At 41.0% G+C, this 72089-nt stretch overlaps 1 long non-coding RNA gene across 1 annotated transcript; it reads right to left on the bottom strand.

Moving 5' to 3' along the window:
- Window positions 1-12059: 12059 nt before the first annotated feature.
- LOC117363024 lies at window positions 12060-66365 on the bottom strand. The gene is made up of 3 exons (XR_004539964.1): window positions 66237-66365; window positions 13149-13374; window positions 12060-12194 (listed from the first exon to the last, which is right to left on the bottom strand). It is a non-coding gene; the product is annotated as an uncharacterized LOC117363024 (long non-coding RNA).
- Between the last annotated feature and the right edge of the window lie 5724 nt (window positions 66366-72089).

Raw genomic sequence — 72089 nt, 5'->3', positions numbered from 1 at the left:
GGGAAGGACAGATACATGGGCTGGGAGGGGGTTGGGAATTACAGATGCTGCATGGGCTAGGGGATGGAAAGGACAGATGCTGCAAGGATGGGGTGCTGGGAAGGGAAGGAAAGAGAGATGCTGCCAGGGGGGGAGGAAAGAGAAAAATAAAATTGTTATACATAGGTGCATGGAGTGGGAGGTAAAGAGAGATGGTATACATGGGGAAAGGAATAAAGAGGGAGAATTGTTGGACATGATAGTGGTGGAGAGGAGGGAAGGAGAGATATTACACTGGGAGGGAGGACAGATGACTCAAAGAAGGGAGTGATGTCATATTCTGGAGAAGGGTAATGGAAGGAAAGAGAGAGAGTTGTTAGACCACTGAAAGGGGAAAGAGAGATGCCAGACCAGAGAAAGGAAGGAGAGGAGAAAGAGATACCAGACTGTGGGAAGGAGGGGAGAGAGATGTTAGACCATGGGAAGAGGGAGGGAAGGAGAGAGAGAGATGCCAGACCATGGGAGAGGAGATAAATGCCAGATCATATGAGGTGGGTAAGGGGGAAGACTATGGGAGAGGGAGGGAGGCCATGGTGCACAGGAATGAAGGGGAGAGAGAGGGAGGAGAAGGTGCACAGCAATGGGTGTGGCAGGGAAGAGAGAATAAATGATTCTTATGGGATAGATGGGAATAGGGGAGAAGAGAGAGAAGAGAGAGAGGACACATGGATAGATGGGAAGGGAAGACATGGAAAAGTAGATTTTGAGAAGAAAGTAGAAAAATGTAAGAAAGTTGAATGTTAAAAGTTAATGCCAAAGATGAATGTAGAACAAATACAAAATCCCTTATCCACAAAATAATAAACTCTTTTTAAAACTTGCTGCAAATTGTCAACTTAGCAATAACTCTTGATCTTTAAATGTGCTCATAAATCCTTCAGCAGGACGCTAAACAACGATACGAGGTCGCTGACAGTGCGTAAGTTTTTAATCACATCACATTTAATTGAGCACTACAGCTTCCATAATATATAATGTTGTCCATATGGCTCTACAGTATAGCTTATAAAAAGGCCACTTATTTGGAAAAATGTGTCTCTTTCCTCTGAAGCCTAGAGACACATTTTTCCAGATAAGTGGCCAGTTCAGCACAGCCCTTCCATTGCCGCCCATTAAGAGGGGGCTATGCTGAACTGGCAGCTCTTAAAAGCGTATGATGAATTGTTCTAGACCCCTTGAAAATACACACAAGGGAAATTAAGTGGGTGCATGCAGAATAGCACTTTTTTTTAAATTTATTTATTTATTTATAAATTTTGAAATTTTAACAAGCATACAATCTTGTACAGAAAAGTGCAATCAAGAAAACATATCATTGATTATTCTCAAACTTGAAAATAAACCAAAATTACATAAAAGGTAATAATCCAACTTAATCGTACACTAGTCCTCAACAATGGATCCAAGATTAAGGAATTAGGAGTAAATATAGTACAATAACAAAAATTAACCAAAACACATCATCTGTGCTGAAAGAGAGCTTAATTAATTAAGACACTGATGTTTCTCCTTTTTCAAGGCGCTTCATGGAGAGGAAGGCAGTCAAATGAGACGGTTCAAAGAAAATATATTTGAGGGAATTATACCTAATTACACACTTACAAGGGTATCTAAGAAAAAATAATCCCCCCATCTGGGTCACACCTGGTTTTAATAATAAAAATTCCCTCCTTCTTTTCTGAGTTTCTCTCGAAACATCAGGAAAAACTTGAATATGGAAGCCAAGGAAATCTCTGGATCTATTTTTAAAGAAAAGTTTAAGAATCCAATCTCTGTCTGGAGCCAAAGCTACAGTCAGTAAGAGAGTGGCTGGACTAGCCACCTCTCTATCAGATTGTTCCAATAAAGCAGTAACATCCAAAGGATTTTCCTGTGGTCTACCATCCTCATCTTTTTTTTGAGAGTCCTGATTTTTTTTATTGGGCAAATAGTACACTCTTGACAATGGTGGCAATGAACTCTCAGGAATTTTTAAATTTTCCAGAAAGTAACGTTTTATCATTTCTCCTGGAGGAATTGACACAACCTTTGGAAAATTAATCAAACGCAGATTGTTAAACCGACTATTATTTTCAAGTACTTCTAATTTTCTTCTCATATTAAGATTATCTTTCACAATCAAATCTTGGTTGCTCTTAAACATTTTTAAGTCCTTCTTTTCTTCTTGAATCTCAGTTTTTATAACTACAATGTCCTGTTTCACAATTTTAATTTCTTCTTTCTGAAATTCTAATTCTTTTTCCAAGTTCTTTATCTGAGGATTGAGAGAATTACCCAGACTAGAAACCAAGTCCCATAACGATTCCAGTGTAACTTCTGGGGGTCGGATAGGGGCAAAGGAAAGTACTTGTGCAATGTTAGTTGGTTCATCTGAGTGTTTTACCTCCCCTGTGCCTTGTTGACCCTTAAGCACAGTTGTCCCAGTCGCTGGTTCTTTTACAAGGAGAAATACCCCTTGTGCTGTTCCCTGCAGTGAGCCCTCCACTTCACTGGCCTCTCGAGAAGAAACTCTGCCTCTTCGGACATGCTCTCCTTCCTCGGAGAGCTAGCTCCCAGTGGCAACGGCTGTAGGGGAGGCGTCCTGACATCGGGGCTCAACGTGACGTCCAGCCCGGAGGTATCCGCCGAGGCACTCCTCTCAGCCGGCGCTCCCAACAGGCGATTCCCCAAACGACTCGAATCGCTTTGAAGACGTCGGAAAATGTCGTCAACAGTGAGAACTGCGGGGCTTGAGCACTGGGAGGCTCCACCAACGCTCATACCCCTTCTCTTCGGCATTATTCTGGTAGGTAAGAAAGACACTCTCCAGCGTCTTGTCAGCAACAGATAGCGGCCGCCATCTTGGATCCACTTTTTTTAAAAAAATTCTAACCCGCCTAGACCTAAGAAGTTTACACAACCATCATGTAACCAACATACAAATAAGTAAACAAACATATCTAAAATATCTTCAATCAAGATCCTAGGTCAATCAAGAGACTGCCTCCACAAATAAAGTTGTTTTCAATAGCTTCTTAAATTTTTGAATATCAGAAAGCAATCTCAGCTGTCCTGTTAGATTATTCCATAATAAATCACCTATAACTGATATTATATATGTACTCATATTAGCATAACATTAGTATAACATACATTCACTACTCTATCTGTTGATAGTCGTAACTTTTCCTCTGATCTTAATAATCTAGATGACTGATAAAGCTTCATCAATTCTGTTAGATACCAAGGGATCTTATAATGAATGACTTTAAAAGTTAATAATAGAACTGTGAAAACAATATGAAATTTGACAGGTAACCAGTGGAGTTTTCTTAAACTTTGTGCAACATGTTCAAATCGGCTTCCACTACATATCAAAAGTGCAGCCGCATTTTTAATTATTTGCAAGGCCTTATGCTGTGATTACAAAATGCCTGAATAAAGAGCATTACAATAATCAATTTATTTTTTTTAATTCTTTATTGATTTTCTAAATTTCAAAAGTGAAACACACAAATCTATATCATATAATAAGTTAATAAAGCACATTCAACTTACAAATATGCATAACCAACCATTTTCTCCCCCCACCCAATGATTATTCAATAAAACACAGAAACATAGAATCCAATTTTTTAAATTACTATAGTTTGAACCAATATATGGAAATCATAACCTGAAAGCATAGGCTTCACTCTACTCAATAATTGCATTTGAAAAAATGCAGATTTCACCACTGTCAATACCTGATTTTTCATACTTATCCCATCCAACCAGACACCCTTAATCTTTAACTGCCTGTGAACTGTATGTCTCATGTTATTAACTTCTCTATCTTAGGAGGCATGCTAGTATATACAGGCACACAGCATATGCAAGCATATACACATTGTGAGAAAGTGGAAAACAGGACTGTGGGGAACAAGGGTCCACCTGGGAAGGAACCCTTTAAACATCAGTTTTGGCCAAAGGACAGTAACATAGGAAATTCTACTGTAGTTTTAAGCTGAGGGCAAGAAGAGGTCATACATGGACTCTAAGACCTTTGACCTCAAAGGAAAGAGAAGAAAGTTCAGGGAAAAGACTTGATGTCACAATGGTGAGAGCAACTCCCATGAGGTGAGAGAGATTTAAAATTCTTGGAGTCTGGGACAAAGCAGAGAAGGAAGGAGAGAGTTTATACCAGCCCATGGAAGTAGAGGAGCCTGATTTTCCTGAAGTAGGAGGGGAACTGATGGACATCCCAATTGTAGGTGGTGGTAAGCATCCTCTCTAACCAGCCAATTGGGGTGCATGTTTAAAAAAACAGAACACCCCGAGGCACGCCGACTATGCCATAGGCATCTGTCGTTGAGGGAGATGTGTAGGGACATCCAAGCTCACCCAAGGCTTGGCGTGGGCATGGTTTGCCCAGAAGTAGCTTTAAGCGAGCTTAAGCAGCCCTTGGCATCTCTCTAGGGCCACGATAAGCACCTGAAATGTAGGCCAGCAAAATGCTGGTCTACATTTCAAATAGACACAGCCACTGAACCAATCACAGCAAGGGAATATCCTTGCTGCAATCAGTTTAGCAGCCACAGCAGGGAACCTGGCCCCGACCCCCACTAAGTTTGCCAGAATGATTGCTAAAATGATTGCAGCAAGAGGGATGCCCAGTTCCTCCTGCCTGACACCCCTGAACCCCCCCCCCTCCGAAGCCCTCCTCCCTAAATGTCCATAGCAGGAGGAGTGCCCAATTCCTCCTGCCACAATAGCAAACCCTCCAGATACTGTCCAAGGCAGGAGGGATAACCACTCATTCCTGCTGCCACTCCCTGTGGCATCCCACAGCTGGAGGGATGCCCACTCCCTCCTGCTGCTGGACCCATAACCCCTTTAACACCACCAAACACTCCCCTAACACTCCCTGACACCCCAAGATCCTCCTGACATCCCAAGATCCCCCAAGATCCACCCCCTACAACTCTCCAACACCCCCAAGATCCCCCTGCCACCCCCCCAAATGCCCCATACCTTTATCTGATGGCTGGCAAGAGGGATGCTTACTCCCTCTTGCTGGCAGGCCCAACACTGCAAAATGGCTGGCCTTCCCCTTCCCAGTGCAGTCTGGGATGTACTGGGGAGGGGAATAAGGTACTAATTGGTTCAGATGCCTAAGGCCCCTCCCATAGTAGAGTCCATAGGCTCTTGGGCCAACTGAAGTCTTAGACCTCCTTCGCAGTGCATCCTGGGATGTACTGGGAGTGGCCTAAAACTCTGAGTGGCCAGATACCTAAAGCCCATGGTAGAGGCCCTAGGCCCCTCCCTGGTACATCCCAAGATGCACTGGGAAGGGAAGGCCTACAATTCTGAAGAGGTGGGCCTGCTTGGAGGCGGAAGTGGGCATCCCTCCTGCTGGGGATGCTAGAGGGTTGCCGACAGGAAGGAGTGGACATTCCTCCTGCCAGGGATTTTTTAGGAGTTTGCGGCAGGAGGGAGTAAGCATCCCTCCTGCTGCAGACAGTGTGGGTTCGGGTGGTTGGGGGTGGCGGCAGGAGCGATTGGGCATCCCTCCTGCTAGCCAACTTGCGGTGGGGCTCAGGGGTTCCCTGCCATAGCCGCTCAAATGATAGCTGCAAGGAGATTTCCTTGCCATGTGGCCCTAGGGCTGCTTAAGTTCACCTAAGGCCACTTCTGAGCAAAACCTCACCCTTTCCCAGCCTTAAGCGACCCTACATGTCTCCGTAAATTGCGACAGACGCCTACAATTAGGCAGCTTGCCTCGGGTTTTTATGGGGTTTTTTTTAGAAAACATGCAAACCGATTAGCTGGTTAGAATTGTTTTATTGTTATAAGAGTATTAGCACTTTTATTGCCATTGATCTTATGCTGCCATGCAACAACTTTTTCTTCATTTCTAATGTACTTTATCTTATTTTTTGGATATATTTCACCATACAGCTTTATAAAGAACATTTCTCCCAAAGGTTTTGATATGGAAGATAGCTGGATGGCTTGGTTCAATAAATTTGGGTTACATCCTTGATAAAGCATGAATGGCAAAACATGTCCAAAAATAAGATAAAGTACATTAGAAATAAAGAAAAAATTGTTGCATGGAAGCATAAGACTGATGATTTTGATGATGACAGTGCTAACACTTTTATGATAGTGAAATGACTCATAAGAAGCACAGTTGATGATCCCACTTCTGTAAAACAAGTTTCTTCTATAAGAATAATTGATACTACTAGCTGGGCATAATAGTATTGCTTATACAGTATATAGAATACACATGTAATACATGCAAAACTTTTAGCACCTAGTTAATAGAATTGCCTCATTAGATGATACTTTTATAACAGGGCATCTATGGTGGTGGTCCCAGTAAGTGTCTATTTCAAATCTATTTTATTTTCAAATCTTTTTATTAATATGAAAAACTATAACAAGCACAAAATCAATGGAGATCTGAGTACAATAGTGTTGTCAACAAACTGTCATAAATCCAACAGGGTAAAACTCATCAATGAACCTCAATAACTAGGATGAAGAAATTGAAATGTCAATGGCACAGAGGGTCTGAACTCTTATGGCCCTCCACAAGTCCATATACCCATCGTGAGTTCAAGATCATACTAACAATCCTTTCCACCCCCACATTAACTTCCCCCAATCCCACATACAGGTGGTACAGACCCTTACTGAAATTACATTATGACACGGATTCAATATAGGGCGCCCATTCTCAGAAGCTACCTAAGCAGCTTTCGAGAATCACAGATGGGTGCCCTATACAGAATCGCCCTAAGCCATCTAACCACCACTCTAACCGGAGCCCAAGTTACATGCATCAGTTAGAGAATCACGTTACTGCTGAGCTGATGGTGGCAAGGGATCTCCCTGCTGCGATCAGTTTAGTGGCCGCAGACCTCAGCAGGGTCCTGGGTCCCATCCCCTCCTTCTGGATACCCCTCAACCCCCCCCCCCCCAATAATGATCATGGCAGGAACGATGCCCAGATACCTCTTCCAGCCGGATACCCCATCCCAGCCTAGCCAGACCCCCAGTCTAGCCAGAACCCCCCAAACCTAGCCCAGATGGACCACTCCCCAGCCCACCCAAACCTTTCTACTTTTAGTAGTTGGCCAGCCAGCTGGATGCTTCCTCCCTCTGGCCAGCAGGCATGCCTTCATCTGAATGGCGGGCCTGCCCCTTCCCAGTGCATTATGGGATGTACCAGGGAGGGGCCTAAAGGCCTGATTGGCCCAGGTACCTAAAACCCCTCCCATAGGAGGGGTCTTAGGCACCTGGGCCAATCAGAATCTTAGGCCTGTCTCCCAGTGCATTGTGGCATGCGCTGGGAGTAGCCTAAGATTCTGATTGGTCAGATCCCTTAGGCCCTCCTTAATAAACTACATATGTTCTTCATCATTTCATGCTCCACCTAATTGTTTCATATTCCTTTACATTTCTTCATGTGGGTCCCTTAAAAGTATATACCTTGTTATGATGTTTAACCTGTAGGAGTAATTTTACAAAATAATTTTTACTCATAGATAGCTGGGTTTAATTCTACTGTATACATAAAAAGTCCTTTATAAATTACCTCCCTAGAGTTGGTGCTCTCTGGATCCTGTTTAAATGTTGGGAAGGGGAAGGAGTGCCTGGACCACATGTTCATCTCTCTGTGTTATTTTTCAAGGATACAGTATTCAAATATAAAGCATCCAGCCCTTGGTTTCAGCACCCCCTCATAGCCATTAGAACTCTAATGATATCCATGGAATCAGTTTTAAGAAACTGCATTATAAAATTCTAGCATACACAGATGGTCTTTAATTTTCATTTATCTTCCAGACTTTTTCATTCTAGCTTTATTAAAATTAGTTTCCCAATTCTCAAGATTTGCAGGATATCACATATATTAGGACAACTCAGAAGCAATGCCCCTCAACAACACTACTCAATCAGAGCTAGGCTCATCACCCTTTAAATGATCAAATGATGAATGATGTCCTCAAATTTATCTATTCTCAAAACTCTTAGATACAATTATTTCAAAATGGTCTCCATTAACTCTCTCATGGTGGGGACATCTAGAATCAAATAAAATGTCCATTACTCCAATTATAAATTATTATCTAAGTATGCTTCCTAGACTTGCTCCACAATCAGCATATAGTGATTTAGAAATGAGAATATCCAAATATTTATGGAATAATAAAATACTAATTACCAAAATAGAGATGTCACTGCGTTCAGATCCTCTTACAAAATGAGATATAGATCTCCTTTTACGAAGCCGTGTTAGCGGCTTTATCTCACGCACCTTTTTAGAGCCGAAAAACTACCACCTGCTCAAGAGGAGGCGGTAGTGGCTAGCGTGGCCAGCAAATTAGCGCATGCTATTACACGCGTTAAACCGCTAACGTGTCGTCGTAAAAGGAGCCCATAAATGAGCACAGTCTAGCAAAAATGGTGAAAATAAAACAAGAAAATAATGAGGAAAAGGACCTGGTGTCAATTTTCTCAACACTTTATATGGTGCAATGAATATTATCCAAGTCTTAAGATGTAACTATTGTGCTTGTAATTCAAGATATTTGTATAAAACCTGTTTGTTTTATTTTATGTATGGTACTTTTGTAATTCTGCTTAGGAATAAGTGGTTGATACATTTTTTTAAATTAATATTACTGGTCCAAGAAAATTCAGTTATGTGTGTTATAATATTTATTATTAATTTTAATTCATTCACTATTGATCTCTAGCATAAACCAAACATTCAAAATGCAGCCACTACATAATGAAAAAAGAACTTAACTTGCTCTTGAAGTCAGCCTGATCGTTTCACACTGGCAACTTCATCAGGGGTATACTGAGAACATCCAACTTTTTCGCTGTGCTGCATTCAAGAATGCATTCCATTAAAAACTTCCGACTGCTTTTTTCCTCCGATATCCTGATTTAATCTCTCCTATTCAAAGTATTACATATTGTCTAAAAACAATGCAATTAATCCTTTATTTGAAACTATTCATGCAACTATTTTTGCCATAAATGCAACTTTTGCCATAAATTCAACTTAAAAATCTGTAGAAACACCAACTTGGTGTAATTCTGATATGTTAATTAACAAACATATAGGGCTCCTTTTATTAAGCTGCGATAGCAGTTTTAGCGCGCGCTTAGCATGCGCAGAATTGCCCAACGCACTAGATGCTAACACCAGCATTGAGCTGGCGTTAGTTCTAGCTGCATAGCGCAGGTTTAGCGTGCGTGACAATTCTGCACGAGCTAAAAACGCTATCGCAGCTTAGTAAAAGGAGCCTATAATTTCATGGCCAATTTGGCAAAATACAAGGTATTTTGTACTTACATCAAATTATATAAAAAAGATGGTAATCTTACCATTTGCACAATTAATGTCATCATGTAATAAACTAGGAGCAGAATTTTATATTATATATGGTTACAACTTCACCACTGTTTAAAAACACTGAAGTGGCTTTTGTTAGACTGTCATAAACCTCTGATTTATCATCCATGTATAAGACTGGAATAATTCAAGGAAACACAACTTCGTTATTCTACAAAGAATTTAACTCTAAACTAATTCCCTCTTAGAAAAGCAATTAAATCAATTTGGTCTGATGTTGTCCATCATGATATTCTAGTTTACCAACTCTCCGAGATAGGCATTAACTCCATAGTCCTTGACTGGTTCTCAAAATTCTTATGTTCTCGCTCTTACACTGTCAACATGAATGGCACCTCATCCTCCCCCTGGAAACAAACATGTGGCTCACCTTTATCTCCTATTCTTTTCAACATCTATATGTCCTCCCTAAAACTCCTCCATCTATCCCCCCTAGAAACACTTTACACTTATGCTGATGACAAACTTGTCCTCCTTGAGACTGACTCGAACCTCACTAACCTCTCTGAGAACATATCCTCATGTATAATGAACCTCAAATGAAACTGAACGAGTCCAAAACAAAACTACTTTGGCTCAGCCCAAAATTAGACCAACTACCCACCTTCATCTCACTGTCCTCTGGCTCCATTCTGCAGCTTGAGTTCTTAAGCAAAGTTCTGGGTATCATCATTGATTCTACATTGTCCTTCAACGACCACCTCCATTCCTTGGTAAAAAAATGCTTTTTCAGCCTTCACATGCTGAGGAAAGTGAGATCCTGTTTCCATCAAAAACACTTTGCCATTCTTGTCCAATCCATCATCCTTTCCAGACTGGACTATTGCAACTCTATCTACTTAAGCCTAACAAAGAAAAACCTTCAAAGATTTCAGCGGATTCAGAATGCTGCGGCTAAGCTTTTCTTCACTAAAAGCAAATTTGACCATGTCTTACCACTCCTGTCCAAGTTTCACTGGCTTCCGATAATCTCCAGGGTCCACTTTAAATGCGCCTGTCTAACTTTCAAGATTCTACATGGCATAATTCCTCCCTTTATTCCACTTTCTTGGAATTCCTCAAATCCTAATTCCACCAGATTCACCCAAAAATTAAAACTATCCTTCCCCTCATTAAAAGGTATTTCCCATGCAGGGACCTCTCTCCCCTTCAGAATCACTGAGCTCTGGAACAACCTTACCTCCCCTCTTCGGAATCTGAGCTCCCTCCAACTTTTCCGCAAACATCTGAAAACCTGGCTATTCTCAAAAATGTAATACTTCCTACCTCTCTGGTATATTAAGCTCTCTAAACATTCTTTATACTATGGCATTTAACCCTTCATTGGAGTTCCTTTCTATCCCAACTCCTGTAAACTGTGCTGAGCTCTGCGATTGTGGAGAGGATGCGGTATACAAAAACCTAAGGTTTAATTTAGCTAGTTTAGTTTATGACACCAAATGGAAAGGCTCAGATGAAAACTGGTCTGTATTTTTTAAATTTGTACTCAGTCCAACTTTGTCCCCCTTTCTAAAGCAATCTATGTATTTCTTATTTCATAAAACATGGACCCTAAATAAATTACACAGAGCTGGTCTAGCAGATTCAAATCTATGCTGGCATTGTGAATCTACAGTATATTAGGTGACTTCAATCATATGTTATGCAAGGAAGTGCTGAAAAGTTCTCAGCCCAACCAAGAAAAGCATGACATAGATATGGTCCAATCAATGATCTCCTTCCCCTATATATAAAGTTGACAAATTAGAGAAATACTTTCTTTGTTTTTTTTCTTTATTTCTTATCTCTATGGTCACATTATCTAATGAATTATCTGACGCATTATCTTATAATAGAAATCATTAGTAAACCATGAGTCATATGTGTTATATGGGGATATAGAAACCTCAAGTGCTCGTAGCAGTCTGATATTAAGAACTTGTCTTTGTCAGAACTGCCTATTGTGGGCTATCATTGGTTCTTATCTATCCCCCTATACTGACTATACTCTAAACATACCGTATTTTTCGCCTATAGGACGCACTTTTTTCCCCCAAAAAAGTAGGTGGAAAAAAGGGTGCATCCTATGGAGCAAATATAACCCCCCCCCTGCGGCCGTTACCTTATTTTGACTGCCGCCCGCTGCCGCTGCTCCTGGGCTCTGCTCCTGCCCGCATAAGTAGAGGAAAGGAAAGGACAGGCGGGTGCAGTGATTGCATGCCGCCGGCCCAGAAGCCTTATCCCCGATGTCAATTCTGACGTCGGACTGAAGGTCCCCAGACCAGCCTTGACATCTGTGCCCTCTCCCTGCCTACCACCAGACCACCAGAGGGGGGACAGGGTACAAAGCCTGTCACGGAGGGGGGACAGGGTGCAGAGTCTGGCAGGGAAAATTTGGTTCAGAATATTTTTTTTCTTGCTTTCCTCCTCTAAATTTAGGGTGCATCTTATGGTCAGGTATGTCTTATGGAGCAAAAAATATGGTATATTTCTTTTTATTTCTTTTTTATAGAGTATTAGTCTTTCTTTTGTAATCCCAGTCACCATCTTATTTTTAAGGCTAAAATATAATTTAGCCACTACTTATGGGTTCCAAGGACTTTCTAGCGTTTCTATGTACTTAGCTTATTTAGCATGGATGCCTGAGGTTCCCAATGGAGGTGGTTGAATGACCCGGTATTTTAGATTTCATAGCTTTACGGAACATCTCTGTTTATCTCACAACTGAGCTTCTTCAGGAGATTGTCAAAACGGCCATTTATTCGAATCCACCATTCTATCGTGAAAAGAAACCTTGTGTTACTGAAGAAAAATTTCTCATTACAAAAGGAACTCATTTTTTCTTTTTCAAATTTTTAAATTTTAAATTTAACTATATCGTCATTTTTCTAGTATTTAGGTTGGTTCATTATAGGATCTTAATCTTAAAAACTATAGAGATACTACATTGGACATTCCAATGAGCCTATATTTAAAGCCACCGCACTTTTTTTGAATGTGTACGCATGCCAAAATACTAAAATACTAAAATGCTATTACATCTAAATACTATCACACCTTCCCATTAGTTAAAAACTATGTGAAGAACTCCCGTACTTTTATAAAACACATGATTTGTACTCACTTAACTTTTTAATGCTTTTTGGCAAACTTTTGTCAATGCGGTTCCTTCTACCGCCTTCTGTTGACCAACCTTCACCTATGTTGGCAGTTTTTTCAAACTGCGTTTTCCTTTTAGCGTCTTCAGCATGCATGCGTCTTGATATAACACAACTATGTTCGTTGTCTATTGAATCGCTATGGCACATGCGTGTCAGGCAATTTTATCTTGAGATTTAAAGTGCTGAGCTAATTCATTCATAGTGCTCTTACTCAACTATTAAATATAAAATATCAAAACAAACTTATCTTCAAATTTGATAAACTATATTAAATGCGTTCATAATACTCTACCTGAGTTATCTAGTTAAATATGTGAAAATCTTAAAATAATTAAAACTGTTTACTAGCATCAACATGATTTTAATTTTAAATTTATTATTAGTCCAATGATCCGTTACAGCTGTATTAAAAAAAAAATCATTTGCCAATTAATGGATCCTTTTATTCCAGGCAACGGAGTGGTTGCCCTCCTGCATCAACCAGCCGGGATGATCGGAAAATTATAATGACTGCAAAGTTATCTCCTCGTATCAATGCCACCTGACTCTGTTCTCGCTTACCATCTTACCTTCAGAACCTGAGCAGATGGACAATTTGTTGCAGATTGTTTGATGGTGGTCTGAAGTCATGTTGTCCAGCAAAACACCCTTCATTGTCTGCCAAGAACATTGCCGATCGTCTTCAGTTATGCAACAAATACAGAAGTTGGAAGTCTTCAGATTGAAAGAAAGTGATGTTTAGTGATGAAGCCATATTCACTCAGTTTAAGAATTACACTGGGAGGGTTTGGAGACCTGCAAAACAAAAGTACAATGCAAAATATGTGGTGCCTACAGTAAAGCAGTGTGAAAAAGTGATGGTTTGGGTGCAATTTTGGCACATGGACGAGCTGGAATCTGGATGATGCCCAGAAACACAACCATTCTATGGCATGAATTAGAAAATTACTTGATGTCCAGTCCTATCTCGTGTAAACTTTTTATCGCCTGGACTCTATATAGCTGACACCTTTAATGAATCTCAAAGGGAAGCCTCAGCCCCACCACTCCACAGCAAAGCCACTTTTCAAATTGCGGGAAGCTTTACGTGGTGCCTCATCATTGGCTGTCCGCTTACTTGTAGTGAAACATTCCTTATACTAGTTTTTTTATGCAGTGTGAATATATAAATTTTGTGTTGCGTTAGTCGCATTTCCTCAAATAAATACGTATACATATAAAGTGCTTATATGGTAAGTTTATACTTAGCTTGTATCACAGCCGAAAACTAGGAGTCTGACCCCTAGGTTAATGCGACTAACGCAACACAAAATTTATATATTCACACTGCATAAAAAAACTAGTATAAGGAATGTTTCACTACAAGTAAGCGGACAGCCAATGATGAGGCACCACGTAAAGCTTCCCACAATTTGAAAAGTGGCTTTGCGGTGGAGTGGTGGGGCTGAGGCTTCCCTTAGAGATTCATTAAAGGTGTCAGCTATATAGAGTCCAGGCAGAAAAACAACCATGACAGGACCAGTTTACCTGTAGGTTTTGAAAGACAAGTTACCAGTATTCATGTCCATACATGGTACCAATCATTTTCAGCATGACGGAGCACCATGCCATACAACTAAAGCAGTTAAAGCATGGATAGCGTCATCTGGATATCATTTACTGGCTCCAGGGCCTGGAAACTCTCCCGATCTCAATCCAATCGAGAATGCATGGGTGATAATGAAGAGAGCTGTGGCTGACATGCATCCATCATCACTAGAAAATCTGGAGAACAAAATAAAACAGGTGTGGACAACTCAGATCATTCCGGAATACTGGCAGTAGCTATGCCATTTGATGCCTGCTCGAATCCAAGCTGTATTCAACAAGAAAGGACAACACTCAAAATACTGAAAAAAGGCTTTAACAGCCACAAACTTTGCTTATTTGTATTAATTTTGGACTAGTCAACAACTACAGTATTTTTGTGCATGTACTTCATTAAAAAATGTTTCTTGCTCTGAAATTTGGACAGAATAGTGGCGTTCACAAACTTTTGCTCCTCACAAGTATCTTTATAATGATGTCTCAGGCCTGGTCCCTAAAAGAAAATTAAAGTAGGATTTTATGTCGGAGTAAAAGGCAAGTGGATATCTATGACCTATTAGACTGCATAATTTTAAGAGTTGCTATCATTTTAATCTTGAGAAGAAAAAAAAAACTTACTAAAGAAAGAGGAAATACTGACCTCCCCCAACAGAAGATGTGCTCAACCATTATCTTTTTAGAAATAGGATTGTTGCTAAGCAACATGTCTCACATGATTTTGTGTCACTTTTTGTCTGAGGGAAATTGAGGCAAAGAAAGTTTGGACAGTTAATGAGGAAGAAATAGCTTCAGTGCAAAGCGATCAATAGTGCAGCTGACCAGAAAATAAACTATTAATGGGATCAGAAAAAGCAAAGCTACTTAAGAGCTACTTGAAAGCAAATTTATTATCAGCAGGTTTTCTTAATTGGTTGCACTTTAATTCTCCTTTATATTATCTTTTCTTGTGGAGGGTATTTCTGAATGACTGCAGTAAGGGATGAGAATGTTTCTCTCTAGGGAGATTAACGATAGAAACAGTGCTTTATGGTTAATTTTATTTTCATTTATCTATTTATTTTATGTATGCAATATAACCTTTAATATACTACCTACAGGTTATAAATATGCTTGGAATATGGTTTAGTGCATCCCCATAATTTTGTATTTTATGCTTTGCTTTCTCCAAAGTTGCGATAATGCTTATATTTTGAAAAAAATATGTACGTCTCACATACCTGTTATTTATATGTTATTTCCATGTAAATTTATGTGCATGACCGAGGGGTACAAGGGGCAATCAGGAATGACAAGACTATAGTGGAGAAACTAAGGACTCCATTTACTAAGCTGTGATAGCGTTTTTAGTGCACACAGAATTTTAGCGCGCTAAACCCGTGCTACACGGCTAGAACTAATGCCAGCTCAATGCTGGCGTTAGCGTCTAGCATGTGCGGCAATTCTGCACACACTAAACACACGCTAAAACCGCTATCGCAGCTTAGTAAAAGGAGTCCTAAATGAATTACAGTATTTGAATCAGTCATCACTGAGAAAGATGTGGAAAAGGCACTGGTTCCAGAAATTGCTTTTTAATGGATGAGGAAGAGGAACTTAAACAAATCTCTGTAAATCTGGAATATCTATTAGTACAATTTCTCAAACTGAAGAGTAGCAAATCACCTGGGCCAGATGGTATACATTTGCATATGCTGTCACTGCACAGAAGACTGCTTTTAACCAATAGATGATGACAGATGTCCAAATCGGAGTTTAGACATTTTACAGAAGACACGCAAAAATTCAATACCACTGTACTCATTTTCAAAACTGTAAAACATCTATCTTGACTTGTTTTTTCTTAGTTTGTTTTTTGAAAATTGCCATTTTTCAGATCTGCATCTATCTTTGTACAAAAGAAAAACGTACAAACAAGTCATTGGGATATAGGAAATGCAAGCATTTTTAGTAGATTGGTCATACAGACATCCAGCAAAGCAGTGGGATACTTCAGGGGACATATCAGTGAACTTTAGATAAAAGATTCCTGGTATAAATCTCATCGTAACCACCTTGTAATGTGTGGTGAGCCCTTTAAAACCCACTCAAAATCTACTGTTCCCAACTATATACCCAAACATTAGCCCTTGTGCCAGAAGGTGTCGCCTATATGTAGGTGACCTTGCCACATAGGAAAGTCAGAAACATAAATTGGCGACGGCCTGGCACATAATTGAGGACAGGGTTTTGGGCAGAGAGGGAGGGGGAATAGAAACAGGTAGGAAAGAAGGGGCTGAGTCATAGGTAGGTCTAAGCAGGTTAAAACAGGAATAATAAAATGGGATGTAACAGGGTATTAGAAGTGGGTAGGTAGTGGCAGTTAGGAATGAAGAGAAGTCTTTATATATATATATATATATATATATATATATAAATTGAAATTTATAAACGTATCCAATCAAGTATACAAGATATGGGAATTTATACAAAATATGTAAAGATATCATTATTCTTAATACAACTTAAATCAGTCGTAGAAAATCAGAAATCCCATCAAGCCCACATCATTGAGGAGAAAGTATTGCATTACATAAGAAAATAAAATTGGTAATCAATAAGGGCTAACCATACCCTTAACTTTTATAGAGGCATTAACTATTTAAACTCCTTATTTATTGAAATTATCATTACCTAGAAAAGAATATTCCACCCCAACTTATAAAGAAGGAGGTTTCTAAGAATGTTCAAGAAAATACTCTAATTGAATAGGATCAAAAAAGGCGTAATCCTTATCATGAAAGGTTACCAAACACTTACACGGAAATTTCAGAATAAATGTGGCACTAGATTCCACTACCTTAGATTTCAAAGCTAAAAATGCTTTTCGTCTAAATTGTGTTACTCTTGCCACATCTGGAAATGTTTGGATTCTAGCCCCACAAAACATTGCTTGTTTATTTTTAAAAGGGGGAAGTCTAAGAGGTGTTGTCAAAGGTAGAGACTAGGAGCATGAAGAGGAGAGTTGGCAAGTGCATAATCTCGAGTTTTCCTGCATTTCCAACTGCTCTCTTCCACCTCAACCACCCTAATTTAGGGGAGATTGGAGCCACGTCACATAATTTGGCGGGGCTTCCTAGCCTGATAGAACACATAGCAGTATGTTTTGACCAAACCTAGCTTAACAATGGTCAAATATAAAGTTGTTTTGTCACATGCTAGCAGTGACATGGATGTTGTAAAAGACCTGGGACAGTGCCCCTCTTTTACAGAGGGAGGACAGTGCCAGAGAAATAGCCGTGCTGATGAAATGATAGTAGTGTATTGGAATTTATGAAGTCTATGACCAGGCAGGGCAGAAATTGTACTTCATATGGTATGGTGGAAAAAAATGGGAGCTCTGTTAAGGATCTGTGGGGGAAGGTAGAATAGCTCTAAAGGTCACCAGGTTAATCTGATTACTGTGTTAGCGTCAAAGGGCCTGTTGCAGACCCTTACAATTCAAACCTATATATAGAGAGAGGAATAGTCCAAGGTAAGTCTTTCTGAGAAGAGAGAAGAGGAGATGAAAGGAGCAGAAGACATATTTCTCTCTGAGCTCCCTGGGGAGAATGGTATAGAAAATGAAATAAGTATGATATACTACATTACCCCACTAGTCCACATTTTCCAAATGAAAGCTATAGGGAGTTTACATGTTGGCCCATTCATCTGCAAGCCTTGGCTGGTTATAACACTTATCCCAATATAATAAGCCATCTTCCCCTCCCTTTTTCTCAAAGATGATAGCTTCCAAATCTTGATTTCATTAAAATCATTGTTTACTGATTGCAACTATACCAAAGTTTATCTCTACCAAGACTCTGAGTATTCACACACATGATTTTCTAGGATAATGTCCAATGTCCATCATTGTTTAATTTACTTTTCCTTAATTTTACATTAATTAAATTGCTCTAATGTGTCTCCCTGTTTCCTGTATGATTTATTATTACTTTCTATAGGCCTTAATCCCTTCGAGGCTTACCTAGTATACCTCATTTGATCTTCTTTGTGGGGAAAGACAGTTAAAATTCTCTTTGGGGGCCCCTTGTTAATAAGGGCTAGATTCACAAAGTAAACTGATCATGTACCGATTGGTTTGCGACCCCTTTGCGACCAGATTTCCCTCCTACACTATTCACTAACCTCTCCTGCGATCTGCTTCGAATCCATGCATGCAAATGAGGAGAAACACCTGCAAAGTGGACAGGGATGCGATTCACTAAAGAAAATCTCCATAAAGCAACTTAGGGCTAGCCGATCAACCCCAAAAGCAACTGCTGGGGACCAGTCAAAAATGGCTTTCTGACTCTCCAGCTCCATTTAAAGGCCTAAGGCTCTGATTAGCTGAGGCGCCTTGGGCGCCTCCCAGAGGAGGAGGAGAGGAGCCCGAGGCGCCTCATCCAATCAGGGCCTTAAGCCCCTTCCCGTGCATCAGATGATGCTCTGGGGTATGGCCTAAGGCCGCTATTGCGTAGTGGCCGGCAGCAGCAGAAGCAGGAGGACTGTGTGATTCCTCCTGCTTCCGAAGATGGATCCTGGGTGCCTAAGGAGCAGGAGGGACTGGGCACCCCTCCAGCTCCCAACATTCACAAGGTACGCGGGGCAGGTGGGAAGGGCCCAGCCTGGGGTGGGCTGGTCATGTGTCCTATGGGGCCAGTCGGGGGTGCAGCAGTTGAGCCAGTGGGGCCTGTAGCAGGAGGGAGGCCATTGGAGCAGGAGGGATTGAGTACCCCTCCTGCTCCCAACTTATATGTATGGGGGGCGGAGTGTTGGGCCAGGCAGTAGTGTTGGGCCGGTGGGTGGGCTATTATCTCGGGCTCCCTCGACTCTACTGCTCTCTGCCGCCATTCCCCGCAGTGCAGCCCCACTTTAAAACCACAGGCTCACACTGCGGGGAAGGGCGGCAGAGAGCAGGAGAGTCGGGGGAGTCAGCGTCGGGATGAACAGGTAGGAGAGATCTGGGCAGAGCCCTGACAGCAGTGACATGAGCTGCTTCTCCTCTCACTACTGTCAGGGTCTGCACATGAGCGTGGATCGCACATTTGTGATTCCTGCTCGCAAATGGGGGCGTTCCTCTGATCGCCCCCATTTGAATATGACTGATTTGTGAATCAGTCAGACCTGCCCGAATCGGAAACGGATTGTTTCGATTCAAGCAGGTTAGTGAATCTAGCCCTAAATTGCTTTATTCAGGACCATGCTAAATATATTATGTTCTTGATGATTGTCTGTTAAATTCAAATACGATGCTTTTCACTTTCTAGCTACTAAGGGCCAGACTCTACAAACTGTGCCCTTATCGGTGGCCACCTAAAAGTCAGCCGATGAATGTGTGCCAGTCACCCAACAGCACTGTTTGTGGAATTATGGCTACTTCAACCATAGGTGCAGAAAACATAGGCCCGGGTTTTCGAGGCCTACATTCCGGTGTCTATGTTTGACATTAATTGCATCTACAGCAGTGCCTAAAGTTGTTTCCAGCATTAGCCATGCTACTTCAACCTTAGGCATCCTGAGGCCCTACTGTAAACATGATCTACAGTAGGTGCTAAGTTTGCAGGTGCCTCCAGGCATCTATGTTTTTTGTTTTAAATGATTTTAAGGGTGGGGTGGGGGTTAAATGACTTAAGAACATAAGAATAGCCTCACTGGGTCAGACCAATGATCCATCAAGTCCAGTAGCCCATTCTCACGATGGCCAATCCAGGTCATCACCAAAATAGTAGCAATATTCCATGTTACCGATCCAGGGCAAGCAGTGGCTTCCCCCATGTCTTTCTCATAGCAGACTATGGACTTTTCTTAACTTATGGCGCCTTTTATAGAATATGGGCCTAAATGTATATAGGCAAACTCACCCAGAAATGACTACTGTCCATATTGTATTCCTTTCTTAATAATGAAAATGCTTGCAAGAAAAAAACCAAACCCCAAACATTCTAATAAGCAATTAGGATAAGATCACACAATTAATATCTCATCACTGTAGAATATGGCAGCGACCCATAATAATTACAGGGTGACTATGAGAGATACCATGGTAATTAGCACAATGGTTTTCTTAGCTCAATTATGCTCAGTGGAGCTACCACAATAATTGCTATTTTATTTCACAATAAAATAAGCAATAATGTTTTAATTATTTTTGGACCAATGTTATATAGTGCTCCTGCAATATGACAACATTCCAAAATATTAGTATCCTTATGCTATTTACATGTTATTTACTTATTTAATTTGAAACATCATTACACAGGAGCCAGATACTTTATCCTGACCCTTTAATAGGAGTACAAAAATGCAACTGACTTGAACATTATATCTGAAGTTGTGAATTAGAATGTTTTATAACAGCTAAACAAAGTAAGCATGGTTGTCTTGTTTATTTTCATATCTAGGTGGCCATCTCTGGGAAAACATGAGTAAAGCCATGGCATGACCAATTTTCATGTTGAGCCCAAATCAAAATTGAGTAACTGAGTTCCTCATTTAGGGCTTAGTGCATGGGAAAGGCCCTCATTAGAACATATTAAGCCCTGATTTAATGAAGAACACTGGGGTATTTCGATATCAACATGTATCCCCAGTGTTGACACAACTACATTGGCTACCTGTAGCATTTAACACTGAATCAGTGGTTTAGTAAGGGGAGGGTGGGGAAGGGGGCGGTCCTCTCTGGGCGTCATCTTCCTAAGGGTGTGGCACCCCTCATCTCCTACCCCAGCTCCTCTCCTTGCCGCGTGCCCTTTGCCTTCCTCCGTACCTTTTTTACTTCCCCGGGGTGAGGTTACTGCCTGCGTTTGCACCGACGCTCTGTCCGACGCCACTTCTGGGACCAGAGCCTTGGAAGTGATGTCAGAGAGCGAGCTGACACCAACATGGGCATGCTGCTCATGCCAAAGTAGTTAAAAAGGTATGGGGGAGGGGCACCATCGCCCCGGGCACCGAACACCCTTACTACACCACTGCATTAAAAATAAAATCTTGATGATTCTACATCAAGTAATTCATGAAAAGGTGCCTTGATACCTAATGCAAGTCATAAGAAAATATTTAACATCTGGTTCTCTGAGATCCGAATCCGCTATGAGGTTGAGCCTTGGGAACGTACGTGAGGTACATTGCAAAAAAAGATGGAGGGCAGCAATCTCGGTAGCAGGCCCTCGATTATGGAATTAATTAAATGGGTCATTGAGACTATCATGATCTGAAGAGTTAAAAAAAAAATCTCTGAAAATTTACCTTTTTTGTTCAGGCTTTTTTTTCAGCTGAAACCTTTCTGATGATGTTAAAACCAAATGAATGATTAAGCTTGCTAATGTGTTTACGGTACTTGCTGCTCGACTTTGTATGTAATTTGTAATCCGCTTAGGTCAAGCAGAATAGAAAGTTTTAAAATAAATAAAATAAAATTTATTCTTTGCAGATAATGCATTAAGCATTTTGTAAGAGAATTTGTGTATGTTGATGCCAGACTGGGTTGTTTAGCTAAGATTGTGTTTGTATGTATATGTATTTGTAATGTGTGTATTTTGTGTACTTTATTATGTATGTGTTCTTGGAACCCACATTGCATAAAGCAGGATGAAACGAACAAGATCCGTTTCTTGGTCCCGAAATCGTCCTGCAAACATTCTATCATCTATTTCAGACATCTGGAGGCAATTCCCCTTAGAAAGAAAGATACGCAGACTGTTCTAAAGGGATAGCCTGTTTTATTATCAGTGTACATTCAGTTATATATCCTTCACATGGGTCAGTGGTAACCATCACAGGAAAAGGGGGATGGACAAGAGAGGCAGGGGGTGCATGAGCAGGATATGTACATGGCAGGGGGGTTGTCTTCAGACAACTAACTTCGTTAACATAGATTAAATGACCTCTTCCCAAACCATCAAGAGAGTAAACAGGAACATTCTGCATTTGATTACTTCCAGCATAGACAGAGACAGAAAACTTATCCTTTCCTTTCAATCCCCTCTTACGTCATGAAAATGACATCATAAATGCACAGCATGAGCGTGGAGGGAGAGATATTCTATATATGTCTCTTGAGGAGGGCTTTTAGGGGCTGTAATTCGAGTCAAATAGCACAGGAACAGTCTAAAAATTACATAAGCAACAAGAGTGCAGATAATAAAGTACTGGGGAGAATTTTACAGACACCCAACAAAGCGTTGCTGATTATAATAAATGTAATTAATCCAATCAACATTCTTATTGATAGTAATAAGGGACTCAAACCTAGCCTTAACCTGGTCTCGGGCCTTGAATTCATCTGGGACCCCTCTTGGGACCCCTATCTCATCTATGTATAGCTAAAGCGCACTGGCCTATCTACTGGCTGGGTAGTTTAACACGGAGCCGGAGGTCTCCACAGAGCCAGTAAATATCACCTAAAGCAAAATATAATGCTGCAACAGTGAAGCATACCTATAATTTCCAAAAAAGAATACGAGGATGTAGTTAAATTTCCAGTATGCCTCGGACAATAGTTTCTGATTAATACATTAACACATTTTAGCTAATCATGATTTAATCAGGACTACTTGAAACCGTCTTCCTGCCCTCAGGGTCTATCTGCATCCCCATGCCAGAGTCAGATTGATACAATTTCCCATAGGCCTTGGCTGACACCAGCTATGCCAACCAAAATGCTGAACGCCTGCAACAGCTATGCTGACATCTTCCATATTCTTTGAAATGAAAGCAAACTTGTGGTACCCTTAGCCAGCTTGCCTCGCTTATGCCTTGCCAATCTCTAACAGTATATCAGCACGTCCCCTGTCCTCCAAGCTATGAAGATGAACAGTTCCCATTATGAGTTCAAACCTCTGTCTTAGGTTGCATAGGTCGTATCTATATCTTACCCATCGTTGAGCGAATGAACGGTGCATAAGGGATGCAGGAAACTTTCTCAGGAGGCCCAGGCAAAAAGGTACAAAGATGTCATAAGAGAGTATGTAAGTATGGGATATGGGATAATATTATCTCTGACCCTGGTAATGGTAATGCAATAGGCCATGCCAAATTAAAACCAAATTAGAACCAAATTAGCAAGTGTCAGAGAAGATACTGGAAATTCATGTATAACTGCCTTAAAAACTAGAAGGAACCTTGTGAGAAAAGAAATGTACACGTGTTTCACTCTATAGCAAAGGAGAATCATAACAATACATAGCAAAATTTGTACAATAATTAAGATAATGATAGGGTGAATTAAAACATTAAATACACGGTTTGCAGTGGGCGAATACTCAAAGAAAAGTTCCAAAGCTTGAGACATGAGCATCTCGGAGCAAATTTTGTGCAATCTGTCCATTTTCAAAAGTGATAGTATGATTCACTTCTTTGGAGGTTTTCTTAAGTTGTTAAATAAAGTTCAGCAGCTTATGAAATGTCTCATTGCCCATACCAAGAGGTAGTAGATGTACAGCATATGAAATAAAGTCTGGAATGTCCATAGAATAGGTTAAATAGGTGGAATTGTACAGCAAAGCGTTCTTAGGAAGGTGGCTATATCCGATGAACAGGAAACATTGTGTAAATGTCTTTGTAGTCAAAGTGCAGGAAGATGAATTACAGTCTCTTTAAACTGGTGAGATGCACGCTTGGGTTGAAATGTGCACAGGATCTGTCAAGTCACTGGAAACTAGTGGTGTTCACCCTTGAGATGAAATGATGTCTGTGCATACAGGGAGGGATTTGAAAAGAGTCCCGATATCATTCAGCAGCTATATTTCAGTGTGATCCAAATAAGAGATAGAAAACGGGAGAGAAACCATGTTGCCTGTACTGAATGGAGAGAGAGAGAGAGAGAGAGAGAGAGAGACCAGGTTGCCTGTACTGAATGTGGCAACATGTGACAATATTAATACATTTACTTGTTATAGTTATGGCAAAAAGAGACAATATTCAAGTACTTAAGGTTCTTAATCAGACATTCCAAAAAGATATGTTTTTGTGTGCTGCATATAACTATTATGGCAATTCAGAGAGACCATAATTCTGTGCTGAATGTATTTAAAAAAAATTATGTCAGAAATGTGTACTGAATGGTTCATATCACCATAGAATAGAGCAAAACCTTTTCTTAAAAATATTACCCCTAACTAAGCTACATTTAGCATATGCAAAGTATAGGAAAAAAGAACATTGCGCATTTGGGCTAGTAAAAGGTGGGAATAGAGCTCTAGAAATGGCCAATGCTATGTATCCTGGGGTACCCCTCAAACCAAAACAAGTAGACAAAACACAGACCACATGGCACAGACAAAACACAAAACACATAGCTCTATGCTGGAAACTATTCTTCCATCGGTCAAGTGTTCAGAGCTGAACTTATCTCTGGAAATAAACACATTGTTATAGAAAAACAAAACAAACATGAACACATGAGTAAAGTATATGGACAAATAATGCATAGCATAACCATCTTATATTTAGAAAAGCTAATGTCTCTTTGGATCGTCTTTATCTCTGCAGTGACAAAGAGGATCCCTGGAAAACACCAGAAATATCCTTGTGCCAAAACTGGGATGGCCATGCATATATCCGAACCGCTGCTAAGAAAAATAAAGGAAAAATACATTTTTAATTTTGCAACATCCTAATTTCAGATAAAACAATAGGAAGGAATTTTTTCCAAATCACAAATGTGCCAGCTGTGGCTTTCCAGATTTTGTCTTTAATAGTCCTGTTCATGCGTTCGACAATACCGGAACTCTGTGGGTGATATGGGAGATGAAATTTCCACTCAATGCGGAGTGCGATAGCTAAATCTTTGCTTACTCTGGCAGTGAAAGCAGGACCATTATCTGAGTTGATGTGTGTGGGACATCCCCACCTAGGGATGATTTCGCGAAGTAAAATGTTCACCATAGTCTGAGCAGTTTCATTTGTAGTGGGAAAAAACTTCAGGTTATCGGAAGAACATGTCAACAATAACAAGGGCAGCTGGTATACAGGGTTTCCCCTCTTTGCACCAAAGTCCGTCCGAAGGGCGGCTTTGGGCACCGGCCAGATGGGCATTGATTAAGCCAGTGACCAGGGTCTCCGCAATTAAAACATCCAGTACTTCTAGATGGATTATTACCACCTCGATCGGAGGCAGGGGCTCACCCCCTACGAAATCCGTGACCCCCTCTTCCGCGAGAAACGGACAGGCGCGGTCCCCAGGTAGGTAGCTGGCCCTGATAATGCAGGATTTCCCGAGGCTTAGAGATCTCAAAGCGTAGGAGAGTGTTGTGTAGTGGTTAGCGCTACAGCCTAAGGAACATGAGGTTTGGGGGTTCAAACCCTGCACTGCTCCTTTTTCCAATCTGAAATTCTGCACAAGAACTAGTGGGCCATTCTGAAATCATTTGTTTGACCAGAATCTGCAAAGGAGAATGGAGGTTAGAAAGGAAAGTCTGAATAAGTAGGGAATCCATATTTGCATGGGTACTAAGATCTACCTCTTGGGTCCAGGTTTCATTAAACCTCTTCCACACCTCTCAAGCTCTGTCTGCAATCCTGATCGAATCACATTGGATTCCTGTTACTCATCGCATTACCTTTAAAATCCTACTTTTAGTTTTAGTTTTTTGTTTTTAGTTTTTTTTTTAAACACTGTCTTTGAACGAACCCCAATTCATTAATAACTATTTATTCCCCATAGTATATCACGTTATTTAAGATCCATTAATCAAAAACTCTTAACAATTTCATCACTGAAAGTTATCAGAACTCGTCATTATGATATCTTCTCTGTAATGGCCCCACAATTATGGAACACCTTACCTCAGCATGTAAGAGAAGAAAATGACCTAAACCATTTTAAAAGCAATCTGAAGAGCTTCCTTTTTAAAGACGCCTTTAATTTATTTATTCTCCATTCCTATTGTTTTCACCATTCATGTCTTCTTTTGTGCTTTATTAATACAATTGTAGTTCTGCCCTTTCTTCCTTATGTATCTGTTAGTTTGTATGTCAATATGTCAAACTCATGTAATTTACTATAAATAAGCATATGTGTACACCTTTTGTTTTTATTTGTAAATTGCTTAGCAAATTAAATTAAGCTATTCAATAAGTTAAAAATAAACTTGAAACTTGAATCTCACAAATTTCCATATTTTTTTTGCTCTATCTGTAAAACTGATTCTGGCCCCTGTATTAATTAAAGTTAATTTATCCTGACCCTCTTTGGTAGTATTAACATTGGGGCGGCCGCAAGTGCCCAAAATCAAAGGTGCCACATACCTCAAGCTGAATTCAGAGTCTGACTTCTTTCCCTTATCCTGCGTCTCCAAAAATGAGTCCACAGGAAAGTGATAGGAGTCTGGCAGGGCTGTGAAGGTTTGAGTGACCTTGGTATTTAGATACAGAAAATCAGGACATCCCTATGCACTAACACTGTTTTTTTTCTGGCTGTCAAATCACTTTTTACTCTTTCCAATTCTATCTGCATTGTATCTCGATCCTGTTGCAATGCATTATATAAAGGCATCACTAAGAAAGAAAGTTAATGCCTCCAAATTATTCAAAATACTGCCATTAAAATCATTTCAACTTAAAAGCTTGAAAATTTGATCATGTCACACCACTTTTGATTAACTCCCATTGGCTTCCCATAGATCATCGATTTACTTATAAAATAATGTTACTGATACATAAAACCACAGCTTCTGGTCTACCTGATTTCATCAACAGGTTATTAATCCCCCACAACCTCCATCACACATTACATTCTTCTTATCAAAATCTGTTATCCATTCCCTCTTTAAGACACATTGGCACCATGCATACTAATATCTTTTCTGTGATGGCCCCTACCGTCTGGAACTCAGCACCAAATTATATAAGAGAAAGTTCATTACTTGATGAATTTAAAACTAGCTTGAAGGCCTTTCTTTTTAAAGACGCATTTGGAGTATAATAGTCCTTTTAAGGACTGTAATGGGACTTTGCTCCTTGTTTTTCGTATTCATTTTAATCTTTTCTACAAAGTGCTAGATTATTTATTTTTTGTTTCCTCCCTTTTGTTTTGATCCTTCTCCCTCTCTTTTTCATTATAATTTGTTTTGTTTTGTTTTTTTTAATATATGCCTTTCTGACTTCTGTTTTAATAATTACACAAATATATTTCTACCCTTTTTCATTTTGTTTCGGTAAGTTCCCCAAACAAACCTGAAACCTAAAACGGAATTTTTTTATTTTTTTTTTTCTTTCTTTCCGGCGACACTGCACAAGAAACGGTAGAAATTTAAACCTATAAGCAGTGCAAACACATACGGGAAAGGACCAGTGACACAGAAAGATGTGAGCCGGTAGGAGAGTATCACACACACGGGCAGCATAAGCCTTACAGGGAGCTCTTCTACGTTTAAAAGTTTCAGAAATCATATTCGTTCTGTCCACTGAATATACATTAACATTTTATAACATTTCCAATATTCTTTTATCATTCTTAAAAACTTATTTCAGACAATTTGTCTATGTATCAAACAAGCTGCTGAAAAGTTCTCAGCCGGCCTACAAACAGTGCTGAAAACTAGTCAGCCTGCTTGTCACTACAACAAAGGAGAAGGAGGACGAGAAGGAGGGGCTGCCCTCCCCCTCTTCCCGCCAAAGACTGCCACAGAATCAGAATCAGATCTCCGACTCCAACTCAACCACTTCACCCATACCACACATCCACAACCTGGTTCACTCACATTCAATTCATATTAAGCCCTACAGGGTTCACCACTTTCACCTACCCTATTCAACATTTACATATCCTCTCTAGGACACCCACTGCAAAAACCAAACCTGATCTATTACATATATGCAGACGACATCTCCATCCTAATCCCAGTGAATAGCATAACAAATGAAACCTCAAAATACATTACTCATATAATGACCAAAATAGAACATTGGACAAGCAACTTCAAACTGAAACTTAACATAGAAAAAAACAAAAATCTTCCTTGCAAGCCCAACGGATAAAATTACCAGTTCAACGCTACATATAAAAGACCATGATTACCCAATTACCAACACAATAAAAATATTGGGAGTCACATTGGACACACATACCTCACTATGATTGAACACACGAATATAGTGGCAACAAAATGTTTCACGATGTTATGGAGATTAAAGACCATCAAAAAATACTTCGACCCACTATCGTTTAGATTACTAGTGCAATCACTAGTGCTTTCTACCCTGGACTATTGTAATATCGTTTATTTCGGTATCATTCAGAACTCAGCTGTCCGTTTGATATATGGATTAAAAAAGAATGACCATGTCACCCCCACCACAAACCACTGCACTGGCTGTCAGTCGAGGCAAGAATATTATTCAAGTTCTCCTGCATATGTTTCAAGCTAGTTTGGGGACTAGCACCTATGTATCTACAAACCCACTTTGCACTCCACAACCCAACAAGACAAACCAGAAACAGCTATCTTTTTTGCCTACCCAAGCATAACCAATTGTAAATACAAAACCTTTCTGGACAGAACTTCATGCTCCAAGCAAATAAACAACAACATTGGCTAGACAGTCACATTAATAAAGCCGAACTGACCTACAATGCCTTTAGAAAACTCATAAAAACTACCCTATTCGACAGATACGTCACCTAAACAGAACCTCACCAAGTACTCTGAAATCCTAATTCTTGCTGTTTCTGAATTTCTAAACAAACTGTACATTGTAATTTTTTCCCTTTTTTCAGGAAAGCTGCGATTTTTCTTTACAGGTCCGCTCCAAAATTCTTAGCAAACATTATATTTTGTAATTTTGATTCCTAATAGTCTCTATACTCTGTACTCCCTCCACGTATTGTAAATCGCTGAATGTCCAGCTCTCTTAAATGTAAACCGCCTAAGTGCCTTTATGACCCATATCCAAAAACAATATCACAATGCAGGAATTTTTTCAATAACAAAAACAATATAACAATGCAGAAATTTTCGCTTACCTTACCTTATAAGCGAGGTACATTAATAATATACAATATAATCTTATACTCTATAAAATCTTATCTAAGCGATAGAAGAGAAAAGCGCATGCAAAGAATGGTACAGATGACAGAATGAGCAGACGTTTCTATAAATCCACAACAGTGACTTTCCAAAAGTCTTCACTTAATTTCATTCTTCCCGAAAGAATGGCAGCTGCTTATTTTCGCGGCGGGAGCTTACCGAAAACTCCACATTAATATTTGTCCTTGCCAAAAGAACAGTAACCGCGGCAGGTTTACCAAAAACCCTACAATTTAAATAAAGGGTTGGAACATGACGCCCCAATACCAGTGAGTATTAAAGAACAGAATTCAAAATTCAGAAATACTCACAAAATATTGGTAATGTCAAGTCCATCCCGGACGAGCCCCCAAATTGAAACGAACAAGATCCGTTTCTTGGTCCCGAAATCGTCCTGCAAACATTATATCATCTATTTCAGACGTCTGGAGGCAATTCCCCTTAGAAAGAAAGATACGCAGACTGTTCTAAAGGGATAGCCTGTTTTATTATCAGTGTACATTCAGTTATATATCCTTCACATGGGTCAGTGGTAACCATCACAGGAAAAGGGGGATGGACAAGAGAGGGAGGGGGTGCGTGAGCAGGATATGTACATGGCAGGGGGGTTGAGCCTTCATTGTCTTCAGACAACTAACTTCGTTAACATAGATTAAATGACCTCTTCCCAAACCATCAAGAGAGTAAACAGGAACATTCTGCATTTGATTACTTCCAGCATAGACAGAGACAGAAAACTTATCCTTTCCTTTCACAGGATATGCATTTTTTTTAAACAAACCCATAAACCATAAAACCATTAATCTTATTAGTACGCACCACCTGCAAAAACATAACACGGGAGCACATGGGGCCTGATTCAATAAACAGTACCTACAGCTTGCCATTCAAAGTTAGGCACCTTTATAGAATCACACCTAGAGCTCCTTTAACTAAGTTGTGATAGCGATTTTAGCGCACGCAGCATTTTAGCATGCACTAAACCCGCGCTACGTGGCTAGAACTAATGCCAGCTCAATGCTGTCATTAGCGTCTAGCGTGCACTAAAACCGCTATCGCAGCTTAGTAAAAGGAACCCCTAGTGGAGCCTAAATTGAATTAGGTGCCAGTAGGCGTCTATTACTAAGGCGCCAGTATATTAGGCCAGGGTTTTCTTGGCCTAAAATGTTTAACCTAACTCAATCCATGCCCAAACTCCACCCCAAACCATGCCTACTTTACAGGTTGGGACTGCTAGGTGACTCGGTATAGACACCAACATCACGCTTACTGAGTTAGGTGCCTACCAGAAAATTATTTTTTAATTGGTTTTTAATGGCATGGTTCAATTTAGAGAATTACCTTGGAACTCATTTTCCGGTCCCATCCCCGTGAGTTCTTTTCCTGTCCCTGCCCCATTCCTGCAAGTTCTGTCCTCATCTTCACAACCCTCAAACGCTTTTAAATCATAAGTGTTCGAGGCTTGTGTGGTTAAGGCAGAGCTTGCAGGTATGGGGAAGGGACAGGGACAGCGACAAAGCTTGTGGGGACGGGGAAAAATTTGTCCCCCTGTCATTCTCTGGTTTAATTAACAGCACCAACTGAACCAATTAAAAACACACATTAACATGCACACATCCTTTTACAAAACCATGCAAGTTTTTAGGACCGGCCGATATGCTGAATGCTCTGTGTTGCTCTGACGCTCATAGGAACTCTATGATCATCAGAGCAGTGCAGAGCATTTAGTGTGCTAGCTGGCACTAAAATCTCGTGTGGTTTTATAAAGGAGGGGTGTTAGGCACCTAGATCGACTAGGAGCGATGATCTAGGCACTTAACAGTAGGTGCTTTTTATAGAATCAAAACCTTACTGCCTTCTATTTATGGAGGTGCTCACATTAACTCTGCATTATCCAGTTAGCACATGCTAATGTCAACACACTCTATAGCATGCAACTCAGAAGGGAGCATGGCCAGGGGAAGGGCAGGAGCAAAGGGGCATGCTCAGAAATTGTATTGTATTATGTTTATTATTCACCTTATACAAAGCGAAGCACAAGTAAACAAACATAATAAATATCAATACAAACAAAAAAAACATATAAAATACAATCTAAAAAAAAAAAAAAAATTAAAAACACAAAACAGATAATAGCAATCATCATCAGTATTCACAGCAATCCTCTCACAGCCACAACACAGTCACCCGTTCTTCAGCCATATTTCATTTTGCAAAAAAAGATGGCATTTCATCAGTCTTTTAAATGCCGTCAAATCCTCCTGTCGTCGTATATATTGCGGAAGCCTGTTCCATTCCTCTGGACCAACGCAAGAGAACACTCCCACCCTAGATGTTTGCAATCCTAGCTCCTTTCTTGTTGGGATCTTCAGATCCCAATGGTCAGAGGAACGCAACTTGAGTGCTATGTTGGTATTTTATATAGGGCACTCTGCGCAGAACACCCTTTAGAGAACACTAGTTTAGCTTGGATCTTCCCATTGTCTAACTTTTTATTTTGACTTGATTTGATTTTCTATACTGCTCTCCCAGGGGAGCACAGAGCAGTTTATATGAATTTATTCAGGTACTCAAGCATTTCTCCCTGTCTGTCCTGGCGGGCTCACAATCTATCTAACGTACCTGGAGCAATGAGATTAAGTGACTTGCCCAGGCTCACAAGAAGCAGAGTGGGTTTGAACCAACAACCTCAGGTTGCTGAGGCTGAAGTTTTAACCACTGCATCATTTATAGAATTTCCCCTTGAGAGCAATACCTCTGAAATTTGATGTTTTCCCATGTTCTCAGATTAGTTCACCAGTAGCTGATCTGCTTTCTATCCCCACTTCAAAAATCTTGGTGTCCAGGCTTTCCAATAATATATCATGGGATGAAGCTCTCAGTAGATATTATAATCAATGTTCCTTCTAAGCTCTACAGGAGTCCTCCAACTGCATTGCTGCCAATGCGAGGGTGATGTTTCAATATTGCATTTCAGTCACTAGGGACAGGCAGGTCTTATCGAGGCTTCCAGACCTTGTTTGTCTCTCTTTATTGAAATGCTGTATTGAAACAGTATCCTCACTAGCAGAAATATAGGTGAAGGATCCCTCACAGCATACAATACAATACAGGGTAGTTATTCTCTGCATTTCCCCAAAAGGAATGGATTACAAAAGTTATGATAGAACTAAAAATAGTTCTCTGATAACAGCAAGTTTAATAATAAGCATTCAAATTATAATCAACAAATCATAAATTAAGGTTTCTAAAGATTTTCTAAATCTAAGGAATTTTCCAATCTAATTTCAGACACTAAAAAAATCCAGAGTTTAACTGTCTGATATTGACATGAAGCGGTAAAAAATCTTTTATATTGAACATTTAGGGCCTGATTTTATATAGGATGCCCGGTCTCAGCAGCCGCCTAAATGGCTTTTGAGAATTGCACACAATTGTCCTATATAGAATTGTATCTGTTCTAACAGACAGACGCCTAAGCCCACCTAACCATCCTGATTCTGTAACCAGCATCCATGTCACAGATGTCGTTTAGAGAATTGTGTTACCACTGGGCTGATCATGGCAAGGGACTCTCTCCCTGCCGCGATCAGCTGAGTGGCAGCGGCAGGGAACCCCTATACCTTACCACAAGTCAGCTAGCAGGAGGGATGCAGGATGCCCACTCCCTCCCACTTCCACCCCTGACCCCCCCCTCCCACTGTCAGTGGCAGGATGGATGTCCACTCTCTCCTGCTGGCACTCCATGAACCCCCACCCCCCAAAGCCCACCAGGACCCCTTGGACCTTTAACAGGAAGGTCGGCAAGAGGGATGCTTACTCCCTCTTGCCGGCAGGCCCGCCTCTTCAGAATGGCAGGCCTTCCCCTTCCTGGGATGCACTGGGAGTGGCCTAAGACTCCAATTGGCCAGATACCTAATCCACTCCCATGGGAGTGGACATCCCTCCTGCGTGGGATGTTGGGGGGCTGGCAACATGAGGGAGTGGGTATCCCTCCTGCCAGGCATTCTTTAGGGGTTTGAGGTATGAGGGATTGGGCATCCCTCCTGCCAGGGATATTGTTGGGGATATGTGCCGGCAGGAGGGAGTGGGCATCCCACCTGCTGGGGATTGTTTCACGGTTTGTGGCAAGAGGGATTGGGTATCCCTCCTGCCAGGAATTGTTTCACAGTTTGCGGCAGGAGAGATTATGCATCCCTCCTGCTGGTCAACTTGCGGTGGGGTTCGGGGGTTCGCAGCCACAGCTATTCAGCTGATCACTGCAGGGAGATTTCCTTGAAACATAATTGAAACATAGGCCATCATTTCAATGGCCTACATTTCATGCACCTATTGCAGCCCCAGGGAGACACCAAGGGCCACCTAAGCTCGTCTATTATCACTTCCAGGTAAAACCACACCCACACTCAGCCTTGGGCGGGCTTAAGTGTCCCTATGTGTTTTCCTCAGCCATGACAAATGGTTACAGTGTAGACAGCCTGCCTTGGGTATTTTTTTGTTTGTTTGTTTTTTATAAGAAAATGTGCGTCCCAGTTGGCTGGTTAGATAGTAGTCGAACGCCTACCATCGCCTACAATCGGGCCGTTTATAGAATATGGCCCTTATAGTTGATCTAAAATGAAGTAATAAGGTATCCTGTGTTCTGAAACTCCATGAAGAGGTAAAAAGAAGTGATAAACTTGGCAAATAGCTTGATGTTAAGTGATATATATCATTCTAAAGATTATAGAACACATTTTTAAAAACCAACAAACCCATACAGGCAACCAGTGAAGTTTGATTAAGAGAGGATCCACATGGTTATTTTTGTTATATAGGATTTTCTGGACCCCAGTTAGATTGAATGAATTAGATAGCTCTAAATCTAATAGATGCTGGCATTGTCATATTGATATAGGGACTTTGGATCATTTGCTATATTTTTGCCCGTTTATATTTATATTTTGGAAGTCAATTTGGGGGACAAATAAATTTAGTTTTAGATTCAGATGTTCCACTATCATATGAGGCTATAATCTGTGGAACGATGTTACATGTGAAACCCACTTTAGATAAATTTAAGAGTCGTTTATTTATGATCTTGACAGGAATAGCCATTCAAGTTTCAAGTTCAAGTTTCAAGTTTATTAGCATTTGATGAATCGCTTATATAAAATTTCTAAGCGATGTACAGTTTAAAAGCCACCAGGTTGTGGTCTCACATACAATTTGAACGAGTTAATTGTAAGACAAACAATATAAATCAATTGGCATTATAACAATTGAAATAGGGACAAACATGAATGAGTAGGAAAGGAGGGAAAAGTTACAATATCATTATCTGTTGGAGTTTACATAAAAGGGAAAACACAATAAGGAGCAAAGGGGATTGGTGAATTTAATAGTCACAACAAAATGTAAAAAATTTAAGGTGTGCCATGTTACGTATCAAAAGCGTCTTGAAATAGAAAGGTTTTTAAAATTTTCTTAAAAGATAAAAGATCTTTTTCATTTCTAATATAGTTTGGTAGGGAATTCCATAATGTAGGGGCCATAACGGAAAATATATTGTTTCTTCTTGTGCCGATAATTTTCAAGGAGGGAATTGATAATAAGTTTGAGGAGGATGATCGTAGAGAGCGTGAGGCATTATATGGAATAATCATTTTTGACATGAATTGTGGTTCATTGAAGGTTAGTGTTTTATATACCAAAAAATATAATTTTAAAGGTAATTCGGTGGGAAATGGGAAGCCAATGTGATTTAATCATTAATGGTGTGACATGATCATATTTTTTCGCTTTATGGATTAATTTTATTGCAGTATTTTGAATTATCTGAAGTCGTCTTTTTTCTTTCTGAGTTATATTGATTAAGAGAGAATTACAATAATCAATTTTGGATATGATCAGAGAGTGAACCAGAATATTGATCGATTTAGAGTCTAGGAAAGTGGAAATTGAACGGATAAGACGTAGTCTATGAAAGCATGATTTAACTATTTCACAGATATGACTGTGAAATGATAAGTCTACGTCAACTATTACTCCAAGGATTTTCAGTTTAGGTACAGATTCTAGAGGGATGTTGTCAAGAATAAATGGTGAAATTGGTGTTAAGTTTCCTTTCCAGGTAAAAACATGGTTTTAGATTTTTGAATGTTCAATGCCAGCTTGTTACAACTTAACCAGTCTTTTATTAATTTTAGTTTTTCATTGATGGCTTTTATTTCTTCATCTTTTTCTGGGTTGAAGGGATGTAAGAGTTGAATATCATCTGCATAGGAAAAAGATGTAAAGCCTAGTGATTGCGAGATGGTAAGAAGAGGTGATAAAAAAATTTTAAATAAAAGAGGTGACAGTATTGATCCTTGCAGCACTCCATAGGTTGAGGAGTAATTTGAAGAATAGACGTCATTGAATTTGACTCGGGAAGAACGGTCTGATAGAAAGGAAGTTAACCACTTTAGAACTTGGCCACCTATGCCTATGGAAGAATCATGATAGATTAAGTTACACTTTTTGGTGGCTGAATGTGTGCACTACTTATAGATATGAACGAATTATTGCAGAATGGAAGGGATTTAGTGAGTTATTTAATAGAGTTTGGAGCCCATTGACTAAATTTGTAAAAACATAATAAGGTAGAATTACCATATCCTTCCTTTGATTCATTTGTCTTTACACATCCGGGGGGAGAGGGGGATGGAGGGGAGTAAATATTGGATAGTAACACCTGGGTAACTTTATTTTTCATTTATATTATAAATATTTCGGTATATTGTGTTATTGTTATATGTAAGAAACTGAAATTCTTGAATGATATCTATGTTACCTGAACATAAATTAGTGTAATATGTATAATACCTACTGGTCTTTCATTTGTTTGACACTGTTTTAGATTAAAAATCAATAAAGAAGCTAGAGAGGAGCCACTCTTTCCATTCAATAAGCACTAAGGAGGAGGGGACTTCATCAGGAAGCAGTAAAAGGTCACCCTTTACCGCACTTTCATGCCCTGTGGGATTCAGCGACCTGTGGTATCTCAGGACCTCATGTAGCTAAATTCGATCTTACAGGAATAATGCTGCTTGCTTGCCACCTTGCAAGCAGTGTTATTCACATGGCCCAGGAGCATCGGGCTGTGCAAAGCCGTGACCCAGTGTTCCTGGCCTACAGCACTGGGTCTCCTCCCATAGACTTAACCTCTTTGATGTTCAACCTTCCCAGGCCCATCCATCCCCTCACAGCTTCCAGACTTATCATTGGTGGTCTGTGGGATCCAGGGAGTCCATGGGGTCCACTTGAGGTGGTCTGGTGTCTGGGACTCTTTGGTCTAGAGCAATGCCAGTGCTTCTGGCCATTTCAGGGCAATCATCAAAATGGCACCCCTAGAGGCAATTGGAAATATGATCCCTTGTGGTGGTCACATGAGTAGTAGCCATGAAGGGGGGGAGGGAGCCCAGCTCTGCAGGTCAGGAGCATCAGGCCATGGCTTTGCATAGCCCGATGCTCCCAGATGATAAAATAACCCCAGCGCTAAAGAAATGATAAGTAATAGTAAATTTTAGCCAGTAAGTGGAAATATTCAGCAGAGATAGCTGACAATCTCTCGTTAAATATTGGCAGTTAGCTGGCTAAATGCTATTTAACTGCTCAGGAGCTGTTTCTAGCCAGTTAAATAGCATTGAATGTATGGCAGTAACGTTCCAATATTCAAAGGATTTATGCTTCAGACTTTGAGAGATGTAGTCTTAAATTGGCCTCTGAAGAAAACTTACAAGTGCTTAAATTTATACTCTAAATTTTGCTAAATATAAGAGTATAACAAGTAGGTAGAAATTGAGCAGATTTAGAGTAAAGAAAAAAGTTAGATGATTAGAATTAGGTATGGGGCAGCCAGAAATTTTCTTTTGTACTTTCCTCCCTTTTTCAGCTTTGAAATCAATGTCATTAAGAGTACACACTTTGGAGCTGATTCTATAAAGAGCAACTAAATCGGCCAGTGCCTAGAAAAATGGTGCCGGCCATGTGTCAATCACACTTAGGCACCGTTTACAGAATTGTGGCTAGCGGTGCTATGCAAAAACTGTAGGCCATGGCTTTAAAGGTCTACATTTCAGGAGCCTATGTTTTTGGAGAATTGCGCTTAGTGGCACCTAAGTCACGCTGCTCCCATAGGAAGGCCCACTTAGGTATTAGGCCCACTTAGGGGTCCTTTTACATAGGCGTGGCAGCGGTTTAACACACGGAATACCGTACGTTAAACCGCCTGCTGCGCTAGTACCTAACGCCTCCATTGACAAGGCGTTAGAATTTTAGGCTGCCGCGGGGGATAGCGCGTGATGAAATGTCCGACGCACTAACCACCGTAGTGCGCCTTGATAAAAGGAGCCCTTAGTAACATACGAGAGGTGCCTATCTTTTATATAATCAGATAGGCGCCTATCACCTAATTTTGTTTTTACCATTTATCAAGGCTATTAAGGGTATTTTGCCTAAGAGGCAACTAACTTTAGGCACCCTTTATAGAATCAGCCCCTATTTGTATAGAATACACACTTCCTAAACAATGTGCTGTATTCACCAGACACTATGATGCCCAAATATTGGAATAATCTCAAGATATGCACCCAAGCATTAAGTGGCTGCTAACTACCAAGCATTGATGTTAATTGGCACCAATTAGGATTTGCACATGCGTCAGACTGTGTGCTGTTCTATTATGAAAGGTGCAAATCCAAAGGAAAATACTGCAGAGACGATGTACTTTGTGCCAAGTCTTTATATCAATCAATAAACATGTGACTTTTGCAATATGGTCCACCTTTATGACAAATGAACAAGGACCTGACACGATCCGTGTTTCAATTAAAACTTCTTCCTCAGGGGTACAAAAGGTTCCTTTGAGGGACACAACAACATGTTAAAATACCAAAGTACTAGGTGAAACGTAGGATTCGTTAAAGAAATCCGCATCAGTGAGTAACTGATAAATGAGATGAAAGGTGCCCAGATCCCATTGTTTACAATTCAAAAGTGGGAATGGCCCTGGGAGTGGCAGGGACATTCTGAAAAGTTGTGCCCATATTTTGTTGTTGTTGTTTTACAGAATATTTATTTCATCTGGGTGTCATTGTAGACAATACGATGAAATCTTCTACCCAATGTGCAGCAGCTACCAAAAAAAAGCAAATAGGGTGCTAGGAATTATTTAAAAAGGGATGGTTAACAAGACTAAGAATGTTATAATGCCCCTGTATCACTCCAAGGTGCGACCTCATCTGAAGTATTGCGTTCAATTCTGGTCTCCTTATCTCAAGAAATATATAGTAGCGCTAGAAAAGGTTCAAAGAAGAACGACCAAGATGATAAAGGGGATGGAACTCCTCTCGTATGAGGAAAGACTAAAATGGATAGGGCTCTTCAGCTTGGAAAAGAGATGGCTGAGGGGAGATATGATTGAAGTCTACAAAATCCTGAGTGGAGTAGAACGGGTACAGGTGGATCGATTTTTCAATCTGTCAAAAATTACAAAGACTAGGGGAGGCTCAATTAAGTTACAGGGAAATACTTTTAAAACCAATTAGGAGGAAATTTTTTTTCACTCAAAGAATAGTTAAGCTCTGGAACGCGTTGCCAGAGGATGTGATAAGAGTGGATAGCGTAGTTGGTTTTAAGAAAGGTTTGGACAATTTCCTGGAAAAAAAAGTCCATAGTCTGTTATTGAGTGAAGCCACTGCTTGCCCTGGATTGGTAGTATGGAATATTGCTACACCTTGGGTTTTGGCCAGGTTCTAGTGACCTGGATTGGCCACCGTGAGAAAGGGCTACTAGCTCTCTTTATTGTGAAATATAGTTTATTTTTCGTTCTTTAAGGTGACTAATAACTTATCTTATCTTATTGTGGTCTTCTGTTGAAGGGTATCTTAGCCAACATGTTTCACCAAACGGTTTTGTCAAGGCTGTAACCCCCTTATTCAGCTGTACGCTATCCCTTTCGACCACGGGTTTGAATGTAAGGGGGTTACAGCCTTGACAAAACCATTTGGTGAAACATGTTGGCTAAGATACCCTTCAACGGAAGACCACAATAAGATAAGATAAGTTATTAGTCACCTTAAAGAACAAAAATAAATTATACTTCACAATAAAGAGAGCTAGGCTTTTATATATGCCTCGATGAGGAGACAGGACTTAAATCCTAAAGACAATGAATGGAATGAGTCTTAGGTGGTGTTTCTGAGGGTCTTTAGTAGCCATTAGTGAGTGATTTGCGATGAGATCTGTGAGCCTAAAACAGCACGATGGGTCTGGACAGTGTATTTGAGGACTAGCAGTATCAAGACCCCTGACACAGCGACCAACGCGAAACGGAGGGTTCCCCGTTGGGTTCAGTGGCTACAGGGCCGAGGAGGAAGACTGGATTGCGTGAACCCTGGATGCCGAAGCAGCTAAGTTGTTTGGTTTTTTCATTCTCTACACAAGATCCTGGACTGTAATGCTCTAATACTCATTTACCTTCACTATCACTAGTACGGGCAGTGTGTCCCGGCGTGCTATTTAACATCACTCTGCAGGCTACCATTGTGCTTTTTTCTACGACCTTTTTGGTTTTGAATTCAGGGTTGTGTTGAAAGGTGGAGTTTTTTGCCAGATGAAGCTGAACTGAGGCCTTTTCTCCACCTTTCTTTTCTTTTTCTTTTTTGTTCCCTGTTGTTCTATGGTGTCTGATTGGATGGCATGTGTGATTGAGGCCTGTTAGTGTTGCAGAGTGTATGTGTTTATTCATATAGGGTTCTGATTTAGAGTAGGAAATTTTGGTCTTTAATAGTCCAACATTTCATTCATAAGAATGAGAATGAGAATAGTCGGTGGAACAAGAGAACAACTTGATCCATTGCTGAAATAGTTGATTTAAAGTTCTCATTGTAATATCATATTTAATACCAGTGCTGTTTGAAAATTTATAACTTTAGATGTGGCCATTTATACTAACTAAAAAGTACTGCAAATCCTCATGCCTAATTTAGGTGCAGTTCCTCCCCCCCCCCCTTATTCTGTAACCATGCATGTATATTAGAGGAATGCCCATGATTTGCCCAAGGTCTGCCAATAACATTCCCATGGTCATGCCCTCCCTTTGGATCTGCATGCAAAATTTGCATGCAACTTCTGCACCTAAAAATAAGCATATAAATTTTAATGAATTCTAATTGGTGCCAATAATTATTCAATTAAATTGCCCATGCAAATGGAAGTGCATCCAAATTTGTGTGTGCAATTTTTAGTGTTTTATAGAATTGGGATGAATGTGCACTTTTTCTCAGTAGCACATGCATGTGCAAACCATCAAAAAGATTCATGTGTCTGTGAGAGATATCAGAAGGGGGGGGGGATGGATGGTGATTGGAAAGGTTCCTGTGTCTGGGATGTGGAATCAGAAGGGTTACTACGTCTGTTAGAGGGGACTAGAAAGGTTAATGTGCTGGGTAGAGGGTGGGGTGAATATTGGGCTGCATTTACCATTTCTCATGAGGTAATGGTAAGATTGGTTGTGCTATCCGCATCCTGTTTGCTAACACATAGGGCCTGTTTTACAAAGCCGCACTAGCAGCCCCGAAGCCCATAGAGATTTAAAGGGCTTTGGGGCTGTTGCCGTGCGGCTTTGTAAAACAGGCTGATAGTAATGACCTCTACCTTAGCAATCACAGCTGGCAACAGCTGTGCTCACTCCTAACATATCCAGATCTGGTCCACCCTGGGTTAGCTGCTTAACACAGTTTAGTAAAAGGGTACTAAAGTTTATTCAGTTTTTAATCAAATATCTTTCCTTGTAGCATTTTGCATGTTTTGTTATGTAATTTTCATGTAATTTTTATTTTTATTCTATTTATTTGTTTTATTAGATGTCCTTTTACTAAAGTGCATTAAAAACTCTTAATGTGCAGAAACAGGCTTCCTCACAACCTTGTTGAAAGGTTTTGCAATAGATTGCCTGTCACCATGTATTATACTGCACATTACTTAATTTTTCTGAATTTATCTAGCAGAGACTATAGCATAGTCTGAGAGTGGACATAGAAGCTATACTGTTGGTCAGATTTCAAAAAGAGGAGCAAAAAAAACCTTAATCTTGAAAGCATGCTTTCCAAAAAATACCTTTTTGTGATCAGAATATAATGATTTTTCTTTATGTTGCCAGGTCTACCTAAATGAGATGGAAGGTTTCTCTACAGCTAAAGCCTAAGGTTTTGTCTGGGAGAGCCTCCTTTTTGAAGTTTCCTTGCAAATACCTCATAACATGGGGAAATAATTCTTATGATTTATGGATCCTGTTCACATGGGATACCTTTTACTAAAGCTTAGCATGCACTAACAGGATTAGCACGCATTAAATGCTAAGAAGCACATAGATTAAAAAAAACGGACTTCTTTGAATTTATTGCACACTAAGAATTAGTAAAATGGCCCCTTGGAGAGTTTCTTGTTAGATAAAACTGTAGTTCAGACTTAGGGGACATGATATACAGTAGATTTTGTGAGTTTAAATAATAGTTTAGGTGCCTGCAGTTTTTTGATGTACCAGTTTATAATAGAATGCCAAAATTTGTCTATATTATCTTGTTTTGTCCTCCCCAATTTGTTAATTGTTATTTTAAAAACAATTGTTATACGCATTGAAACTTGAAAAGTTGGTTGCATATTCCTTAAAGTGGTTGTATTAATGAGATTGTTTTATGTTCTTGTAACATATAAAAGAAATTGTGTTCACTCCCAAATTCTATATAAGCTAACCAGATTTGAATGCCCAAAACATGCATGCAAATTAACGAGCCATTAAATACCAACAGCTGGGTGCTGATAACCAATTATTGAAGTTAATTGGCACCACGAGATTGGCACATACGAGATTTACATTTAAAAGATATTTTCTGGGTTTTATACTGAACTGAAAGTTATTTACAAACTCTGAACAACTGTGATTGCCCCATTTAGACTCTTGATGAAGGCAGGCATTTTTATGGGTCAAAACACTGGCTATGGTGAGTCAGATTTTTGTGACACGCATACACATACACATCAATAAACTTAAACATTCAAGAATCTGAGTTCCTGAATGGAGACATATTTGCATCCCCGATTTTTATTGTTTGGCTGATTGTACCATAGGGATTGAACATAAGAATTGCCGCTGCTGGGTCAGACCATCGCGCCCAACAGTCCGCTCACATGGCAGCCCCCAGGTCAAAGACCAGTTCCCTAACCGAGACCATCCTCACCTGCGTACATTCTGGTTCAGCAGAAACTTGTCTAGCCTTATCTTGAATCCCTGGAGGGTGTTTTCCCCTATAACAGACTCCGGAAGAGCGTTCCAGTTCTCCACCACTCTCTGGGTGAAGAAGAACTTCCTTACATTTGTACGGAATCTATCCCCTTTTAACTTTAGAGAGTGCCCTATCGTTCTCCCCACCTTGGAGAGGGTGAACAACCTGTCTCTATCTACTAAGTCTTTTTTTTTTTTTTATTATTATTATTATTTATTTATAAGTTTTACAAATTGTTAAACAACAATATAATGGAAATAAACAATTAAAAAGGAAACAAACATATGAATTATAAATTCCACAAAATTAACTAAGTTCACAGTCCACAAGCTGAGGAGAGAAAATCCTTCACCTCCAAGGGAAATTTGTTTTCAAGAAATGTTCATTCATATTAGGAGATCATAAGTTGGATTAAATTAAATTATCATCCTGGTTGGTTGAGAAGTTCCATGGAGGGAACTGGAGCTTTACCAGCTCCCTTACCCTCAAGAAAAAAGTTCAACTGATCAGGTTCATAAAATATATATCTAGTGTTCTGATGGGTAATACAGCATTTACAGGGAAAACGTAACTGAAAAGTTGCTCCCATACTCAAAATTGACTGGCGATAGGTTAGAAATTTATTTCGTCTATCTTGGGTCCATTTCGATACATCAGGAAAAATTAAGACTTTTGAACCATGAAATTCTGAATTATCAGTCTTATAGAATAGACGAAGAACTGCTTCCTTATCTTGATAAAAAAACAAAGGTTATCAATAAGGTTGCTCTTTCCATAATTTCTTCTTGTTGAGATGTTTCCAGGATAGCTGTGAAATCTAGGTCTCCTGCTACGGTTCCTTTTCCTTTATCCTCTTTAGGAATATTTAAATAGTATAATTTATGTAACGGTGGTAAATTATTTTCAGGAAATTTAAGCACTAGTCTCAAGAAGGAATGAAACAGTTCTCTTGCCGTTTGGAATTTGGAAATAGGAAAATTTAAAAGTCTAAGGTTCAGACTCCTATTAGCATTTTCCAAATTTTCCAATTTTCTAATAAGTAAATTTTTATCCTTCAGTTGTAAGTTAATTGAAGCTTTCGCTTCAGTCATAGATTTTTCTAAATTGTCTATTCTATCGGATTGTTTTAGAAGTTTCTCTTCAAAAGTCTTAAGCTGTATGTTAGTACTCTGGACTGAAGTGACGAATTGAGAGCATACCTTGTATAATGATTCCAAGCCACTCCAAATAGCCTCCATGTCTATAACTTCTGGTCTTATCAAAGGAGGAAGCAAAGTTGTACCGGGAATCACTCCACTGGATTCCACCTTCTCCTTCTCTGTTGCAATACAGGTTTCCGTTCCTCTATTCTCCATTGTCGGCTGTAAGTAAGTCGGCAAGTTGTATACCTCATCCGGGGTCAGAGGGGAAATCTGCAGCGCCGCCGGAGACATCAACTCCGGAGCTTCCTGCGCTGCTAGCGGTGTTCCCGACTTCATCCCGGGGCGAGGAGGAACTCCAGGTCCCATCGGGCTGAGCGACGTCTCGCCCTCCAAGATCGAGGTCTGCCCCCCTCGGTCTACGCATGCGCCCACTCCAACTGGGACGGCATAGGAGGTAATTGCCGTCTGCCGCGACGGCGAAGAGGCAGAGAAAGCTGGAAGAACGCCCCTCTGTCTTCCCCTGCACTTAGGCATAGCGGAGGTAGGAAAAAGAAACAAGCAAATAAGTATTTAGCCGAGTGTGCAGGAGCCTCTCGCCGATGTGACTTACTCTGTCGCCATCTTGGATCCTTCCTCTATCTACTAAGTCTATTCCCTTCATTATCTTGAATGTTTCGATCATGTCCCCTCTCAGCCTCCTCTTTTCGAGGGAGAAGAGGCCCAGTTTCTCTAATCTCTCATTGTATGGCAACTCCTCCAGCCCCTTAACTATTTTATTCACTCTTCTTTGGACCCTTTTGAGTAGTACTGTGTCCTTCTTCATGTACAGCGACCAGTGTTTTCTTTTTTTTTATTCTGTAAAGAATGGCATCTGATTCTACCAGCACATGACTCAAAAGATGACATGGCCATGGCTGTATCAGGGGTGTTCCAAAACGTTGCACGTGTAGTTACAGAATACTGCCTCAGTATATGAAAGGAAAGGATAGGTTTTCTGTCTCTGTCTATGAAAGGACACATTTTAAGTTTTCTGTCTCTGTCCATGCTGGAAGTAATCAAATGTAGAATGTTGGGTGTTTACTCTCTTAATGGTTTGGGAAGAGGTCATTTAATTTATGTTAACTAGGTTAGTTGTCTGAGACATGAAGGCTCAACCCCCCACAGCTCTTAACACCTTTAAGATTTAAACAATGAAGTACATATCCTGCACCCCCTCCCCTCTCTTGTCCATCCCCCTTTTCCTGTGATGGTTACCACTGACCCATGTGAAAGGATATATAACTGAATGTATTCTGGAAATAAAACAGGTAATTTCTTTGGGCCTTCTGTGAATCCTTCTTACCTAAGGAAATTGCCTCCGGACGTCTGTAATAGATGATAGAATGTTTTGCAGAACGATTTCGGGACCAAGAAACGGATCTTGTTCGTTTCAGTATACTTAACTTAGGCACCAGCATTTATACCAGGTCTCAGCATGCATAAATCTGATGCCTACAGTTAGGCACGAGAATCGGTGCTAAGTGCTGATACATGCCGTTTATAGAATAACACTTAGCATCAAATTTTTTGGTGCCCATTTTTGAAAGGCATTAGGCCTGGATTCTCTAAATGGTGCCGTTGTCAGTGACTGCCATTCATACAACAGCACCGTTTAGAGAAACGCATCTCCGGCAAAGGTAGGCACCGGAAATGTAAAAGCCATGGTTTTCAAAGCCTGCATTTCCGGAGCCTAACTTTGATGTGGATTGCACCTCCAGAAGTGCTTACCAGCACCTAACATCACTTCCGGCGTTACTTGGCCACCGGTAGGGTGTTTAAGTTAAGACGTTTAGAGAATATGGGCCTTATAGAATTTCCCTCATCTAACACAGGAACCACAAGGTAATCCAAATGTTAATAAATGACCTGCATTGAAAAATTGCAGGAAGGCTCCTTCTTGCTGCAGCATTAGTTTGGGATAGTAGCATATTACAATCCTAAATTAAGCACATTTTAGCAAAACAAACCCTTACTTTTTTATCAATAAATTTTATTTCATGTATTATCTGTCAGTCTGTTTAGCTTTGATTTCATTGATTTGTCTTTGTTTTTATAGTTTTTAGAATGACCATTATGTTTTATATCTCATTTCATTAATGATATCTTAGTTGCAACTCACATTTTTATTTGTACTTGAATTTGTATTTATTCTTGAATTTTACTTTAAGCTGGTAGTCTCTATTCCCTCCAAATTTCCATTTCATTATTTTTATTCATGTAAAGGGGAACTGACATGTGGGATGATCATATGTATTTGGGGTTACGGGAACCAGATGTATTGGGAGATCAGATGTATAGGGGGGTGGGGTCAGATTTAAGCGTGGCAGGTGGCAGGCATTGTTGATTAATAAAAGGTACATGGCAGGGTGGTATATATGGGGAGGTGACCAGGAAAACTAGAACTTGGCACTTGCCACATAGGTCAGGCACTTATACAAGTCTTGGAGCAGGTGTAAGTCTTTATCTAACATCATCTACTATTTAGTGTATTATGAGTGTGTAATTAGATGATCCTCCCTGCTATTGGCTGTTCATATTTTCCTGGAATCTTTTGATACAGTGTAGGGAGGATGAAGTACAAGAATTTGGTAAAAAAAAAAAATCTGTCTGATTATTTCTGCCTTCCAATGTTACACTTGCTGTTATCTGTTTGTTATGCTTTGATGTGTATGTATTTTGTAAACAGCAGAGTTAATATACGGTATATACATTTTTAAATAAATAAAGATGTATGCACTGCTATGTTTTTCTTTCAAGGGGACTATTTGCTTAACTTTATGGACTACTTTCTGGGCATATGCCCATGATAAACAACATAAAATCTGTTTGACTCTTTTGGGATCTTGCCAGGTAGTTGTGACCAGGATTGGCCACTGTTGGAAAAAGGATATTGGGCTTGATGGACCTTTATTCCTGTCCCAGAATGGCAACTCTTATGTTCTTATGTTATTCACTGAAGCCATTTTTCGCATGAGTTTGATTCATACTATAAAATAGAATCTTAGGCCTTAACATTGTTTCTAAAACATTTCAGCTAATGCTTACCTTGTAAAGCAATATATGTTCAGAAGTTATGATGTGAAATAGAAGCAATAAAGTTCAGAAAGAAAAAGACAAAAACATATCATACATTTTATGAGCCAATTTATTTCTCTATAAATCACAGCAAATACATAATTATTCATATTCATAGTCTCTAATGAAAGGATATAAGCAGCTCACTCACATCAATAGCAAAGTGTAACAAAAAGCTTTTAAAACAATTTTGTTGAGCCTTTACAGAAATAAATCACTGATGACTGACTGCAAGAAGAGGCAAAAATGTGTTTGTGTTTGCTTCCATTTTTTTTTTTTTTGCATTGCAAGATCTGATGAACTAGTGATGAACTCTCACTAGTAAAACAAAACGTCCGAACAAAATTATATACTGTACTAGTGTTTAAGCCCGTTAGATTAACGGGTGCTAGAATAGATGTTCAATTTTAACATTTTAAAAAATTTAATGAAAACTTATCGTGAGAACTTTAATATCCATTTTTTGCTGTATTTCTCCTTGGCCACTGTATTTCTGTCGGGGTTTTTTTTTTTTTCCGTCTGTCTCCTAGGCCGTTGTTTGGCTGTCTATCTCCTTGGTCGCTGTGTGTCTTTGATTATTTTGGTCTGTCTCCTTGGTTGCTGTCTGTCTCCTTAGCTGTTGTGTGTCTATCTGTCTCCTTGGCTGCTGTATGTCTGTTTGTCTTTTTTTTCTGTTTGTATCTCTCTCTCCTTGTCCACTGTTTGTATGTTTTTTATTTAAATCTGTCTCTCTAGCCCCCTGTCCTTCTGTGAGTGTCTTTCACTGCCACCTACCTCTGTTTCAGTGTGTGTGACATATTTCTGTGAGTTTGTCAATGTTTCTTTCTGGGGTTTTTTTTCTTGCACTGTTTCTACCTGGCCCCCTGTCCTTATGTGTCTGTGTGGAGAAGTCAGGGGGCTGTTAGGGGAATATGCCCCTTCTCCCATCTACCTTTTTTTATCATGCAATTGGCAGAGAGTAACTTGAAACTGGCACAGAGTAAGCCGTATGAAGTAAACCGGCACAGAGTATAAATTGAATAAAGTAGTAATTGGCACAGACTGACTTGTGAAAGTTAAACCGCCACTTAACACTCATTGGTATGATGACCGTTGAACGGGAAGTGTGTCATAAAACTTGCCGGCGCTTTGATGGCAGGTCAAAAGAAGATATCCAAAAAATCAAGAAAAGGATGCCCAAAATAAATCACAAAAAATCTGACCAAGGATGTGTCTGCTAGGATTAAATTCTGTTTAAAACTAGCCTGTCTATATGGGAAGCTTAAAGAGCCCCTATTAGACACTGAGGTCTTTTCTCCCTTTTTGTAAAGAAAGGTGACTTTTTTGTCCTGTATTTTGGAGGTCAAAAGAAGAACCATACATGTTTGTTGTATACCTCTTTACTTCCGTCTTGCAGCGATTCACTGTGGGTTCAGCTGCCAGGGCATTTCGCTCATTGGAGTACTGTGTAGGGCCGTTGTAAGCGCGGGAATACTGTGTGGGGCCGCAATTCACTTTGGGGTTCAGCTTCCAAGGCATTTTGCTCAATGGAGTACTGTGTGGGGCCGTTGTAAGCGCGGGAGTACTGTGTGGGTCTGCGATTCATTTTGGGTTCAGCTGCCAGGGCATTTCACTCATTGGAGTACTGTGTGGGACTGTTATAAGCGCGCATGCGCACTCCTGCCTGTCAAGGACCTACGGATCATAGAACACGCAGGTAGGAGTGCGCATGCGTGCTTAGCGTTTTATTATAGTAGATGTATGTTGTTTGAAGTAATCCATCACAAATTATAACTTCAGATGGGAGTTACTTTTAAGCATCTATAACACAGTTACCCCCACCTTTACAAAGCTATGCTAGCATTTTTAGTTTCGGCCGTGGCGGTAAGAATTCCAGTGCACATAGAATTCCTATGAATGTTGGAGTTCTTACCGCTGTGGCCGGCAATAAAAAATCTAGCACTGCTTTGTAAAGGAGGGGGTTAAATTGAAAATTACATTATTAGGCAGAGCAGTATACTTACCTGTCTAAAGTTAGAACCTTCTGATGTCCCATCTCAACCAATTTTCATCAAACCAACATAGGTTTTGAACATGAATATTGATTTTTGCTAAATGGGATAGCTGGCATATGTCCAGGCACAAACACAAAATGATCTATGAGGGGTCACTGAAAAGTTCTCTGTCCAGCCAACAAAGTTGGGGCAGTCTCCATCAAGGGCTATACTCTCAGGGCTCCTTTTATTATACCGCACTAGCGGGGTTAACACACGTGACTTTTCATCACGCGTAACCCCCACACTGGCCTAAAAACTACTGCCTGCACAAGAGGAAGTGGTAGTGGATAGCTCGGCCGGTGGTTTAGCGTGTGGTATTACGTGCATTAAACCGTTAGTGTGCCTTTGTAAAAGGAGCCCTTAGTCCTGCGATTTTTCACTTTTTTTGTTCTATATTTTTTCTAATGGAACGAAAAAAGTGGAAAATCACTGGACTAAGGCCTGGATTCTCTATAGGGCACTGATATGTGCAGCTATCTAAAAAGCAGCCACCAATTGTGTGTCAATCACACAATGGTGCCCTATAGAGAACTGTGCCTCCGCAAATGACAGGTGCCGAAATGTAGGCATTTGTTACATAATTTAGACGCCGGTAGGGTACTTATCAGCACCTAACTAAAGGCGCTGTTTCTAGAGTTTTCCACTTTGTGTATAGTCCTCGATAAAGACTGCCCCAGCTTTGTTGGTTGGGCTGAGAAATTTTCAGTGGCCTTTCATATGCCAGTGGTTCTTAAACCTGTCCTGTTGGACCCCGAGCCAGTTGGCAGATTTGCATGCTTGTCACCTCTGTTATATGCAAATCTGCCTCATGCATATTCGTTAGGGATTCGTTAGGGATTCGATAGGCTAGTTGGAGGTCCCCCAGGACAGGTTTAAGAACCACTATCTATGCATAGGTATAGGTGCTATTAATATTCTAACAATTTAAGAGATTTTATCAAACAGCAGTAGAGCCTTTTATTGTGGGCCGGCGAGATAAATGCTCCGATGCTCATAGGAATTGCGAGTTGAATGCTCCGATGCTCATTCCAGTCCATGATAAAAGGCTTTTCCGCTGCTTGATAAAAGGAGCCATAAGTTACTGTAATTTACGAAAACATAAAATAAAAAACAATAGATGATAACAAGCCCATTTTTCAAGAGTCCGTCAGAGGCCTATTTACAAAGTCATGCTAAAAATTGGGCTGTGCTACTTTTAGCACATGGATTTCCTGTGTGCCCAGGCCACGTTTTAGTGCAGCCTTAAAACGGCCGTAATTTGGTTTTTCTCTTTAATGGCCACATGCTAATTTCAAAATTACTGCATGGCAATTAGCGTGTATGCCTTTCTTGCCACTTATGTTGTAGGTGGTAAGAGATCCTGCACTAATCCTGTGTTAATTGGTCAGCACAATCCAGCGCCCCCATTCTAATTAATTAGAGCAGGCATATCTACTCTCTGCCCCCCAACCACACCCCAGAAATAAAAAAATAGTATTTTTTTAGCCCATGGTTGACATGTGCTGAACCCAAAATTATTATATGGCTTCTGAGCCCACTCTGTGAATTATAAGCAGTGGTAAGCTTGTGTGAGTGCTTATTGTTGCTTGGTAAAAAGACCTCATAGTCTTTTGACTGATTACATGTAACAATTGGAACATAATTTTGATCTCTCATTTCCTGCCCACTCTAAAGAAAAATTCTGACTCATGGTATGTAAAGGTACTCACTTGGGAATCATTTCATCCCTGTGATTTATGATCATAGAGGAATATTATCGTCAGGTATTTAACTTTTCCCAAATAATACATTGTAACAGTGCGAGCGGGGTTTGGGTTTTAGGCTTGTGAACACACAGCCAGACATGACAAGCAATAGTGCAGAATAATGGCTGCAGAAGTGAAAAACTATTTTCAGAAAAATACCTGCTAATTAATGGTTTGGTTTAACCCCTTTGGATACAAGCAGTTCAAACAATGAATCCATCTTTGCGCAATCTGTAACACAGACTGCAAAAAGTCTTCCTTGAAACAGGTAGCAAGGTCTGGCCTTAACTAGACCTTAAAACAACACTCACATGCAGTTACTATAAGAAGTTGGCTTACCTCAGCCAAGCAGAGTGTTTGGAAATTGTTGTCAAGGAGTATGTTGGAGCCACTTCTTCCTCCTACTCTCCTGGGCCTCCTAAACCTAGCTCTGGCCCTGCCTTATGTACTTCCTGGTAGCTGCTTCCTGCCCGTGTCACTTCCCCCTAAAGAGGAGCTACCTATGCTAAGGTGATTCTGATATAGTGAGGGAGTATCCAGCAGAGGGAGTGGTAGTGTCCTATATAGGGTTACCAGACATCTGGGAAAACCTGGACATGTCCTCTTTTTAGAGGATTGTCTGGGCTCCCAAACAGACTTTCCAAAACCTGGAGTTTGTCTGGGTTTTGGAAAGCCCCTACAAGCTCCGGCCACATCTGGAGGGCCTCTAAGCATGCATAGATGACGTTACATGCATCCGCGTATGCTCCAGGCCATCCAGACATGGCCAAAGCCTATAGCAAAGAGAAGATACTTTCTAGGGGTGGCGCTGGAGGGTTGCATGGGGCCCCTCTCCTGGGGAGCCAATCAGGACCTTAGACCTGGATGCACTGGGAGAGGGAAGAGCCACCATTTTGAAGAGGCAACCCTTCAAGGCAGGAGGGAGTGGGTGTCTCTCCTACCTGATTTTAGGCAAAAGGTATAGGGGGCGTTGTCATTGGTGGAAGGTCCTCAAGCTGGGGAGGGGTGGAATGATCTGACCCTCCAGCCCACTAGACTAGCAAGATTTGGTTTTGGGGTGGTAGGAGTGGTCGGGGAGATCGCAAGGGGGACTTATTGTTGGGAGATGTCAGGGGAGTTCCCCTGCTGTGTTTTTTAAAATGCTGTTGTGCCTGTGTTGTGTGCGCACAACAGTTACTGGCAGCTCCAGAGCTGCCGGTATTTTGCAACTGGAAATGAGGGGGGATTCCTTTTAGTACATTGCTAGGAGAACTCATATAAATACTAACGCGTTCCTAGCGGTGTATTTGCAGAGGGTTTGGGAAGAAGGGGGCGTGCACACGGTGGGGAACGTGGCAAAGGAAGGGTGCATGGAAGTGTGCCTCCACCCTAAACAGCCCCTCGTGCCTAGTCCCATTGCCATCTCAAAGCAGTGGGATATAAAGCAGGACCCTGCCTTGTTCGTACAATGTGTGCCAAAAGCCTACCCGGTTTGTTGCCATATTTATAAAAATTAAACTTTCTATGAAGAAACTGCTTTTTGGTTCACTCGTGAATTAATGTGTTCAGTGTAGGCTAAATAGGCTTCCTTAGATATTCTAATAGGGGTGCGCAAGTAACGCTGTTTGTCCTTCCTCAGTCGTTCTTCAAGATGTATCATATCTTGTGACAGAAAACGTGCTTTAGATTTCATGCGTTGAATAATGTCACCTCCCAAAAACACTTTAAGGGTTTCTCAAAATAGAAGGGGATTATCCTTGTATTGTGCGTTAAAAGTACAATACTTCTACATATGAACATAAGAACATAAGAATTGCCGCTGCTGGGTCAGACCAGTGGTCAATCATGCCCAGCAGTCTGCTCACACGGCGGCCCTCTGGTCAAACACCAGCACCTTAACTGAGATTAGTCCCACCAGCGTACGTCCTTGTTCATTATGAACTTGTCTAACTTTGTCTTGGATCCCTGGAGGGTGTTTTCCCCTATGACAGACTCCGGAAGAGCGTTCCAGTTTTCTACTACTCTCTGGGTAAAGAAGAACTTCCTTACGTTCGTACAGAATCTAACCCCTTTCAATTTTAGAGAGTGCCCTCTCATTCTCCCTATCTTGGAGAGGGTGAACAACCTGTCCTTATCTACTAAGTCTATTCCTTTCAGTACCTTGAATGTTTCGATCATGTCCCATCTCACATTTAGTAAATAAATTGGTCTGAAAATGTGTATCGCTATGAAGATACATAGGGAATTGTCACCTAAGGACCCCTGATGTAGATTGAGAAATTAAATTCTAACTAAAAGATACATGGTCAGATATTACAGTTGGCCCTATTTCTGCAGATTGAACATTACTAAACAGTGATGCAGAGACTAAGGTATAATCTATGCAAAACATCAAACCGTGAGCCCTTGAAACATGTGTGTACTCTCTCACAGATGGATTGAACAAGCACCATGGGTCTACTAGGTGCAATGTCCAACACAGATATAGTATTTCTTTCCACAGTCCCAAAGCTGATCTTTTTGTTGGCGCAGACCTATTGAAATGATGTTCCAACACTTGATTAAAGTTTCCTGCCAAAACACCAGGAGATATTCATCTTGCATGGCCATAAGGACTAGTTAAAAAAAAAGCATGTTCATAAGAATTTGGAGCATAAATAGTCAGCAAATAAAAGGTCTACTCTGCCATTTGAATATACTCGTACATCAGGACATATCTTTCATTACAATCTTTTTCAATCTACGTGACTTGCCCCACAAATCCTTTACGGAGCAAGACTGTGACTCCTCCCTTCTTCTGTATATTAGAAAAATAATAGGCTTGACCAATACATGCTGTGCAAAGTTTAGTATGCCTGACTTTATGACGCAGGACCTACGGCAGCTGGAACAGTGGTCATCAACTTGGCAGCTAGGCTTCAATGCTAAAAAATGTAAAGTAATGCACCTAGGCAAAAAAAAATCCACACAGAACTTACACACTAAATGGTGAAACCTTGTCCAGGACCACGGTGGAACGTGATTTAGGAGTGATCATTAGCGATGATATGAAGGCTGCTAAGCATGTGGAGAAGGCTTCGTCCAAGGCAAGACAAATGATGGGCTGCATCCGTAGGGGTTTTGTCAGCAGAAAACCTGAAGTCATAATGCCACTGTACAGATCCATGGTGAGACCTCATCTCGAGTATTGTGTTCAATTCTGGAGACCACACTACCGGAAAGATGTGTTGAGAATTGAGTCGGTTCAGCGAATGGCTACCAGGATGGTCTTGGGGCTCAGGGATCTCACGTATGAAGAAAGGCTAAAAAAACTGCGGATGTACTCACTGGAGGAGCGAAGAGAGAGGGGGGACATGATTGAGACCTTTAAGTATATCACGGGGCGTATAGAGATGAAAGATGATATCTTCAGTCTTACAGGGCCCTCGGTAACCAGAGGACACTCGCTGAAAATCAGGGGAGGGAAATTTCAAGGTGATGCTAGGAAGTACTTCTTCACCGAAAAGGTGGTCGATCATTGGAACGAGCTGCCTCAGCAGGTGATTGAGGCCAACAGCGTGTCAGATTTTAAGAAAAAATGGGATATTCACGTGGGATCTATAGGGGAGTAAAAGTCAGGGAGTGGGTCATTGGTATGGGCAGACTCGATGGACTATGGCCCTTTTCTGCCGTCAATTTCTATGTTTCTATGTCAGACATGGGCAACTCCGGTCCTCGAGGGCCGGAATCCAATCGGGTTTTCAGGATTGCCCCAATGAATATGCATGAGATCTATTTGCATGCACTGCTTTTAATGCATATTCATTGGGGAAATCCTGAAAACCCGATTGGAATCCGGCCCTCGAAGATCGGAGTTGCCCACCCCTGCTCTATGTCATTTAGTTTTAGTTTCCTGCAAGTAGGTCCTATACTGCTTCAATTGAGAGAGGACATTAGTTCTTTTAACTGGTGAAGTAATCCCTGACACTTTCAAAGTTAGTAACTTAGCAATGCCTGTCTGAATACCATTTTGCAGTAGATATCCCCTCAATGTCAACCTTATGGTTCACTCTGGGCTCCCAGCCCCTACCCAGAGTGATTCAGCTATTTCTAAGTGTTCTTCTGCTGTTTCCTTCAGCTGAAAACCCCCATAAGAGAGTAACTCAAATCTGACTGAGTTGAGTGCTAATAGATGTACTAATTCTGCATTGCAATGAGATTATCAACAGTTACATAAACAGAGCCTTATGCCTCTTCCCTTATAACCCACCCATTTGCCCTCCCCTTCCCCCAACCAAATCGTAACATGTATCAATCCTGCTATACAGTAAAGAAAAATCACATTAACCCTCCCCAATAACCCAATTCCCTCCCAGCTTGTTACCAAACCCTGTCTCATAGGAAACATTTCCAACTCCCCAACTTGTTGGGAACCGGAAAGTTCAAGTCATGGCCCAATGTGCTCAGGTCTCGGCCTCACCCACCTTCGTCTGCCCATTCATTCAAAATATATAAATCCTTCTCAAGCATCTCATACTTGTACTCAATCTCACGCTCAATAATCAGCCATCCAACTTGCCTCATTTATGCTACATTCTCCCTCCCTTTCCAGTTTGACTCTACTTAGCAATAGGCACTTAAATTAATTGGCCTCCACATTACAGAGGTCCAATGCCACTACTGGCACAACTGAGCCTCCTGCTAGTTGTCATCTGAAAATGGCTGCTGGACATAACTGCATAAACATTTATCCCCCCCTTCCCCCCACGAAGCACATTGATTCTCTCAAACTGCTTCATATGAAGAGCTCATTGTTTCAAGCATACTATCATTTCATACTGACTGTCACTCCCACTCATGTTCCATAATTGCTTGCATAAAGTTTACTGAACAAAATCAGTAAAGGTCTTAAATTTGTGTTCAAAAATTAACAATCCTAGGATAAACAAATGATGTACAACACTGGAAACAATTATGATGCCCGATAATCTTTAGAACCATATGGACTCAATAGTCAGATCAAGTGGAATGCATTTTTATGATACATACTGGATTTTGATCATCATGATTTTTAAGCAGTTTTTATCAACAAAGATAAACATCACCTTCTATTAGATTTTGTTTTTGACTGCATACACCAGTTTTTTCAGATGTTCCACCTACACTGTCACCCCATTTATTTTGTAATCAATTAGAGAAAGTACAAGTTTAATGATAGTGCTAAAGATTTCAAAGTATTAATTCTAAAATTCAAATATTTATGACTTCAGTAGCCATCTTTGTTTCAATTGGTTAGTTACCATGTTGGCATCTTGTTTAAATGCAGGTGCCATTTTGTAAACATTGTGAGAACATGTTGGTGGCAACTGTGCAACACGTAAGTTGTGCTCTTTGGCTCTGTTCATTGTTAATATCTAAAATTGTGAAAATTTGACATCTACGATCTCTTAAGAATCAGATACAGGTTTTCATTTTTCTTTCATTCTACTGAAGATCAAGCAACTATCCATTAGCTGGTATAGGCAATAAAACGTTTACAGCACTTCCCCTGAAGAAGCCTGTAAGCGTGAAATGGATCTGGCCTCCATCGGGTTTGAAAAGATAAGTGCTTGCTTCATGTTAAACTCAGTGCTGCTAATGGTTTGATTTTGAATGGTTGCTATCTCTCTCTTCCTTATCAAGTATGGGAGAAAGTGAATTCTAAATTGATTAGATATTTAAAATTGATTAAAAATTATTATAAGAAATTCAAAACAATAAATATTTAACAGAAAATTAATTCAAAGGTTTTTGACCTATGATAGTACTCTAAACCCTAAATCGATGTCTTTCCATTGACTGGACTCCAGGGATTCTTTAAGGTCTTTTTCCCTCTGTTTGGACGTTATAATAATAATAACTGTTTATATACCGCAGTACCGTGAAGTTCTATGCAGTTTACAATGATTAGAAAGCTGCTACAAATTGAGTGGAACTTACATAGTTGGAGATTAGTGGCGAACACTTTAAGAGATCAGTTGTGATGGGAGAGATTGAGATGGGAGATTGTGATGGGAGAGATTGTGCAGATCAGCTACCTAGGTACTTCAGGAATAGGTATGTTTTTAGGTGTTTCCTAAATTCACCATAGATATTTGCGTGCATAATTAGTTTTTCCAGGTCTTTTCCCATAATGCTGCTTGATAAGAGAGGAGGTGTTGATGGTGTTTTTTTAAATTTACATCTTCTAACCGGTGGGGAGATGAACTTCAGGTGTGTGCTTCTCTTATGTCTATTGGTTGAGAAGGAAAAGAAGTCAGTTATATATTTAGGGGCTAAACTGGATAGTACCTTAAAGCAAAAACATCTCAGCTTGAACTTCGCACGTGCCTCCGTTGGCAACCAGTGCAGGAGTCGGTAGGAAGGGGTTATATGATCGGACTTCTTCAACCCGAAGATCAACCTGACCGCTGCATTCTGCACCAGTTGTAGTCTCTGCTTGTTCTTGTGAGAGATTGCCAGATGGGCGAAATTACAGTAATCAAGATAGAAACATAGAAACATAGAAGATGACGGCAGAAAAGGGCTACAGCCCATCAAGTCTGCCCACTCTGCTTACCCACCCCCTGTCTATGCTCTAATGACCCAATTTCCTTATCTTGACCCTCGTAGGGATCCCACATGGGTATCCCATTTATTCTTAAAGTCTGGCACGCTATCTGCCTCGATCACCTGCATTGGAAGCTTGTTCCAATGATCAACCACTCTCTCTGTGAAGAAATACTTTCTGGTGTTGCCATGAAATTTTCCGCCCCTGAGTTTGAGCGGGTGCCCTCTTGTGGCCGAGGGTCCCTTGAGAAAGAAAATATCATCTTCCACTTCGACACGTCCCGTGAGGTACTTAAATGTTTTGATCATGTCTCCCCTCTCCCTACGTTCCTCGAGAGTATAGAGCTGCAATTTGTTCAGTCTCTCTTCGTACGAGAGACCCTTGAGCCCCGAGATCATCCTGGTGGCCATCCACTGAACCGATTCAATTCTGCGCACATCTTTACTATAATGTGGCCTCCAGAATTGCACACAGTACTCCAGATGAGGTCTCACCATGGCCCTGTACAACAGCATTATGACTTCAGGCCTTCGGCTGACGAAACTTCTGTTGATACAACCCAATATCTGCCTTGCCTTAGATGAAGCCTTCTCCACTTGATTGGCAGTTTTCATGTCTGCACTGATGATTACTCCTAAATCTCGTTCTGCTGAAGTCCTAGTTAAAGTTTCTCCGTTCAAGAAGTACTTCCTGAATGGATTTCCGCTTCCGAGGTGCATGACCTTACATTTCTTAGCATTGAAGCCTAGCTGCCAGGTTGAGGACCAACTTTCCAATGTAAGCAGGTCCTGCGCCATATAATTCTGTAAACTGCATTCACTTACTATATTACATAGTTTGGTGTCATCGGCGAATAGTGTTATTTTACCTTGAAGCCCTTGAATCAGATCCCCTATGAATATGTTGAAAAGGAGTGGACCCAGGACCGAGCCCTGCGGCACTCCACTGGTCACCTCCGATGTTTTAGAGAGGGTACCATTAACCACCACCCTCTGAAGTCTGCCACTCAGCCAATCATTGACCCATGCAGTTAGTGTCTCTCCTAACCCCATCAATTCCATCTTGCTTAGCAGCCTGCGGTGTGGGACACTGTCAAAAGCTTTACTGAAGTCCAGGTACAAGACATCCAAAGACTCTCCCAAGTCCAACTTTCTTGTTACCCAGTCAAAGAAGCTGATGAGATTGGATTGGCAGGACCTACCCTTGGTGAATCCATGCTGACTGGGATCCCAAAGATTCCCTTCATTCAAGATCGTGTCCAATTTGCTTTTAATTAGTGTTTCCATGAGTTTGCACACTATTGATGTGAGACTCACCGGTCTATAATTCGCAGCCTCTGCCCTGCAACCCTTTTTATGCAGAGGAACGACATTAGCTAATTTCCAGTCCAGGGGAACTTTCCCCTTACTTAGGGAGAGATTGAATAGCTCAGCCAACGGTTTCGCAGGATATCGCTCAATTCTCTGAGCACTCTTGGGTGCAAATTGTCTGGTGCCAGTTCACTGTAAACTTCACCTGGTGTGAACTCAAAATTCTGAAACGGGTCTTCTGTGCTTTGTGTTGCCTTCAACTGCGGACCATGTCCCGGTGCCTCACAGATGAAGACTGAGCAGAAGTATTCATTCAGTAGTTCGGCTTTATCAGAATCTGCTTCCACGTAACTTCCGTCCGGTCTTCTAAGGCGTACTATCCCACCTGTGTTCCTTTTTCTGTCACTAATATACCTGAAGAAGGATTTGTCCCCCTTTTTAATGTTTTTTCCAGAATTTCTTCCACTCGAAGTTTTGCCTCCCTAACTGCCATTTTGACCGCTGTAGACCTGGTCCTATATTCTACCTTTGCCTCTCTTTTCTCGGTGCGCTTGTAGGAGAGAAACGCTTTTTTCTTCTCCTTAATGAGGTGCGAGATCTCCGCGGTGAACCATTGGGGTTTATTGTTTCTTTGTCATTTATTTACTGATTTTATGAAGCGGCTAGTTGCTTCATGTATGGTTGATTTCAGTGTTAACCACTTAGTTTCTACATCATCGGTCTCCGCTTGGTCCTGCAGCGTCCGATGGACGAAATCTCCCATGTGTGCGAAGTCTGTGCCCCGGAAATTGAGTACCTTTGTTTTCGTGTTTGATCTAGGGAAGCCTTTCCTAAGGTTGAACCATACTATGTTGTGGTCGCTGGAGGCTAGCGTATCTCCTACTGAGACCTCTGAGACGCTTTCCCCATTGGTGAGTATCAGGTCGAGGATCGCCTGGGCCCTAGTGGGCTTTGTTACCATTTGTTTGAGACGTGCTCCCTTTATGGAGGTTAAGAGCCTCCTGCTACCGCTGGTTGTCGCTGAAAATGAGTTCCAGTCTGCATCAGGCATATTGAAGTCCCCTAGCAGTACAGCTTCTCCTCGTAGAGTGATATTCTCTATGTCTTCAATTAATTCTGCGTCCATGTCTTCCAGTTGTCTTGGGGGTCTGTATACCACACCTAGATACAGGCATTTTTCTCTGCCTCTTGCCAGGTTTACACAGAGAGACTCCCCGGTGTACTTGACATCTGTGATCCTGGTGGTTTTGATGTCCTCTTTAATGTATAGAGCTACCCCCCTCCTAACCTGCCTTCTCTGTCCTGACGAAGTAGATTGTAGCCCGGTATAGCCATATCCCACCCATGTGAGTCCGTGAACCAAGTTTCAGATATTGCCACCACATCTAGGTCAGCATTCCTTATTTCAGCCTCCAATTCTAGAATTTTGTTACCTAAAATGTGTGCATTGACATACATGGCCCTCCATATCTTGTGTTTGCTAAGTCCCTGTGAGGCGTATCCTACCCGAGTTGGTGTGACTCCTAAAGAACTGTTTGCAATGTGGGTACTTACCTTGGACATGGACATGGAGTTTTGACTCACCTCATCAGGATAATTCCTTTCTGCACTAATATGTGAATGGGTACCCTCCCCCGACTTACCTAGTTTAAAGCCCTGTGAAGCAGGCGGGCTAGTCTGTGTCCGAAGACGTTCTTACCCCTACTGGTCAGATGGAGTCTGTCTGGTCCCTGAAGTCCTTGTAGCGCTTCCCCATGGTTTAGGAATCCAAAGTTCATATCCCGGCACCATCCCTGTAGCTACTCGTTCGTCCTCAGGATACGTTCATCTCTGGCTCTTCCCTTGCCTCTAACTGGGAGGATTGATGAGAAAACCACCTGCGCTCCTGTCCACTTCAGCCTCTCATTCAGTGCTCCAAAGTCTCTGGTGATGGTCTCCGATGTGTTCCTGGTAGTGTCGTTGGTTCCTATGTGGACAAGAAGCATAGGAAAGTGGTCTCGGGGCATGAGTAGTCTATCCAGACTGGCGGTGACATCTCGTATCCTGGCTCCAGGCAGACAGCAGACCTCCCTAGATTGCATATCCGGTCTGCAAATTGGTCCCTCGGTGCCCCTCAGCATGGAATCCCCGATGACTATTACTCTGCGCTTCTTTGGGGGGAGCCGGTCAGTTGTCCCTGGAGATGAAGCTGTGTGTTGGGCCTGCTCCTGTTCCTGCTCCTGTTCCTCATCGGCAGTTCCTTCCTGAAGAATCTGGAATCTGTTCCGCAGGATGAGTTGAGGGGTTGATGTATAGCTGCCCTGTTTGTAAGAAGAAGGAGATGATGAAGAGATTGAAAAAGGGGGGGGGGGGGTCTCCTATGTTTGCCCGTGGAGGAGGTCACCAGCTGCCAGGAGTCAGATGGCTTAATATTAGGGATTGTACCAGAATTCTGAATGATGAAGCGTCAAAGTATGCTCTAATGGACTTAAGCTTCCAGAGAATAAAAAAACCTTTTCTGACTAGGGAGTCCACTTGGTCTTTCATGGTTAGGCCTTGGTCCAGTATTACTCCCAGAACCTTCATTGTAGGTTGAATAGGGTAGCTGAATTTGTTGATGCATAGTGGTGTTGTAGTGACAAGTGGTTCTGGCGAGGCTACAAAGAATTTAGTTTTTTCTGAATTAAGCTTCAGTCTAAATTCTGTCATCCATTGTTCCATCAAGTTTAATACTTCTGTTGCTATAGGGGTAGCTTCAGAGAGAGAAGTAGCGAATGGGATAATGATTGTACAGTTGTCTGCGTAACTAAATAGTTTTATACCCCGCTGGGCCAGCTGCGCGCCTAGGGATCACATGTACACATTGAAGAGCAGTGGGGATAATGGTCACCCCTGTGGAATGCCAGATGGGTTTCTCCAGGTATTAGAGAGGTTGTAATTGAAATGTACTTGATAGGTGCGGGACATAAGGAAACCTTGGAACCAGTCAAATACCTCTCCTCTGATGCCAATTGTGTCTAAGCGTTATCACAATTTCTCATGATCCACCAAGTCAAAGGCCGAACTCATGTCAAATTGCATGATCAGGACGTTATGGCCTGTTATCGTGCATCATACATTGTTTCCAGTGTTCTACATCATTTGTTTGTCCTTGCATACAGCTTAAACCACCTAGAATCCTCATACCCTGATCATAGCTGATCAGTTTATGCTAGTTGATTTGAATCCCTTTGTTCACCACCCGCAATCCTCAGGGAGTCACACATTTATAGCTATCCCTTCTCCACAGCATATTCTCATAGCCTCTGGCAGTGTTCGGCTCAGTAAGCACATTATAATGTGCAATCAATTTAGAGATTATGATGTGTAACTTTCAGTGTTGTCTGAAACCTTTTCAGACTCAGGTAGTATTAAGCGATGACTCTCTTGGTAGCGTGTTCAAAAAGTCTTTGGCCGCTAGTTCAGAATTGCAGGGTAAAGCAACATAAAATGGATTTTACACTCATGAAGTTGAGAGCAGATAGGTGACATCTGCCATCGTTTCTCCAAAAGTGCCATGGAGTGGGCCTGAAATATCTTCAGCAAAAACAAAAAACAAACTGCAGGCAACTATGTATGAGATGCAGGCAATGTTTATTATACCAAATATTTCATTTATGCAGTTAAAAATACCACCTTATAACAAACCAAGGGACCTGACACGGTCCGTGTTTTGGAAAACACTCCTTCCTCAGAGGTCCATGGTTGCTAAGATATAAAATAAGCTGCATAAAAAGTATAAAGCAACCACCTATCTGTAATCCTTCTTCACTTGGAATGTGTGACACAAAAATGTCAAGCAAAAGCTTTGGCTGGCGGTGCTGCAGTTTTCGTTGGATTTTGTTTTTGTGTTCTCCCTGAAATATCTTCACCAGTTCACCATCATAGCTGATTTATACTTATGCAGCAGCACTACTTTATGTGTGTAATTATGTACCTTTGTCTTAGGCAGTGAACACTTTTAATGTTTTGGGGGGCCTCAAGCTCTGCCTCAGACCCCGCCCCATAGTAGTACTAATTGTAATACAATGTTTTCCATTCATTTTTCATATATACGCACAATAGCACAGTTACTTACCGTAACAGGTGTTATTCAGGAACAGCAGGCAGATATTCTCACATGTGGGTGATGTCATCCACAGAGCCCGGATGCAGACAGCCTCACAAGCAGACTTGCATGTAAAACTTTAAGAAAGTTTGCGACTGTCGCACCGCGTACGCGTGAGTGCCTTCCCACCTGACGCAGGGCGCGCGTCTCCTCAGTTCAGATGGCTAGCTAAGAAGCCAACCAGGGGAGGTTGGTGGGTCGTGAGAATATCTGCCTGCTGTTCCTGGATAACACCTGTTACAGTAAGTAACTGTGCTTTATCCTAGGACAAGCAGGCAGCATATTCTCACACGTGGGTTACCTCCAAGCTAACCAGAATGGGATGGTGGAAGTGTTGGCAATTTAGGAGAATAAATTTTGTAAAACTACCTGGCCAAAATGGCCATCCCATCTGAAAAAAGAATTCAGACAATAATGAGAGGTGAAAGCATGAACTGAGGATTAAGTGGCAGCTTTGCAGAGTTCCTCAATAGGAGTAGATCTAAGGAAAGCTACTGATGCTGCCATGGCTCTGTCTTTAAGGGCTGTGACTCGACCCTGTAGATGAAGTCCAGCCTGAGTATAGCAGAAAAAGATGCAAGCAGCCATCCAGTTAGAGATGGTGCACTTGGAAGTAGAGACCCCTGACTCTGTCTAAGCAGAGAGGGAAACACTGGTAGAAGTAGTGGCTCCATGCTGCTGAGTTGAAACAAAAGGGAAAGCAGGGTTGTCTGGGTCACTAAGGAGCTATGGGAATCATGGTGATATGTTTGTCTTGAGAATGAGAGGAAAAGGAGGAAATGCATATAGAACTGATTCTTCCATTCCAGAAGAAAAGCATCTGCCTTGAGGCGATGAGGAGAGTATATCTTGGAGCAGAATTGAGGCAGTTTGTTTTTGTGGGGAGACAGAAATAGATCTATCTGAGGAGTCTCTCACTGAGAAAAAATGTGATGGAGAGGCAAGGAATTGAGTGTCCATTCGTGAGGTTGCAGAAGACGACTCAATTTGTCCGCCAATTTTTCTTCTTCGTAAATATAGACCGCTTTTAGAAAGGCGTTGTGAAGGATTGCCCAATTCACACCTTTTGAGCTTTCTGTCAGAGAGGGAGAGATCCTGTTTCTCCCTGCTTATTGACTTAGTACCTGGGGACTTGATTGTCCGAATGAGTACTACTTGATCATGGAGAAGATGCTGAAAAGCTTTGAGAGCATTTAAAATCGCTCTGAGTTCCAACCGAATGAAGCAATACTGATGATCTGTAGTGGAACAATGGTCTTGAGTACGTAGGACATCGAGATGAACCCCAAGCATAGGTCGAAGAATCTGTCGTGAGGACCTTCTGATGAGGTGGCGTTTGAAACAGTAACCCTCTGGAGAGATTGGAAGAGAGCATCCACCAATGAAGAGACTGTCTCAACAAAGGAGCCACTGTCCTTTGGTCTACACAGGGTGTCTTTTTTCAACATCAAGTATGTAGACCAAAGGACTCAGGCGCTGCACATTGCAAATAAAATCAATATAAAAAGCTTATCCTTCCGGCTTCCTGATGTAGCTTAACGAAACACAAACTGTGTTGGAGCTGTGAACTGACCTTTTCAGATAAGTGGTCTACTGTTAAACAGCTTTTGTAGAGCCATAACATTTGCCACTCCAGTAGAAGCATGAATCCTTACTCCATGAAATGTGTTATAATTAAAATTCAAGCACCTTTCCAGTGACTTTGTACCACTGCTGTGGTGCCTTGCTGAAGAGCTTATGAGCACATTTAAATATTTTAAAGCCTTTAAATGTTATACGATGATATTATTTGAGAAACTTGCCCAGTATTGATGAGAGGGGGTCGTTTGTGTTTTATTCTATACATCCATCTTTAGCATTAACTTTTAACATTAAACTTTTTCCAGTTTTCTGCTTTCTTCTCAAAATATACTTTTCCATGCCTTCCCTTCCAATCTATCCATGTGTACCATCTCCTCCATCTTTCTTCTGCCCTATTCCCATCTATCCATAAGGAGCATTTCTTCTTATCTCTTCCCTGTCGCACCCATTGCTGTGTACTATCTCCTCCCTCTGTGTCCCCCTCCCCTCAATCCCTATGCACCATCTCATCCATCTTCCATTGTCAGACAGCTCTGTCTTCTCCCTTCCCTCCTCATGTGGTCTGGCATCTTTCTCCTCTCCTTCCCATAGCCCAGAATCTCTCTCCTTTCCCATGGTCTGGCATCTCTCTCTCCTTCCCTCCCTCTTCCCAAGGTCTAATATCTCTCTCCTCTCCTTTCAACATTCGGGCATCTCTCTCTCCCTTCCATTCTGTGATCTGGCATCTCTCTCTCTCTCTCTCCCTCTATCCCATTCCAGTAGTCTGACATCTCTCCCTTCTTTAGATCATCTCTACTCCCTCCCAATGTAACATTTCTCCCTCCCTCCTCTCCACCACTATCATGTTCAACAATTCTTCCTCTTTCTTCCTTTCCCATATACATCATATCTCTTTCCTTCTCATGCCACACACCTATGTCCAACAATTCTCCATTCCTTTTCCCTCCCCCACCGGCAGCATTTCTTTCACTCCCTTCCCACCACTCCACCTGTGCAGCATCTCTATTTTCCTCCTTTCCTAACTCCCCCCCTGGCTTCCCATGCATTTGTCCTTCCCAACCCTTTCCCAGTAAGTGTAGTATCTGTCCTCCCTCCTTCCCAACTTCATACCCCCTGCGCCCAGCCTCTCCCCATCAGACTCTGCACCCAGCCCCCTTCCCCATCAGACTCTGCACCCAGTTCCCTTCCCCCATTAGACTCTGCACCCAGCCCTTCCCACATGTCACACCTGCCGGGGCCACAGGAAGACTGCGGGGAACCGCCGACAGGTGGCAGCATGGACCCTGGCATGACTCCCAAGGAGGGAGACCCTATAAAACCAATACAGTTCTCTGGTTTAGTAAAAAAAAAAAAAAAAAAAAGCTTCAGACCATTGCAATTCCTTTTAATCCACAGTTCAGGCAAAACAAACATCCACAGGCTTTCTTTACTGACTGATACTCAATTTCAATAGTTCCTCAGTGAGTAAAAACAAAACAAAACTATTTCACTGGCTTTTACTCTAACCACCAGTTCATAGTAGCCAGTTTGTATTCTAAAACAAACTCAAGCACTTCTCCCAGGTAAGTAACCCCAGAGTTCAAGATAATGTCCTGGGCAGCTTTATACAGTTCCAAATGAGGAAATTCCACTACTTCTTTATAGAGACCTGGGCTTTGGATAACTCAGTCCTTCTCTTCACCAGGCTCTTGCAGTTTCAATACTATTGCCTCACTAGGCCATGGGAACCGGGAACTGGGATAGAATTGCTGGGTTCACTCTAGCAAAAAGCATTTAACAAGCACCCTCAAATTTCCTACCCAAGATATTCAGTGAACCCTGCCCCACAATTCTGGAACTTACTTTGTTGCCATAATCCACCTCAGTTCCAAGGCAACAAACAAACAAAAAATCCACACCAGCTTTCTCAATGCTCAGTCCCAGCTAGTGTACAGCAAATCAATCAGGGCTGTGCACAATTTTATTACTGCTCCAGCCCAGCCCCCACTCTGTGCAACAAAAAAATAAACTTCTTCAATGCAGTTCCTTGGTAACCAATTCATTTAGTACATTGTCCCAACAAAAATATCCAAGGGAAAAAGGCAAAGTAAATCACTGGCAATAAACTGCCAAACTCACATCCATTTGTTCTGAGTCATCTCCAGGCATTTCAAAAGCTGCTATTTCTATGCTTTCTTCTGGGCTTCCAGCTCTGGAGTATTCTGTGATTCAGGGCCTTCCTACTACATTGGCTCCTGCTTGGTGCCTTGCCCTTGCCGTGCTAAAAGAGTCCTATCTGCCAGGTCTTCTTGAGCTGCCTGCTTCACACTCTTTGAGAGTTGCTTTAAACTGGCTGGGGCACAGGTTTGTATGCTCTCTGGCTCCCTCTCAGTTCACTGGGCATATTACAGTTTGGGAACTGACTGAACTTTCTATGGGAACTTGTTCTCCTGACAGGTTCTGGCTCAAGGATGTGTTCTGGGTCAGAGTCAAGCTCATTTCCTTCAGGATAGGCAGCTCTGACTTCTACAGCCCCCGAGACTCTATATTTAGCTGGTTTCCTGCCTCTGGGAACTGGTTTAGTACTGGACTTAACTCTGACAGGTTCATCACTAGGGATGGAATTTTCACACCCATCAGACTCTGCGCCCAGCCCACTTCCCCCATCAGACGCTGCACCCAGCCTCCCTCCTTCCCTCTCTTCATCCCCTGTCAGGCGCTTTGACGCTCTTGCTTGGTGTTCAGCGGCTTGGTGTCAGCGGCTTCTTTGACTGGCTCCCACGCAAGCATTTAAGTTCTTTTAACCATAACTGTCTCTTACAAGCTATATTCATACCATTCATATTAAAACTACCGCAATGTACTGTAGCAATGTCTGTCCCCTTCATGGTCTCAGTAATATTTTCTTTATATTAACACCTTGAATACACACTAAAATTAATTTAACAGTGCACCACACTATCAGTTGCAACTCATACACCCACCCCAACTTGCTGCATCCCCTCCCTCTTCCCTCAAATACCCAATTCAGCCTACCCATCCTGTTCCTAATATCCTCCCCTGACTTTCAACACCATTCCCCCCCCCCCATGACTTTGTGCGGCACCATCAGGCCCTTTGTTACTCATTCATCCACCCCCTCTAATCAACCTCATACCTCTCACCTACCACTGTCACTCTTCCTCTCCCTCTTTTGTAATCATTGTACACATGCTACAAACTTAAGCAATAAACTCCCTTGTCACCATGCTCACAACTCTCAGTACTTTTTGGTAGTCTCATAATTATAATAACCACTCATTGAATCTGATACTCAGCCACCTCCATATTCTGGCACTGCAGCGTTCTCATCAAGAGTTCTCTAACCACCTCCATGTTGCTTCTGATTAATCTAAGGAGCTGCACGCCACGGATACTGCTCCAATTTTCTTAAAGCAGATTCCTGCACACCCTGCGATTCAGTAGGTGCAATGCCTGCAGTGTAAAATGCTGATCAGGCTTCTGCCACTGTGATAACTCTCTTATGTGATCCATTTATACTAAGCAACAATCCAAATGGGAACAGCCATCTATATCTTAAACATTTTTGTTTCAGCAGCATCAGTACTGGTCAAAATCATCTCCATCTCTGCAAAGTGATGGAAGATAGATCTTGGAAAATTTCCTCCTTAAGGTTCTTTCAAATAACAGGCCATTTTTCAAAAACAAATCCTTCTTCTGGAAATTATATAGACATGCTATGCTGTCCTTAGGTTGATCGCCTCATTTAGGGCCTAATGTGGTATGTGCTTTGTGTATCTAAATAGTCACAGGAGAGGTCCCTTTATCTGCTGTTTCCATGTTCATCACAAAAGTATAAATCTCTTGTACTACCTTTTCAGCATCACAATAAAGTTCTAGTTCAGGTACCCTCCCGATCTAAATATTCTGCTATTGCGATCGGTTTTCAGTGTCCTCCATTCTCGACATATATTCCATCAGGTCTTTTTGCATAGCTGTAGAACTGGTCTGCAAGTTCATCACTGCTTCCTCTTTTTCCCCTGTTACCCTATCCTCCTCCTCCATACACCCCATCAACTCCGCAAACTTTTGTTGGATTTCACATACCACATCCTTGATCTTGCCCTGCACCATTGAAAACTCACTTTTGATTTCCTCAGTCTATTTTTTCAAATTGGCTTTTGTTATTGAATCTACAATATCTACCTCATGACACCAGGAAGATCCACTTCACGGTGACTCATCATCTGAGGCACTCTCCCCCGATTCCAAAGATCACTTTTATCAGCCACCCGCCACCCTTACTGAGCTTCAAGAATCTTCCATTTTCTTTTTCACTGGCATAGTCTGCTATAAATTCTCTTACACTGCACTATCAGGCAAAAATTATTATATTAAGGTAATGATTGCTTTGGATGGAAAAGATTAGCTTTTCTCAGACTGGAGCTCCTTCTTTACCCAGCCATTTAGCCCAAAGATATCAATGGAAGTCTCAAACACATATAATTCTAATTGAATTTGGAATACATATAGGTTTTCAATAATTCCCTAAATGTAAATAAATAGTAGAAGATAAAATCATCTGATGAAACTGAGAATCTCAAAGCGCAACCTGATAAGAAATCTGCCTATCCCCCCCAAATTTTTATATTAGTAATCCTTTACATATGGAAAAACAAAAAATAAAGGGTTGCGAGAAGTACAGCCTAATGGAGGAAATAAAAATTCATCAATTAGGTAACTTGGTACTAAACAAAATACAGCTTTATAATGAAAACAACCAAATTTAAATAATACTCTAGCCTCAAATAGGCCTAGTCCCCCTACGGTGGCCAGCGTTTCATGGTCCATGACCACTGCATCAGGGTATCTGGGAGTGTACAAGCTCTTCCTTCTTCCTAGCTCTGTGTTATGTATTAAAAAGCCATTTTTTTTTTAGGAGGGGTGTTGCAAAAACATATAGGTTAGGCACAAGGGTGTTACAATATTTCATACGGAGCATTCAAGGTATTTTTATGCCTGTGATATGTGTGTGGTAGAGCCATTATTTCTGGCACTCCATGATCTGAGGCTTTTTCCTTCTCTGCTATGAGAGAGTGTTCACAGTGGAGAGGTTTAAATTTAGTGGTTGTCTCTTTTACTGCATTTTAAAATTCTAGAGTGATAAAAACTGTGATAAATATATTTATTTAGATAAAAACAAAGGGGGTCACATTGACCTGATCAAACTGTAAATATATACATATAATAAGGTGGAAAATTATCCTTCCAGGTGGAAATTGATTAACTTTTTTTATTGTTGTTTTATGTCAGCCAAAGCTATTAAGTTTAATATTAAAAGCACAATATATCATTCTTCTTCAGCAACCCACATGGAAAAAATGAGTTATTTTTTTAAATTATGATGAATACCATGCTGTAAAACTCAAGGTTTTCACAGCAAACCATTGTAAATGGATTTTATAAGTTTTGATAGATGACTTAAATCAGTTGTTAGGGAAGGATGAAGTATTTCATCCCTTTTGATGGATAGATATTGCTTGATTATAGTTGAGGGGGCACTGCACATTTTATTTTTTGGGAGACAATTTTTGATAGGTGAAGATGGGCTTTATAACATTTTTGTAGCATCAATATTAAAATATACACAGTATCCTATTTCAAAATTTTTTTTTTCCCCATTTAGAACACTTTTTTTTGTATGTGTGAGGGGGGAAGCCAGGTTCATAAACAAAAAATATAACATTACTAGTATAATTTGATTCACTCCTTCGAGGAGGCTGAATCAGAGGATCTGGAGGTATCCACATTTGTTCTTGGCCTTACCTCCTCCCAAGCAGTTGTCAGACTTATCTGCTTGCTTTTTCTCTTTTGTACTCCTGCTCTTACCTCCCCCTCCTCTTATTGCCTGATTCATACAGTTCAACACTGTCTTGCACTGTGTCCCCAAACTTACCTTATCACTCCAGGAGTTGCAGAAAGTGTTTCCCAATCTATTGATCTTGATTGTCTCATTCTTGCCACTTCTAGTTTGAACAATTTAGAGACTTCTATAACTCTAAAAACTGTACAATATCCAATTTGTTCTACTGTTAAGATTTTGACCAAAAGCTAACCATGCGTAATCAAGTTGATATTGTAGTCCGCAAAGGCTTCCATATTCTTTGGAAATTACACACACTTAGATCTTATTTTGATCTTTTGGCGTTTAAATTGTTGGTGCAGTCTTTAGTACTGAGCTATTTGGACTACTCCAACATTGTTTACTTGGCTGGTATTAAGAAGAATCTTTCCAAACTGAGAATTATTCAAAACACTGCCGTCAGACTTATTTTGGGTTTGAAAAGGTTTGATGATGTTACTCAATTTTACCGAGAGTTGTATCGGCTGCTGGTTGAGGCGCGGGTCATTTTCAAGTTAGGCTGCATCTATTATAGAGTGGTAGCTGGTGAAGGCCCTTCTTATATGACTGATTTATTTTGCTTTTCCATTCAAAAATATTCTCAAAGCTCTAAAGCCTTGCTGACTTTTCCATCGGCAAAAGTATGGAAACTTAAGAGATATCATGATCACATGCTCTCATATCAGGCTGTAGTTTGGGATAAGGATTTCAAATCTTTGCTATTTTCTTCAGCTTCTTATTTTTACTTTAGAAAACAATTGAAAACTTATTTTCAAAATTCTTGGGATTTTTTTTTTTTTTAAATTATTATTATTCATCATTTGCTTCTATCTTTAATGCGGTCTAGAAATGGATGTTATGTTATTGCCCCAGGAACACTATATAGAGTTTGAGCCTGCCGGGACAGATAGGGAAATATGATAAAGTACCTGAATGTAAACCACTTAGGATATACGTGGTATATAAATAAACAAATACAATGTTGACTAGGACCAATCATGCAAGATATGAGAAGTTAGCTGCTTTAATAGTCAGGGGAGCTTCTTGCTCCAGCCTCTTGCTTCAGTCACCATCCTAGTGCTTTCTTTTTGTACTGCAGACCATGCATCGTTAGACTCTACAAGTTGAAATTGTTTTTGTCAATTCTGAGCAGATGTGAAATATGCAAATCTTCTTATCTTATGGGGCTTTAAGGCACATGTAGATTATTGTTGTTGCCCCAGAAATATTCAATTCTAGTCCCTGTTAATAGTTTTACATTTAAAAAAAAAATTTTTTTTTTGTAATATCATGTTTATTAAGGCAAGCGGAACCACATACAGGATGCAAAACAACAGAACACATAGGCAGTATACTCTGTACAGGCCATCCAAAAAACAACAAGCATGTTAAGCAATACAAAAGACAGTCCACAGGTGCCCATTTCTAAAGAGAATCCTGGCACCCAAAGCAATAGAGCAAAAAGTCAGGTAGGGGCAGGCGGAGGAACAGAGGGAATAGCCAGAAAGCGTTCCCAGAAACCACAATAAGTCTTCCATATAACTTGAGGTCTGGTAGAGTAGGAGTCCAGTTCAAATTGGGCTTGAAGCTTCATCCTGGCAAGCCAGAGGCCAAAGGGAGGGGCCTCCACAGCCAACCAGTATTGCAAAATAAGTTTTTTGCCCAACAGAATGGCATGAAGAACAAACTTCTGAGCAGAGAAGTCCAAACCCTGTTGAAATAGGTCCTGGACTTCCCCCAGCAGAAGAGCCACACAATTCCAATCAAAAAAGCATTGGAACACTGTCTCAAGGCAGCGCTATACAGGAGTCCAGAGTGATAAAGCTGTGCTGTCAAAGAAAGTGTGGAGAAAGGTCCCAGGATGTTGTTTACAGTGAAGACAGCAACTGTCAGACCACAAGTTCATGCGTGAACCATGTGTCCTAGTAATGTAAGCTCTATGGAGGAGTTTAAACTGCGTCTCCTGGAGAGATACTGCTTTGACAAAGGAGTAAATATTCTGAAAAAACAAGTGCAAATCGTGGGTCGTAACAGACCTACAAAGGTCAGAGAACCATTCACGGGCAAGGGGTGCCAAGCATAATTCATCC

The sequence above is a fragment of the Geotrypetes seraphini genome, chromosome 1 (assembly GCF_902459505.1).
Source record: "Geotrypetes seraphini chromosome 1, aGeoSer1.1, whole genome shotgun sequence".
Taxonomy (NCBI): domain Eukaryota; kingdom Metazoa; phylum Chordata; class Amphibia; order Gymnophiona; family Dermophiidae; genus Geotrypetes; species Geotrypetes seraphini.
Note: the sequence above shows the minus strand (reverse complement) of the source record. Positions and strands in the feature narration are given on the sequence as shown.